Below are 72,089 nucleotides of genomic sequence, written 5' to 3' on the forward strand. Positions count from 1 at the left end.
CCCGAAAGTACACTCCAGTCCAAACCAAAAAAAAAATTATTTTCTGTGTTTGTGAATTGTGTGCGCAGTAGCCGCACGTGCATCAACAAAGTAGTGCCAAGCGTGCGCCTGTGTCATAAGTAAAGGGCCGGCTGGCTTGACCGTTAAGGGTGCTGTAACCCCCGAAAGTACACTCCAGTCCAAACCAAAAAAAAATTATTTTCTGTGTTTGTGAATTGTGTGCGCAGTAGCCGCACGTGCATCAACAAAGTAGTGCCAAGCGTGCGCCTGTGTCATAAGTAAAGGGCCGGCTGGCTTGACCGTTAAAGGGTGCTGTAACCCCCAAAGTACACTCCAGTCCAAACCAAAAAAAAATTATTTTCTGTGTTTGTGAATTGTGTGCGCAGTAGCCGCACGTGCATCAACAAAGTAGTGCCAAGAGTGCGCCTGTGTCATAAGTAAAGGGCCGGCTGGCTTGACCGTTAAAGGGTGCTGTAACCCACAAAGTACACTCCAGTCCGAACCAAAAAAAAATTTATTTTCTGTGTTTAGCCGCACGTATATATCAAATCGATATAACATAAATGGAGGACCAAACTTTCTCCGATAAAAATAAAATAGAGAAAGATCAAGAACCACTTCCTCCTAGTGCTGAAGCTGCTGCCACTAGTCATGACATAGACGATAACATGCCATCAACGTCGTCTGCCAAGGCCGATGCCCAATGTCATAGTAGAGGGCACATACAATCCCAAATGGCAAAGTTCAGGAAAATGACCTTGAAAAAGACATTTAAATCAGCTGAAGAGAAACGTAAACTTGCCAATATGCCATTTACGACACGGAGTGGCAAGGAACGGCTAAGGTCGATCCCTAGTATGTTCATGACTAGTGGTTCAGCTTCACATGACGATGGAAGCACTCCTCCCACTAAAAAAATCAAAAGAGTTAAGCTGGCAAAAGCACAGCGAAGAACTGTGCTTTCTAAGAAGATATCACAAATCCCCAAAGAGAGTCCAAGTGTGGTGGTGGTTGCGATGCCTGACCTTCCCAGCACTGGACGGGAAGAGGTGGCTCTTTCCACCATTTGCACGCCCCCTGCAAGTGCTGAAAGGAGCACCCACAGTCCACTTGCTGATATGCAAATTGAAGATGTCACTGTTGAAGTACAACAGGATGAGGATACTGGTGTAGCTGGCGCTGAGGAGGAAGTTGGCGAGGAGGATTCTGATGGTGATGTGGTTTGTTTAAATCAGGCTCCGGGGGAGACAGTTGTTGTCCGTGGGATGAAAAAGCCCATCACGGTCATGCCTGGGCAGAAGACCAAACATTCCACCTCTTTGGTCTGGCAATATTTCTATCCAAATCCGGACAACAACTGTCTTGCCATATGTACCATATGTAAAGGTGAAATAAGTAGGGGTAGGGACGTCAACCACCTAGGAACATCCTCCCTTATACGGCACCTGCAGCGCGTTCATAAAAAGTTACTGTCAAGTTCAGAAACTTTGGCTCAGACCGTAAGCAGTCCAGGGACACCTAAATCCCGTTGTCCTGTTGTATCCAAGCGCCTGCAAACCACACCGTCAACTCCCTCCTCGTCAATTTCCTCCTTAGTCAGGATCGGAAGTAGTCCTGCAGGCCATATCACTGGCATGACTGACTCTCCTATCCGGGATTCCTCCGGAGGATCCTGCATTGCTACGCCTACTGCTGCCGCTGCTGCTGTTGCTGCTGCTGCTGGGAGTCGTTCATCATCCCAGAGAGGAAGTAGGAACACCACTACTTTTACTAAACAATTGACCCTCCAACAGTCCTTAGCGAGGAGGATGAAGTACGACAGCAGTCATCCTGAAGCAAAACGTATAACTGAGGCCTTGACTGCTATGTTGGTGTTAGACGTGCGTCCGGTATCCGCCATTAGTGCAGTGGGATTTAGACAATTGATGGAGGTAGTGTGTCCCCGGTTCCAAATCCCGTCTAGATTCCACTTCACTAGGCAGGCGATACCGAGACTGTACAGAAACGTCAGAAAAAGTGTCCTCAGTGTCCTGAAAAATGCCGTTGTACACAATGTCCACTTAACCACGGACATGTGGACAAGTGGAACAGGGCAGACTAAGGACTATATGACTGTGACAGCCCACTGGGTAGATGTATCACCTTACGCAGCAACAGCAGCAGCGTCACCAGTAGCAGCATCTCAGAAACGCCAGCTCGTTACAAGGCAGGCTACGCTGTGTATCACCGGTTTCAGTAAGAGGCACACCGCCGACAACCTCTTAGAGAAACTGAGGGAAATCATCGCCCAGTGGCTTACCCCACTTAGACTCTCCTGGGGATTTGTGATATCTGACAACGCCACCAATATTGTGCGGGCATTACATCTGGGCAAATTCCAGCACGTCCCATGTTTTGCTCACACAATAAACTTGGTGGTGCAGAATTTTCTGAAAAGCGACAGGGGCGTGCAGGAGACGCTTTGGGTGGCCCGAAAAATTTCTGGCCACTTTCGCCATTCAGCGACTGCGTGCCGAAGACTGGAGCGCCAGCAAACACTCTTGAACCTGCCCCGCCATCACCTGAAGCAAGAGGTTGTGACGCGGTGGAACTCAACCCTCTATATGCTTCAGAGGATGGAGGAGCAGCAAAAGGCCATACAAGCCTATACATCCACCTATGACATAGGCAAAGGAGGGGGTATGCACCTGACTCAAGCGCAGTGGAGAATGATTTCCGTGTTGTGCAAGGTTCTTCAGCCCTTCGAACTTGCCACACGTGAAGTCAGTTCAGACACTGCCAGCTTGAGTCAGGTCATTCCCCTCATCAGGCTTTTGCAGAAGCAGCTGGAGAAAGTGAAGGAGGAGCTAAGACGGAGCGATTCCGCTCGGCATGTGGGACTTGTGGATGAAGCCCTTCATTCGCTTTGCCAGGATTCCAGGGTGGTCAATCTGTTGAAATCAGACCACTACATTTTGGCCACCGTGCTCGATCCTAGGTTTAAAGCCTATGTGGTGTCTCTCTTTCCGGCCGACACAAGCCTGCAGAGGTGCAAAGACCTGCTGGTGAACACACTGTCAGCTGAAGCGGAACGTGACACGTCAACGGCTCCTTCTTCATTTTCTCCCGCAACTGGGGCTGCCAGGAAAAAACTTAGGTATCCTAAGCAACCCGCTGGCGGTGATGCAGGGCAGGCAGGACCAAGTTTGGACATCTGGTCCGGACTGAAGGACCTGGCAACAATTTCTGACATGTCTACTGTCACTGCATATGATACTGTCACCATTGACAGAATGGTGGAGGATTACATCGGTGACAGCATCCAAGTAGGCATGTCAGACAGTCCATACCTGTACTGGCAGGAAAAAGAGGCAATTTGGAGGCCCCTGTACAAACTGGCTCTATTTTACCTGAGTTGCCCCCCCTCCAGTGTGTACTCCGAAAGAGTGTTTAGTGCAGCCGGGAACCTTGTCAGCGAAAGGCGTAGGAGGTTGCTTCCACAGAATGTGGAGAAGATGATGTTCATCAAAATGAATTATCAGCTCTTCCAGGGAGACCAGCCTCCAGAAGGTACAGAGGGACCTGTGGTGGTGGATTCAAGTGGGGACGAGTTAATACTTTGTGAGGATGAGGATGTACACACTGAAGAGGGTGAGGAATCGGTGGATGAGGAGGATGAGGATGACATCTTGCCTCCGTAGAGCCAGTTTGTGCAGGGACACATTAATTGCCAGCTTGTTTTGTGGGGGCCCAAACGAACCAATCATTTCAGCCACAGTTGTGTGGCAGACCCTGGCGCTGAAATGATTGATTTGTTAAAGTGTGCATGTCCTGTTTATACAACATAAGGGTGGGTGGGAGGGCCCAAGGACAATTCCATCTTGCACCTCTTTTTTTCTTTGCATTATGTACAGTTTGGGGCCTAGTTTTTCTAACTGCCATCCTGCCTGCCACTGCAGTGTCACTCCTAGATGGGTCACGTGTTTGTGCCGCCCACTCGTGTCGCTTAGCATAGTCATCCAGCTACCTCGGTGCAACCTTTTGGACATAAAAACACTATTGTGAGGTGTGAGGTGTTCAGAATAGACTGGAAATGAGTGGAAATTAAGGTTATTGAGGTTAATAATAGCATAGGAGCAGAAAAACCTACAAATTCTGTGATTTTAGCTGTTTTTATGCTTTTTTTCAAAAAAATACAGATCCAAAACACAAAACCCAGAACCCAAAACACGGAAGGGTGGTTTTGGCAAAACCAATCCAGATCCAAAACACGAAGAAAGATCCAGATCCAAAACCAAAACACAAAACACGAAAAGTGGCCGGTGCACACCCCTAATATATATATATATATATATATATACAGAGAATAAACAGTGCAGCAAGTTTTCTTAATAGAGGTATATTTATATCTCTTTTATAAATCAGCATTGGCTGAAATTAAGATATTAAGGTGCCTATTTATTAATTACTATTTTCAGGATATCCCCGGAACACACCCGTTTTCGGTCAGTACCCGCAAATATTAAGTATCCCCCAAGTGTATGTACAGGGGAAGATATCAGAGATATGTGCGGCGCCCCTTACCTCCCCCTTTTTCGCTCACCGATGGCGTTAGCCGCTGTAGACTATGGACTACCTACCGTAAGAGTCACTGGGAGATGGCAGGATCCCCGCCATCGTCGCACTCTTGCATGCGCATTAGTGCACCCAGCTCCCAAAAGAGGAGTGAAGCGATTGCATTAGCGATTATTTTAATTTATAACAAGCTAAAGATACGAGCTTCTTTAGGAGTCCATGAGCCTGCATCTGCTTTTCAATACATTCAGGCAATTGCCACATTTATTATACTTATCGGGTCTGAGACCTGACAATTAATATACATGTCCCTCAGTGGCCTATTTACTATCAGTAGCCCCTTTTGTGTCGGGAAGTAACATTTTTTTTTTTATCGTTGACATTTTACAAAAAAAATAACTCCAGAGCGATACTGGGTCCAATCGCTAACAGTTGTCAGCTTTGCAGATAGGCGCACGCTGAATCAGCCGCTGCCATCCCGCAAATGCACAGTGGATATGATAGGTTGGATTTTGAGAAACACCCAAAACGAGCAACTATAGAAAGTTCTGATCAAGGTGTCGCATAAGCTTGGTTTTTCCTGACCAAGTCAAAATAGATTTATACCCTTCTCACAATACATGCCAGAGACCTGGCGTACAGGGTGAGCCAGAATGGGATGGGTACTGGATGCTGAAGCTCGGGATCCCAGTGGTCAAAATCCCAACGCCGGCATCCCGACTGGGTTAGGATACCGACACCTGTCAGTCAGTATCCTAACCTTCCCCCTCTCCATAATCTTAACCCTCCCCCGAAGCCCGCTTCTTACCTTTGGGATGCCAGCACCGGAAATCTGATGTCAGCATTCTGACCACCGGCTAATGGCATCACATGGAGGGTGCGGGGGGCTACCCGGGTGTGACCCGCCGAGGGGTGACACCAAAATGCCCAACTGTAGCATTAAGTGCAGCACTCGGCTCCTAACACAGTGAGGGAGCCGGAACTGCAAGTACACTGGTCCCCAGGGGCAGTCCGCACCTCCAGGACCTCCCGGAGAGACTAAGACAGGGGGGTTAGGGCCACATGGCCACGCCCCCTACGCATGAAGGACACCACTGTCGGCGGCATCCCTTTTGTTGAGATATTGAAAGTATCCCCTTGTTTATTATTATTATCATTCCTTTATTTATATGGCGTCTTACATAGTACATAAACAAATGAGTTGGCCAGTGACTTACAGTTCAATACAATACAGGACATGGATAATATACATTGATGCATTTGCGACCATAACACCCAGATAAGCAACAGAGCAAAGCAACCAAATGTTAGGTGCCCTAGTGGGGAGTAAGAACTAGAAGTAGATGAAAGTAGAGTAAGGAGAGGGTAGAGGGCCCTGCTCGACAGAGCTCACATTCTAAAGGGGAGGGGCAGACAAACAGGTGTGACACACATGGGGTAGGCATGGAGGAAGGAGCATGTTGCAGCAAGTTAAGATGAGAGCTGGAAGGCTTTGATGAAGTAGTGGGGTCTTGAGAGCCCATTTGAAGGATTGTAGAGAGGTGGAGAGTCTGATGGGAAGAGGGAGAGAGTTCCAGAGGTGGGGAGCAGCTCGGGCAAAATCTTGGAGGTGGGAGTGGAAGGAAGTAATCAGTTGGCATGAGAAGCGGCGTGCATTTGTTGAACGAAGAGGACGGACAGGAGAGTGAAAGGAGATGAGGTCAGATATGTAAATGGGACAGGAATGGGTGAGGGCTATGCAATCGAGTGTGAGAACCTTGAATTGGGTTCTGAAAGGGAATGGGAGCCAGGGGAGGCAGCTGTAGTGTTTGGAGAGGAAGATAAGCCCGGGCAGCAGCATTCAGGACAGACTGGAGAGGTGTGGGAGTCAGGGAGGCCAGATAGGAGGAGGTTACAGTAGTCTAATCTGGAGATGACCAATGAGTGTATGAGGGTTTTAGTGGCATCCTTGGTGAGAAAGGGACTAATCTAAATATTTTTAAGATGGAAATGACAGGACTGTGAGAGGTTCTGGATATGTGGTTTGAAGGAGACGGATGAGTCCAGGATAACTCCAAGACAGCGCACTTTGGGACTAGGGGAGATAGTTGTGTCATCAATTGATAAAGAAATAGTGGGAAGTGTGGTTATGTTGGAGGGTGGGAAAATGATCAGCTCAGTCTTAGACATATTAAGTGTAAGAAATCGCTGGGACATCCAGGAAGAGATAGCAGAGAGACAGTTGGAGATACAGGAGAGGAGAGAGGGGGAGAGGTCAGGGGAGGAGCGGTAGATGTGAGTATCATCAGATGAGGGCCATGACTTCCTCTCCAGATACAGGGGAAAAGGATGTCCGAGTCGGTAAACTGGATGGGGAGGGATGATCCGGGAAAGGAGGAAGTGGAGAGCTGGGGGACTGGTGGGATATGATGTCCTGACGTATGGAATCAATTTTAGATGTAAAGTAAGTAGCAAAGTCCAGGGCAGAGAGCGAGAAGGGGTGGCGAGGAGGGGGTGGGCAGAGGAGGGAGTTGGAAGCGGTGAAGAGACCCTGGGGATTTGAGGACTGTGAGGAGATGAGAACGCTGAAACGCCAGTTACTATACAGTTACTAAAGAGCAGCTATTTCAGGAGCATCTACCTATCTACTCCAGTCCATACTAATAAATACTATTATTTAAGTGCAAAACTGAGAGACCCCGTGAGGAGATATTACCTAGTGCTCCTGCCGACATATCAATCACCTGTCTCACATCTATTCTGCATTTACAAGTCTACCTGGTTTAATTTGAAAAACTGATAGTTCTCTGCAGGGTATTACTTCAATATTTGTTATTTAGTCACATTTTATGAGAGAGAGAGGGGGCAGAGAGAGAGGAGAGGGGGAGAGGGAGAGAGGAGAGGGGGAGATAGAGAGGAGAGGGGAGGGGGAGAGAGAGGGAGAGAGAGAGGGGGAGAGAGAAAGAGAAGAGAGAGAGATAGAAGAGAGAGAGAAGGGGGAGAGGGAGAGAGAGAGGGAGGAAGAGGGAGAGAGAGAGAGGAGAGAGAGAGAGGAGAGGGGGAGAGAGAGAGAAGAGAGGGAGAGAGAAGAGAGAGAGAAGGGGGGAGAGAGAGAGGAGAGGGGGAGAGAGAGAGGAGAGGGGGAGAGAGAGGAGAGGGGGAGAGGGAGAGAGGAGAGGGGGAGAGAGAGAGGAGAGGGGGAGAGAGAGAGGAGAGGGGGAGAGGGAGAGAGGGGGGAGGGAGAGAGGGAGAGAGAGGGGGGGAGAGAAAGAGAAGAGAGGAAGAGAGAAGAGAGAGAGAAGGGGGGGAGAGAGAGAGGAGAGGGGGAGGGGAGAGAGAGATAGGAGAGGGGGAGAGAGAGAGAGAGGAGAGAGAGGAGAGAGAGGAGAGGGGAGGGGGAGAGAGGGAGAGAGAGGGGGGGAGAGAGAAAGAGAAGAGAGGGAGAGAGAAGAGAGAGAGAGGATAGAGGGAGAGAGAGAGAAGAGAGGGAGAGAGAAGAGAGAGAGAAGGGGGTGAGAGGGAGAGAGAGGGGGGGAAGAGGGAGAGAGAGAAAAGAGAGAGAGAGTTGTAATTATCTTTGTTTAGCTCAGTCCTTGAGACTTTGGTGAGTGACCAATAATTGTTCTGCAAGTACAAGCGAGAACATTTCGTTATTACGGCAATCATAGACTATTGTACATTTGTGATGCTACAGGAAAAGCTCAATATTGTACATTTATTTCATAGGGCACGTTTTGTAATAAAGCATACAGTACCTCCACTTCATACGTGACGACTTTCTGGCACAGCAGGGGATATGGCAGTGGCATAGATGGGTGGTGTGGGGGGGCATGTCAGCACAATTGCATCACTGTGGCCCCGACCCCCGCTACACAGTGCCAAGATCACAGGCATTGTTAATCGGAAGCAGGTCTACGATGACGCGATTCACTGCAAATAGCGTCATCAACCCCCACATGATCTGCGAGGAGGGAAGGCGGCTCCGGGAGACTTGCCCACTCTTCCGGGAGGCCGATTTTAGGGAGCCTATTAGGGAGCCTATTAAGTATGATCCACTTCATCTCCACTTTCTGTGGGGTGAGAGTTTTTAGGAGTGGAGATGTTGCCCATAGCAACCAATAAGATTCTATTTATCATTTAACTAGCACCTTCTAGAACAGCGGTGGCCAACCTGTGGCTCTTCCGGCTTTCCGGTGTGGCTCCCTTGACTGACACTGACGGCCTCCACTGATAGGCATGCAGCTGTTCATAGGAGGGTTGCAGCAGTCTGCTACGCTCCAGAGGTATGTATGGGCATGGCGATGACGTCACACCGCAAACAAGAGGCGGAGCTCAACTCGTGACTGAACCTGCAGCCACAAGGAGGACGCGGTTGCAGAGGCCAGAGCCTACCTATGTGACCATACAGGCTACAACAAGGTAAGAGCTGTGGTGGTGGTTTTTTTTATTTGTGACATGTGGGGGGGCTGGATTTTAGTGGCTAAGGGAGAGAGAGGTGGAGCTGGAGTGGCACATGAGGGCAGGGCCGGATTAAAGACACATATGGGGCCCCAACACACTGTCCCCGGCCACATCCCCCTATGAACACTTTTTTTTTCTTCTAACGGAGCCTCCAGCAGCGGCCGCGATTAAGTCACGCTCCTCTCGGTATTTGGCTCCATCCCCTTTTTAAAGACCTGCGAGTCGCGCTGGTCCTCCAACACTACTGCTGCCACTGAAACCAGGGAGGTAAGCAGCAATGTATATGTTTATCGGTGTCTATGTATATATGTGTGTACATGTGTATATATATGTATATGTGTATTTATATATATATATATATACATATACACACATATTTTATATATACTGTATATAAATTAGGGATGTGCAGGCTCGGATAGGTTCGAGTTTGCACGTGGAGTTCGGATTTTTCCCTCCAAAAAAACGGAACTCAGAACGAGGCAAAACGTCATCTTACATGGACGAACATCATCATTCCTGGTCTTTTGTCCAGGAATGATGATGTTCGTCCATTTAAGATGACGTTTTGCCTCGTTCTGAGTTCCGTTTTTTTGGAGGGAAAAATCCGAACTCCACGTGCAAACTCGAACCTATCCGAGCCTGCACATCCCTAATATAAATACACACGTATATATATATATATATATATATATATATATAATATAGCAGTCCTGCTAGGCTGTTTTAGCAGGGTGCCGTGTCCTGCCCTATTTCTAAAAGGCAAAAAAAAAACACCCTGCCCTCATGGATGGCTGGTGTAACACATAAGGGGAATTAGAGTGACACATGGAGGGCTGAAGTGACAGATGGGGAGGATGGAGTGACACATGGAGGGCTGAAGTGACAGATGGGGAGGATGGAGTGACACATGGAGGGCTGAAGTGACAGATGGGGAGGATGGAGTGACACATGGAGGGCTGAAGTGACAGATGGGGAGGATGGAGTGACACATGGAGGGCTGAAGTGACAGATGGGGAGGATGGAGTGACACATGGAGGGCTGAAGTGACAGATGGGGAGGATGGAGTGACACATGGAGGGCTGAAGTGACATGGGGAGGATGGAGTGACACATGGAGGGCTGAAGTGACAGATGGGGAGGATGGAGTGACACATGGAGGGCTGAAGTGACAGATGGGGAGGATGGAGTGACACATGGAGGGCTGAAGTGACAGATGGGGAGGATGGAGTGACACATGGAGGGCTGGAGTGACAGATGGGGAGGATGGAGTGACACATGGAGGGCTGGAGTGACAGATGGGGAGGATGGAGTGACACATGGAGGGCTGAAGTGACAGATGGAGAGGATGGAGTGACACATGGAGGGCTGAAGCGACAGATGGGGAGGATGGAGTGACACATAGAGGCATGAAGTGACAGATGAGGAGGATGGAGTGACACATGGAGGGCTGAAGTGACAGATGGGGAGGATGGAGTAACACATGGAGGGCTGGAGTGACAGATGGGGAGGATGGAGTGAAACATGGAGGGCTGAAGTGACAGATGGGGAGGATGGAGTGACACATGGAGGGCTGAAGTGACAGATGGGGAGGATGGAGTGACACATGGAGGGCTGAAGTGACAGATGGGGAGGATGGAGTGACACATGGAGGGCTGGAGTGACAGATGGGGAGGATGGAGTGACACATGGAGGGCTGAAGTGACAGATGGGGAGGATGGAGTGACACATGGTGGGCTGAAGTGACAGATGGGGAGGATGGAGTGACACATGGTGGGCTGAAGTGACAGATGGGGAGGATGGAGTGACACATGGGTGGGTTGGATTGTATTATGTGAATGTGTATTTTTTGTGGATGTTATTTTTTCAGTGTATTATTTGTGGATCTGACTTGTTTCAGTGTATTTTATGTATACTTGCCTACTTTTAAAAAAGCATTTCAGGAAGAGTGTGAAAGCAGCACCCAGAGCCGGCCCTAACCAATTTGATGCCCTAGGCAAGATTTTGTCTGGTGCCCCCAGCTAAAAATCCCAGGTTCTCCCCTCACAGCACACTGCTGTAACTAAAGAGTAAAGGGACAGGTTTTAGGGGAAAGTTCATTATAACCCCACCTCAGAAGGTATTCTACAGGGCAAAGTATCCCCTCACAGCACTCCTCTTCCCTCATTGCACAGCACCCCTCACCCATCACAGCACCTGTCACCTAGCACAGTACCCCTACAGCAGAGATTACAGCACAGCATCCCCCACCCAGCACAGCACCTCTCACCCAGCACAGATTACAGCACAGCACCCAACACCCCTCACCCAGTACAGTACCCCTCTCCCAGCACCCGACATCCATCACAGATTACAGCACAGCACCTCTCAAAGCACAGATTACACTACAGCACCCATCACCCCTTACACAGCACAGATCACAACACCTCTCAATCAGCACAGCAACCCACTCCCAGTACAGCACCCCTCACCCAGCACAGCACAGCACCCAACACCCCTCTGCCAGCACAGTACCCTTCACTCAGCACAGTACCCCTCACAACACAGATTACAGCACAGAACACATCACCAGAGTACCTCTCACCCAACACAGAATAGATCACAGCACAGCACCCATCACCCCTCGCCCAGCAACACACTTTACAGCAGATTACAGCACAGCGCACACCACCCCTCGCACAGCAACACACCTTACAGCAGATTACAGCACAGCGCACATCACCCCTCGCCCAGCAACACACCTTACAGCAGATTACAGCACAGCGCACATCACCCCTCGTCCAGCAACACACCTTACAGCAGATCACAGCACAGCGCACATCACCCCTCGCCCAGCAACACACCTTACAGCAGATTACAGCACAGCGCACATCACCCCTCGCCCAGCAACACACCTTACAGCAGATTACAGCACCCATCACCCCTCACCCAGCAACACACTTTACAGCAGATTACAGCACAGCGCACATCACCCCTCGCCCAGAAACACACCTTACAGCATATTACAGCACAGCGCACATCACCCTCGTCTAACAACACACCTTACAGCAGATTACAGCACAGTGCACATCACCCCTCGCCCAGCAACACACTTTACAGCAGATTACAGCACAGCGCACATCACCCTCGTCTAGCAACACACCTTACAGCAGATCACAGCACAGCGCACATCACCCTTCAGCCAGCACAGCAGTACTCACCCAGCACAGCACAGACAGCACCCATCACTCACAGTACAAGCATACCCCCATCCCACCTACTCCCCAAATGTATATCTCCCCCTCCCATAGCAGTGTCATCAGCCCCCACTCTCCATATATATCTGTCTCCCATTGCCCCATAGCAGTAACTATCATCAGTTCCCTGACCCCCTACTCCCCATATGTCCCCGCCCTTACCTTTATGCTGTGCGATGGGGCCGGGTCTAGCAGCAGCTCCGCTGCTGATCTCTCCTCTGCTCTCAGCAGCAGCTGCCTCAGTGAAAGTGACAGTAAACACTTCCTGCTGCTTCTGCAGCCTCCTGACTGGCTCGGATTGCCGAACCCGAGCCAGCTCAAAGAAAAACATCTACATCTGGCCCTAGGCTTGGGATGCCCCTAGGCATTTGCCTATATTGCCTATACCTGGGGCGGGCCCTGGCAGCACCTATGAGCGCGGCGGTAATGTGGGCGTGTCCTGCTACATCTGAGGGGCGTGACATAAAAATTATTTATATCTAAATATAAACGAGAACCCAAAGCAGTTAGTAAGATCTACTTGTTGATGAAAACACACTGATACATATCAGAAACTGCATGTAGCCATAGGGATCATTGGCCCTGATTCAGAGCCGGTCGCTATTTGCGCTCGCTCGTCCAGAAAATAGGGGTGGCTATTCAAATGAACCGTTCGCTGTTTGCGGTCTGTTCACGCCTCTAGGTCTGAACGAGCGAACAAAACTTGCGGTCGTTTTTTGGGAAACTACGCCCCCTGGCCGCTCGCATCCTACATCATGTCCGCTATTTATTAGATTAATCGAGTACATCGAACAGGGTATGAGCTGCTCGCTATTCTTGGGGTTGGTTTTTGCTACCACAATTTTGCGAGCAGTTCTGACTATAAAATAACCCAGTGATGTGGTCAATGACGCTGCTGTTTTAAATATGCACACCCATAAAACGCCCATTTTGACCTTTAAGCACGCCTGCGTTCTGATTTCCACTCCCTGTTTTCAAGCACCATCCCGTTACCACCCACATACACCTCATCCTGTCACTCAAATTAGCAGGCATTCGCTATTTTGCGAGCACATGAATTTTGGCCGCACTGACTGGTTCGCGCATGCGTATAACAATCCGTACGCATGCGCAGTTTGGCAAACATCGCTCGGAGCGAACGAGCTGCTGCTTACGAGTGGCTCTGAATGAGGGCCATTGTGCCTTATACCCAATGCAGGGAAGTTATACTAATGGTCCCATTTGAATGTATATATCTGTTTTTTTAATGTTACAGCTACATAATGGTGGTAAGGTGCAATCAGGGAGATTACTAGACCCTTCTGGGAGACAGGGAGATTGATACTACCATGAGGGAGAGTTGGCCAGTATGATTTTTTTGTAGATCTGCTATTTCAATGTTTTCTATATTGCTCTGGCTTTTTCTTTCCCTTTAACAGTTACCTCCATGGTGATTGTGTGCATATGCTTTTACATGCTCCGACAAGTGACACACCAGGGGCGTGGCCTGGCTGGCACAAGGCCACACCCCTTTTTCTGCACACACGCCTTTGGCGCGCACATGATCTTGGCTCTTTGACATACCTACAGATATTTTGGGCCTATTTGGGGCCTATTCATCAACACTAAAGTAACGGTTTTAAGGACATTTTTTTTATTTACCGTTTTTTAGTATTCATTAATGCACTTAATATCACTGATATCTCCTGGTTAAGTCCGCCTGCGTTAATTTCCATACTCCCCATACATTTGTACATTAGAATGGGTACATTAGTATGGGGATATTAGTACATTAGTATGGGGATGTAGAAATGATGTTATTCATCAAATTCTGAAAATGATGTATTTTCGGAATTTGATGGTGTTACTGTACGCCACTCTCAGGTGGCGTATAGCGGGTTACACTTACCTGCTGTCGGCGTGAGTAGGTCCTCCTCCAGGTCGCTCCGGCGCTCCCAGGTCTCTCCTCCGGTTCCGGCTACAGCTCTGACACTGTGTTCTCCCGGCAGAACACAGTAAAGTTTTAAAAGAATAAATAAAGTAAAAAAATAAATAAATCTTCAGCAAGCCGGGCAGGAGGTCGGGGTCCACGGCTGCAGCCTGTCGGAGTCCAGGTGGCCGGGTAGGTGGGGGAAGGGAGCAGAGGGGGTGGTCGGATGGACACAGCATTACCGCAGCTGTAGGCAGTGCTGCGCATAAGCCGCTTTTGCGAACGTAACAGCGCATGCGCAGCACTGATTACAGCTGCGGTAACTTAGTATAGGCAGGGAAAAGTATCTATTTCCTGAAAAGCTGTCATCGCAAAAATGACAGCTACCGGAATAGATAGTTATGGAGAAGAGGAATGATGAATTCCTCCAGTATTTAGGTAGAACTCCATGCCAGTTCTAAACCTGATTACCTCCATCGATATTTTAGTGTTGAGGAATAGGCTCCTTTGCCTCTGACTGGTTGACCACCCCTGTTCTAGAAGATAATAGCTAGAATCTGATTGGTTGCTATTGGCAACATCTCCCACTTCTAAAAACTCTCCCTTTAGTAAATATACCCCTGTATGCTTTAATATTCTTCTTTAAAAATCCCAGTATCAAAAGTAGACGTAAAGAAAACGCATCCGTCCTCTTTGTGTCTCTCTTCTACTCAGTCTGAATTTTTAATAAAATGTGATTGATTAACGTTCCGATAGAGCACAAAAGCCTTATTGATCTGCACTTACCGAGATCAACGTTTTTCTCAGAATCCTGAGAGACTCATGGAAACAGTAGCGCCATCGCTGGCACTCGCCCTCTCCTTTCCCAGTTCTGCCAACTTTAATGCTGCCATCGTCTTTTCTTTCTCATTCTCACCTGTTCACCAGCTTTCTTAGCAGCGAAATCCACGGCTGTGGGCAAAAGGAAGCTGACATCCAAAGAATATAGGGCAGGGAACAAATAATTGTAATGCCCCCTCCATAAGATGCGCTCTCCGGGACTAGGCCTAATGTGAAACGTGGACGGTGACTTAAAAACCCATGATGGAGAGAGTTCACGGACCAGAAAGTTAGAACGGCCATCAGTAAATTAACCATCGATGGTGCCATCGGTGATTTACCTCGATTGTGTGTAATCAGCGATCATTGATGGTTTTGCCTACCGATGGCCAACATGCTCTATTAGTCACTGGGGAGCGAGCCAATCAGATTTGAAGACAGGGCTTCGTTGGTCACGTCGGGGGCGGAGTTATGCTCCTTGTCCCGGCACCAGGGAGGTGGTTTTTCACAAATGAAGAGGGGTCATAGGGGGCCATTCAGACCCGCTTGCGAGCGGCAGTACGCTCGAAAGCGGGTCGATGTTCCCCACTGCGCATGCGCACGACGGAGGGAGCTCTGTCGTGCGCATGCGCGAGACCCGGACTGCGACAGCCAAGCTGTCGCTCCGGGTCTCGCACCAAAGGGGGCGTGCTGTCGATGTTGATTGACAGCACGCCCCCTTTGGTGGGCGTGCCGGGGGCATGCCTGCCGGACGGAGGCGTTCCCATGGGAACGCCTACCGTCTGAAGCCGGCCCCACTGACATCACTCCAGGGCTTGCGGCAGCGAGACCCTACCGCAGGGTCTCCGTCGCAAGCCCGATGGTCGCGATGGTCAGACCCATTAGGGGGTATCTGCGGCTAATTGCTGCGCTAGAGCAATTCAATTAGCGGGGATTACCCTGCGCGAGAGCCTCCACAGGCGGACTTATCTTCACAGCTCAAGGAGGTGCGAGGTAAAGTCAGCGGAAAAACCACCAAATCGGTTTCGCGCGCGGAGTCAGTGGGTTTCCGCCCCCGTAATCCCTATTTTTCGGCAATGGAAAAAAGCTATTTAATTAAATGGTATGCAATCGGGAAGCCGACTGCCTAAATACCGGCAGCCGGCTTCCCGACTGTCATATCCCGGCAAGGGTGAAATGCCGGGCGTCTAGAAGTAGACGCCCGCATTTCCACGATGCCGGGAGACCGGCGCCCCGCAATCCCGGTCGTAGTGATGCCGGGCGCCGCGAGTGGACAGCCGCGGGGGGGAGGGTTAGGTTTAGGGCTCCCGGGGGGGACTTAGGGTTAGGCACCCCCCCGGGAGGGTTAGGCTAGGGGGAGGGATGGTTAGGGTTAGGCACCCCCGGGGGGACTTAGGGTTAGGCCCCCCCCCGGGGGACTTAGGTTTATGCAGCGGGGGAAGGGGGTGGTTAGGGTTAGGCACTTAGAAGGGGGATTAGGGTTAGGCACCCCCCGGGGGACTTAGGTTTAGGCAGCGGGGAAGGGGGTGGTTAGGGTTAGGCACTTAGAAGGGGGATTAGGGTTAGGCACCCCCCGGGGGACTTAGGTTTAGGCAGCGGGGAAGGGGGTGGTTAGGGTTAGGCACTTAGAGGGGGGATTAGGGTTAGGCACTTGGGGGGGAAGTTAGGGTTAGGCACCCCTAAGGAGGGTTAGGGTTAGGGGGGTTAGGTTAGGTTAGTGGATACTTACCTATCCACGATCGGGATTTCCAGCGCTGTCGGGCTTCCGCTGCTTCGAATTCTGCTCATGTCGGGCTGCTGCTGACGGCGGTATTTCATACCCATTCCAATTAAATAGCCTTTCCCCGCGCCTCGGGGATTTTACCGGTAATTAGTCGCGGGGGAAACCCAGCGGCTAGTTGAATACCCCCCGTTGTGTTTTACCTTCTAATACTCACTTCCCAACTTTTACACACTTTTTAAACCACATTATTAAAGGAAAAGCAGCCCCTGTGCCGTCTCGGTGACCTGTGTCAGGTAAAGGGAATTTTGTCCTCGCAGCAGACTCAGCTGTCATTCAGCTCCCAGCAAGATAAATGTCATTCTGCAAAATGCCTCAGTGCTATTCACACAACTTCCACCCATAATCAGCAGCTGCTGGAGTGTGCCTGTCCTTAAATACTCTGCGTGCCTCACTTTATTCATATGTGAACCTGATGCACTTCGTAAGCTGTGGTAAATATTCTCACACGTACTAATTCTTCTTCAGATTGCATGAAATGAAATATGAATAGAAATTAGAGCTCAGTGGTGGAGACACAACTGGATCCTATTTCTCCTTTATGTATTTTTGTGCATTTATTTAAGGATTAATAGCACATTAGAAGGGGATAGCTAACAAGGAGCCCTGACAGAACCATAAGATTCACACCGGTTATGTGCTGGAAAGGGGATTCAGTCAAAATGTATACAGGCACTGCTCATTTTATGTTTAGGCTGTATTAGGGTTAAGCTGCGATTACGGTTAGACTGCGATTAGGTTTAGGCTGCGATTACGGTTAGATTGCGATTAGGTTTAGGTTGCGATTAGGGTTAGGCTGTGATTAGGGTTAGGCTGCAATTAGGTTTAGGCTGCGATTAGGGTTAGGCTGCGATTAGGGTTAGGCTGTGATTAGGGTTAGGCTGCAATTAGGTTTAGGCTGCGATTAGGGTTAGGCTGCGATTAGGTTTAGGCTGCGATTAGGGTTAGGATGTGATTACGGTTAGGCTGCGATTAGGCTTAGGCTGTGATTAGGGTTAGGCTGCGATTAGGCTTAGGCTGCGATTAGGGTTAGGATGTGATTACGGTTAGGCTGCGATTAGGCTTAGGCTGTGATTAGGGTTAGGCTGCGATTAGGCTTAGGCTGTGATTAGGGTTAGGCTGCGATTAGGTGTAGGCTGCGATTAGGGTTAGGATGTGATTAGGGTTAGGATGTGATTACGGTTAGGCTGCGATTAGGGTTAGGATGTGATTACGGTTAGGCTGCGATTAGGTTTAGGCTGCGATTAGGGTTAGGATGTGATTAGGGTTAGGATGTGATTACGGTTAGGCTGCGATTAGGGTTAGTATGTGATTAGCGTTAGACTGTGATTAGGGTTAGGATGTGATTACGGTTAGGCTGCGATTAGCGTTAGGCTGTGATTAGGGTTAGGCTGCGATTAGCGTTAGGCTGTGATTAGGGTTAGGCTGCGATTAGGCTTAGGCTGTGATTAGGGTTAGGCTGCGATTAGGCTTAGGCTGTGATTAGGGTTAGGCTGTGATTGGCGTTAGGCTGTGATTAGGTTTAGGCTGCGATTAGGGTTAAGCTGCAATTACGGTTAGACTGCGATTAGGTTTAGGCTGCGATTACAGTTAGATTGCGATTAGGTTTAGGTTGCGATTAGGGTTAGGCTGTGATTAGGGTTAGGCTGCAATTAGGTTTAGGCTGCGATTAGGGTTAGGCTGCGATTAGGGTTAGGCTGTGATTAGGGTTAGGCTGCAATTAGGTTTAGGCTGCGATTAGGTTTAGGCTGCGATTAGGGTTAGGATGTGATTACGGTTAGGCTGCGATTAGGCTTAGGCTGTGATTAGGGTTAGGCTGCGATTAGGCTTAGGCTGCGGTTAGGGTTAGGATGTGATTACGGTTAGGCTGCGATTAGGCTTAGGCTGTGATTAGGGTTAGGCTGCGATTAGGCTTAGGCTGTGATTAGGGTTAGGCTGCGATTAGGTGTAGGCTGCGATTAGGGTTAGGATGTGATTAGGGTTAGGATGTGATTACGGTTAGGCTGCGATTAGGGTTAGGATGTGATTACGGTTAGGCTGCGATTAGGTTTAGGCTGCGATTAGGGTTAGGATGTGATTAGGGTTAGGATGTGATTACGGTTAGGCTGCGATTAGGGTTAGGATGTGATTAGCGTTAGACTGTGATTAGGGTTAGGATGTGATTACGGTTAGGCTGCGATTAGCGTTAGGCTGTGATTAGGGTTAGGCTGCGATTAGCGTTAGGCTGTGATTAGGGTTAGGCTGCGATTAGGCTTAGGCTGTGATTAGGGTTAGGCTGCGATTAGGCTTAGGCTGTGATTAGGGTTAGGCTGTGATTGGCGTTAGGCTGTGATTAGGTTTAGGCTGCGATTAGGGTTAGGATGTGATTACGGTTAGGCTGCAATTAGGGTTAGGATGTGATTATGGTTAGGCTGCGATTAGGTTTAGGCTGCGATTAGGGTTAGGATGTGATTAGGGTTAGGATGTGATTAGGGTTAGGCTGTGATTAGGCTTAGGCTGTGATTAGGGTTAGGCTGCAATTAGGCTTAGGCTGTGATTAGGGTTAGGCTGCGATTAGGGTTAGGATGTGATTAGGGTTAGGATGTAATTAGGCTTAGGCTGCGATTAGGGTTAGGCTGTGATTAGGGTTAGGATGCGATTATGGTTAGGCTGCGATTAGAGGTAGGCTGCGATTAGGGTTAGGTTGCGATTAGGGGGCCTGATTCAGAGCCGCTCGTAAGCGACCGCTCATTCGCTCCGAGCGATGTTCGCACATCTGTGCATGCGCATGGGTCGTAATGCGCATGCGCCAACCAGTCAGTGCGGTCGGAAATCGAGCGCTCGCAAAATAGCGAGTGCCTGCTAATTTGAGTGACAGGATGAGGCGTTTGTGAGTGGTAACAGAGGAAGGTGCTTGAAAACGGGGAGTGGAGATCAGAATGCAGGCGTGCCAAACGGTCAAAACGGGCGTTTTAAGGGTGTGCATAATTAACAAAGCAGCGTCATCGACCACGTCACTTGGTTGTTTCTTAGCCTGAACTGTTCGCATGATTGCGGTAGGAAAATCCTACCACAAGCACTGCGAGCAGTTCAGACGCCTTTCGATGTACTCGATTGATCAAATAAATAGCGGAGATGACGTAGGATGCGAGCGGCCAGGGGGCGTCTTTACAAAATAGCGAGCGCATGTTTCGTTTGCTCTCTCAGACATAGAGGCGTCAACAGACCGCAAAGAGCGAGCGCTCAATTTAAATAGCCGGCCCCTTTTTCTGAACGAGCGAGCACAAATAGCGTCCGGCTCTGAATCAGGCCCAGGGTTAGGTGGCAATTAGGGTTAGGTGGCAATTAGGGTTAGGCTGCGATTAGGGTTAGGATGCGATTAGGGTTAGGCTACGATTAGGGTTAGGCTGCAGTTAGGATGAGGGTTAGGCTTCTATTAGGTTTAGGCTGTAATTAGGGTTAGGCTGTGTTTAGGATTAGGGTTAGGCTGTGATTAGGGTTAGGGTTAGGCTGTGATTAGGGTTAGGCTGTAATCAGGGTTAGGCTGTGGTTAGGGTTAGGCTGCGATTAGGGTTAGGCTGCGATTAGGGTTAGGCAGCAATTAGGGATAGGATGCGATTAGGGTTAGGCTACGATTAGGGTTAGGCTGCAGTTAGGATGAGGGTTAGGCTGCTATTAGGTTTAGGCTGTAATTAGGGTTAGGCTGTGATTAGGGTTTAGTATGCGATTAGGGTTAGGCTACGATTAGGGTTAGGCTGCACTTAGGATGAGGGTTAGGCTGCTATTAGGTTTAGGCTGTAATTAGGGTTAGGCTGTGTTTAGGATTAGGTTTAGGCTGTGATTAGGGTTAGGCTGCGATTAGAGGTAAGCTGCGATTAGGGTTAGGATGTGATTACGGTTAGGCTGCGATTAGGTTTAGGCTGCGATTAGGGTTAGGATGTGATTAGGGTTAGGATGTGATTAGGGTTAGGATGTGATTACGGTTAGGCTGCGATTAGGGTTAGGATGTGATTAGCGGTAGGCTGTGATTAGAGTTAGGATGTGATTACGGTTAGGCTGCGATTAGCGTTAGGCTGTGATTAGGGTTAGGCTGCGACTAGGCTTAGGCTGTGATTAGGGTTAGGCTGCGATTAGGGTTAGGATGTGATTAGGTTTAGGATGTAATTAGGCTTAGGCTGTGATTAGGGTTAGGCTGCGATTAGGGTTAGGCTGTGATTAGGGTTAGGATGCGATTAGGGTTAGGCTGCGATTAGAGGTAGGATGCGATTAGGGTTAGGTTGCGATTAGGGGGCCTGATTCAGAGCCGTTCGTAAGCGGCCGCTCATTCGCTCCGAGCGATATTCGCACATCTGCGCATGCGTATGGGTCGTAATGCGCATGCGCCAACCAGTCAGTGCGGTCGTAAATCGAGCGCTCGCAAAATAGCGAGTGCCTGCTAATTTGAGTGACAGGATGAGGCGTTTGTGAGTGGTAACAGGGGAAGGTGCTTGAAAACGGGGAGTGGAGATCCGAATGCAGGCGTGCCAAACGGTCAAAACGGGCGTTTTAAGGGTGTGAATAATTAACAAAGCAGCATCATCGGCCACGTCACTTGGTTGTTTCTTAGCCTGAACTGTTCGCATGATTGCGGTAGGAAAATCCTACCACAAGCACTGCGAGCAGTTCAGACGCCTTTCGATGTACTCGATTAATCAAATAAATAGCGGAGATGACGTAGGATGCGAGCGGCCAGGCGGCGTCTTTACAAAATAGCGAGCGCATGTTTTGTTTGCTCTCTCAGACATAGAGGCGTCAACAGACCGCAAAGAGCGAGCGCTCAATTTAAATAGCCGACCCCTTTTTCTGAACGAGCGAGCGCAAATAGCGTCCGGCTCTGAATCAGGCCCAGGGTTAGGTGGCAATCAGGGTTAGGTGGCAATTAGGGTTAGGCTGCGATTAGGGTTAGGATGCGATTAGGGTTAGGCTACGATTAGGGTTAGGCTGCAGTTAGGATGAGGGTTAGGCTGCTATTAGGTTTAGGCTGTAATTAGGGTTAGGCTGTGTTTAGGATTAGGGTTAGGCTGTGGTTAGGGTTAGGCTGTGATTAGGGTTAGGCTGTAATTAGGGTTAGGCTGTGGTTAGGGTTAGGCTGCGATTAGGGTTAGGCAGCAATTAGGGATAGGATGCGATTAGGGTTAGGCTACGATTAGGGTTAGGCTGCAGTTAGGATGAAGGTTAGGCTGCTATTAGGTTTAGGCTGTAATTAGGGTTAGGCTGTGATTAGGGTTTAGTATGCGATTAGGGTTAGGCTACGATTAGGGTTAGGCTGCACTTAGGATGAGGGTTAGGCTGCTATTAGGTTTAGGCTGTGATTAGGGTTAGGCTGCGATTAGAGGGGGATACTGCGATTAGGGTTAGGTTGCGATTAGGGTTAGGCTGCGATTAGGGTTAGGTGGCAATCAGGGTTAGGTGGAAATCAGGGTTAGGTGGCAATTAGGGTTAGGCTGCGATTAGGGTTAGGTTGCGATTAGGGTTAGGCTGCGGTTAGGGTTAGGTGGCAATCAGGGTTAGGTGGCAATCAGGGTTAGGTGGCAATTAGGGTTAGGCTGCGATTATAGTTAGGTTGCGATTAGGGTTAGGTTGCGATTAGGGTTAGGTGGCAATCAGGGTTAGGTGGCAATCAGGGTTAGGTGGCAATTAGAGTTAGGCTGCGGTTAGGGCTAGGTTGCGATTACGGTTAGGCTGTGATTAGGGTTAGGGTGCGATTAGGGTTAGGCTACGATTAGGGTTAGGCTGCAGTTAGGATGAGGGTTAGGCTGCTATTAGGTTTAGGCTGTAATTAGGGTTAGGCTGTGTTTAGGATTAGGTTTAGGCTGCAATTAGGGTTACGCGGTGCGATGAGCACCCAGCCTTTCGATGGTCGACATATCGGGCGGTCCCCACACACGGAGAGACCTGGTACCAGACCTGCCGATATGCTGACTCCCCCCCATAGACCTGCAGGAGATTGTCCGTGGATTCTCCAGATCTCTTGTGCATGCAGAAAGATCTGGAGGAGCAACGGACAATATTATGCCTACACACAGAACAATATAGCTGCGATATCGTTCTGATCTGATGGGTCAAATACTATATCGCTCCGTGTGTGGGGGCCTTTAGACTGCATTTAGGATTAGGGTTGGGCTGTGATTAGGCTGTAATTAGGGTTAGGCTACAATTAGGGTTAGGCTGCAGTTAGGGTTAGGCTGTAATTAGGGTTAGGCTGCAGTTAGGGTTAGGCTGCAATTAGGGTTAGGCTGTAGTTAGGGTTAGGCTGTGGTTAGGGTTAGGCTGTGGTTAGGGTTAGGCTGTAGTTAGCATTAGGGTTAGGCTGTGGTTAGGGTTAGGCTGTAATTAGGGTTAGGCTGTAATTAGGGTTAGGCTGCAATTAGGGTTAGGCTGTAGTTAGGGTTAGGATTAGGCTGTGGCTAGTGTAAGGCTGTAATTAGGGTTAGGCTGCGATAAGGGTTAGACTGCAGTTACAATTAGAGTTAGGGTTACGTTAGGATTAGGGTTAGTCTGTAATTGGGGTTAGGCTACAGTTACATTTAGGGTTAGGGTAAGGCTGTGATTAGGCTTAAGTTGTGATTAGGGTTAGGCTGCAGTTAGGATTAGAGTTAGGGTTTGGCTGTGATTAGGATTAGAGTTAGGTAGTGGTTAGGGTTAGGCTTTAACTAGGGTTAGGTTGCCATTAGGGTTAAACTGTGGTTATGACTAGAGTTAGGGTTATGCTGCAATCAAGGTTAGGCTGTGGTTAGGATTAGGCTGCGATTAGGGTTATGATGATCCGGTTAGAATTAGAGATAGGGTTAGGCTGTAATAAGGGTTAGGCTGTGATTAGGGTTAGGCTGCAATTAGGATTAGGGTAAGGTTACACTGTGATTAGCTTTAGGGTTAGGCTGTGTTTAGGGTCAGCGGTAGGCTGTGATAAGGGTTAGACTGTGGTTACTATTAGGTTAGGCTGTGGTTAGGGTCAGGGTTAGGCTGTGATTAGGGTTAGGCTGCATTTACGATTAGGATTAGACTGTGATTAGGGTTAGGATGTAGTTAGGGTCAAGGTTAGGCTGTGATTAGGGTTAGGCTGTGGTTACGATTAGGTTCGGCTGTGATTAGGATGTGAATAGGGTCAGGGTTAGGCTATGATTAGGGTTAGGATGTGGTTAGGGTCAGGGTTAGGCTATGGTTAGGGTTAAGCTGCGGCTAGGCTGTGATTAGGGTTAGGCTGTGGTTAGTGAAAGGCTATGGTTAGACTGTGATAAGGGTTAGGCTGTGATTAGGGTTAGGCTGTTTTTAGGGTCAGGGTTAGGCTATGATTAGGGTTAGGTTGTGGTTAGGGTCATGGTTAGGCTGTGGTTAGGGTTAAGCTACGGCTAGGCTGTGATTAGGGTTAGGCTGTGGTTAGTGAAAGGCTATGGTTAGGCTGTGATTAGGGTTAGGCTGTAATTAGGGTTAGGCTATGGTTAGGGTTAGGCTATGGTTAAGAGTTAGGCTGCGGTTAGGATTACGGTTAGGCTGTGATTAGGGTTAGGCTGCGGTTAGGATTACGGTTAGGCTATGGTTAGGGTTAGGCTATGGTTAAGAGTTAGGCTGCGGTTAGGATTACGGTTAGGCTGTGATTAGGGTTAGGTTATGTTTAGGGATTAAATAAACGAAAAATGCCAAGTTGACATGCCGACTGTCAACATTCACAATATCGACATTCTGGCAATGGTGACATTATTTCAGTGTCAATGTTGTGAGTGTCGACATTTCACATGTCGACATAAGATCCATGTCCACATTCTCAATGTCGGCTTTCATACTTTGTTGACAATCTGAATGCCGACATTTTGCATCACACCCACTGGAAAATGATAGAGAACAGATTGGAAATAGTTATATATAAAAGCATTTGTGTTACTGAGCTAACTAATATGAGAATGAATAACAATAACGTCAAAGTGTACACTAATGATTACCAGGCTGTATTTGCTTCATTCCTTTACTGACAAGTATTTATTTAGGTGCTTCTCTGTCTTCCATTATTTGGTGTCGATCTGAGCGATTGTCTTGCCGTCTACCTTTTAACATTTTGCATTATATAGATGAATTGGCCAGTATGGGTATAACTGACATGCTATGCTTTGCCATTTTTGACCATTAATAACACCTTTCTAGCCACTATGAAAGTGATGGAGTATGTAGCTATTAGTGAGAGTAAGGTAATACAGGGGAGGTGTACCAAACCTTGGAAAGGGAGGTCATGTTTTCCAGGTCACCCAGCAGGTGCACAGGTGTACTCATTACTCACTGACACATTTTAAAAGATCCACAGGTGGAGCTAATTATTTCACTTGCGATTCTGTGAGGAGACCTGGAAAACATGCACTGTTTGGGGTCCTGAGGACTGAGTTTGAGAAACTCTGGTCCAAAGCAACCAATCACCTTCTGCGAGTTCAAAAACTGTGCTAGATAAATGACAGAAGCTGATTGGTTGCTTTGGACAACTTCTCTATGTTATCTCTCTCCAAGGCTCGGTACCTCTCCCCCTTTGTATCTGGTCCCTTGACTCATTGCTGCAGTGTTTAAAATGCAGTAATGCTTTTCTTGTGACAGGTTCAAATTGTAGGCATGGTTGCACTTGTATGTGTACAATGGATTAAAGTAATTGGTCATGTTGGGCCTTGTAGTTCTACAAGAGCTGTTGAGCCTCAAGTCACCTAATCTTTGCTTAGTGGACTCCCTGACAAGGCTACCGAGACATCGCATGGATGGCGTATGGGAGGGGGGGTCCGGTCCCAATTGGAACGGGGCACAGCTATGACTTGTGGAAATCTGTAGTCTTAGCATGGCAGAGGGGGTGTAGTTACTGCTCCCGGCGCTTCTAAGGCCTAACAGAGGCTGGTTAGTTTGTACATGACCCCTTCTCAGTGCCCCTGCTCCCTGCTAGACTACTTCTGTTTCCAGCATCCCTCCCTCTCTAATGGGTGCAATGCCAGATACACAGCAATATTCTGCATTTGCTTAGGAAGACATTTCAGCAGCAGTTGTATTGTGCAAGGGATTTACAGCCGTACATTTAACATATTTCAACTGCGTTTTTGATTCTACAGCTCTTTGAAAGTTTACCCAAAACTCTAGAGGTCCCTGATCTCAGCAGTTAGCACAGGGCACTTCAGGGCAACTACCGAATACTATACGTCTGCGCTCTTAATGGAGTGTCCTGACCGCCAGCCAGCTGGCACTCACCTCAGATTATAATCAAACATTCCCTGCCCTCCGGACCCTGGGGCAATACCCGACACCCTCCAAGAAGCTGTACAGCCTGCAGTCAGCATTACAAGTAATGCAATTCCATGTGACGGGCATTAATGAAGAAATGGTGATGGATAATGTCATCATTTATTCATGTGCCCACCATCCTTAAAAGAAGCCGTTAATATTTAATGATAATACATTTATAAAATAATATAACAAGAGAGAGAATCTTATGTTTAATAAACACCTTATCGGGACTGTAGCTTTCATTTATGGGGCAGACGGACGGAATTAAACTAAGTACGTCAATGAATTATTGAGAGACTTGTGCAGGAATATCTGAGAGGGTGTAATATACGGAACAGATTTCTCTGACACTGACTGTAAATCTCATTACCTAATTCTGTATAAAGTCATATATTCCAAAATTACATGGATATCAACCAGCCTCTGGCTGGGCCGCCGGAGATTCGGCGAAATCCTTGGTGGGCCCCGGTGATTTGTAGCCACGTCCTCAATCGCGGAAAGACATTGGCCTACGGCACCATTCATTCGCAGCAGGCTGCAGTGCCGCTGCTTGCCAGGCAGTCATCAAGGCTGTGACTGACCTAGGGATGGACTTCAGAATCCGATGGTTAGCAACCAACGATGTTTCCAATTAGATGGAAGTATTTTTTTCCATCGCATATCGGAAATTCGATGGTTGCCAGCCATCAGATGCAGCTTTCCGATGCCATCCGATGGTTGGCTGTGGAGGGGTAGCGCACAATGCTGCTCTGCATAGCAGGGTATTCTCTGTATAGGGGGAGCCAGGGCAGCCCAGCATCTCGGAGAGTGCCCCCACAGTGACATGGATGGGGGTGCAGCGAGGTTCCGTCCCCTTTCCCGCATGCTCCACACCCTTTTCTGATGGTATTATAACCATCGCGATGGTTATACTATCGAATATTTGTAATGCCATGGTTAGTTGCCATCGCATCACATGATATGATGTCGGAAGCCCAGCAACTATTCAATGCTGGGCTTCCGATGTCCATCCCTAGACTGACCCGGTCAGCAGCTACGTGCAGGGGACAGGATCGCAGTGCAGTCAGATTCAGCACTGCAGTGCACCGCTGGCTAATACATTCCAGTAGTCTCTGCAGAGGGGAGAGAGGAGCATGTGCTGAGCTCTGATTGGAGGGGCCCATCACATGCTCCCCTGACCCATGAAGATCAGCAGCAGAGCAGCCTTGGGAGTGACACGTTGTGACTGCTGCTCTGCCATCTGCCTGAGGCTGCTGTTGCTTCTGGTGAGTACTCTGTGTGGGAACTACAGTGTAGCATAATGTGGGGGGTACTACAGTGTGGCATAATGTGTGGGCACTACAGTGTGGCATAATGTGTGGGCACTACAGTGTGGCATAATGTGGGGGGTATTACAGTATGGCATAATGTGTGAGCGCTACAAGTGGCATAATTGTGGGCACTACAGTGTGGTATGTGTGAGTACTACAGTGTGGTATAATGGGGGGCACTATAGTGTGGCATAATGTGTGGGCACTATAGGTGACAGAGAGAGAGAGAGAGATATCAGAGTCTATCAGTCATCTAGCACAGTCTATGAGATTACACTTAGAAGCCGATTGGTTGCTTTGGGCAAATTCTTTGGGCCTCTCTCTCCAAGCCTTGATACATCTCCCCCTTTGTAGTAATGAGATAAATAATATACTGAGTTAGCTTAGGTGGCTATGTGCAACTAAAACTGTCTTGTTTGGCAGTGCAGCTGCATGTAAATATTAATGGAGATTCCTAATTGGCTTGAAGTCTTCTAGGTAACAAACATTATTTGTATAAGTTGGTTGATTAAACCACAGAGGAGTAGCAATGACGCTCGGCCAATTAGATGACTGTGATTGGGGGTAAGACCCAAATCTGCAGTGATTTCTGGGAATGTATAGGCACTAACCAGTGCATTATGTTATTTGTGTTTGCACAAATATATTGCTTTCATTTAATTTATTTTAAATATTCAAATATTAAGATAACATAATCTTAAAGCTTCTACAGTAATAAAAGTTAAGTTTTAAATCTATTAATAATATATACTGTATACTATAAATCTTCATGCACATTATACCTTGATAAAACTTTCTGTATGCCATCAGATCTCCCCACATGCCCATAAGACCTCTTCACATGCGCATTATACATACCCACATGCCATCAGACACCCCCTATATGACCCAACAGAACACCCCACATAGCTATCAGATCTCCCAACATGCCGTCAAGACCTCCTCACATGCCCCTCAAACCAGTCCCATTCATATCAGACCACCTAAACATGCCATCAGACTTCCCCACATGCCATCAACTTCCCCACATGCCATCAGACTTCCCCACATGCCATCAGACTTCCCCACATGCCATCAGACTTTTTTGCAAGCATCTTACATGCTCAAACAGAGCTGACCACATGCTCATTAATCCTCCTCACTTGCCATTCAGATTTCTCAACATCCCCACTAGACCTCCTCACATGCCCATCAGATCTCTCCCATACATATTAGACATTCTCCATGTGCTATTAGACTTCCCCTCATACCTTTTACACACTAGACCTCCTCACACAGGGCTGGCTCATGGCACGTTCGACCAGTGCCATATGGGCATGCACCCAATTAACGTCATTTAGGGATGGGCACTATGATAATTAGGACATGCCCCCTTTTTGGTTGTGCGCGGCTTAGCCACTTGCAGGGTAAGGGGGAGTCGTAGTCCCTCTCTGCACAGGGCATGGCTCCTCCTCAAGTCGGCCCTGTCCTCACATGTCCATCACACCTCTCCCTTACATATTAGACCTTCTCCATGTGCTATTAGCCTTCTTCACATGCCTCTTACACAATAGACCTACTAACACGTCCACAAGACCTCCTCACATGTCCACCAGACATCTCCCATACATATGACCTCCTCCACATACTATCAAACTTCCCCACGTTCCATCAGACTTCCCCTCCATGTCTCTTACATGCCCACCAGACTGCCTCACATCTCCAGACCTCCCAACATGCCATCCACACCTCCTCACATGTCCATAAGACTTCTCCCATACATATCAGATCTGCATTGCATACTATCAGACTTCCCCTACATGCCTCCTACATGCCCACCAGACATGCCCACATGCCCATCACACCTCGGCATGTGCCTTTCACCTGCATGACAGGACTCATCACATGCGCAACAGACCACCTCCCATTCCCATCAGGTCTCCCCACATTAACATCAGATCTCCCCACATGTCTCCTCTAGCTCATCACATCCACATGCCATCAGACCTAAACACATATCCCTTAAATTCTCATTAAACCTCCATACATGAGCACCACACTCCCCCACAAATCCATCGCACCTCCCCCATATGCCCTTTCACACCTCTCAATTTACCTTTACAGCTGGGCCTACAGACTCTGTAGCGCAGAGGAGGGAGCGAGAGCGCACTGCACTATCACCTCCTCTGATTGGCTGTGCTGTGTAACCTCCATGTATTGTGCAGAGAAGGTCACATGACACAGAAGAAAGCTGCATCAATCAGTCTTATCTCTGCTGTATACCAAAGCGGAGGATAAGTCACATTGGGAAAACCTGGCTGGGGACCAACCCAACTCTTCTGATGCTTGGAGCGGCCTTTGCGCTCACCAAGATGGTAGGGGCACCGGCATTCTCCACCACCCAGGGCACTAAGATGTCAGGCTACAGCACATTTTAGGAGATATATTTTTGGATTGAGCCCTCTTTTCTATATCTAATAGAAAATCTTGGTAGTAACAGAACGTTGAAAGGAGGCACAAAACTTGGTGTTATCCAGCAGCCCATTCAGTCTATTACTTTGTACTTTCTAATTTACATCTTGCAATTTCTGGAATGTCACTTGGGAAAATATTTACCAGGAAACGCTGGACCACCCCCCCATTAAAATGCTGCTTTACAACCATTCACCCAATCAGTCTAAAACACTGGAAGGAGATGCTCATTCAGGGAGAAAGCTGATCACTGGGGCCAGACGGAGATTAATCTGATGCCTGTGCCCTCCTGGAGGAACGCCCCATTAGAACAAGGAATTAAATGACCCGTGAAATGACCTTTAATTATCTGATGAGCCAAATGCCTTTAATCATGCTGTAAATTTGATTAAGACACAGTGGGCCTGATTCAGACCCACTCGCGAGCGGCTGTCCGCTCGCAAGTGGGTCGATGTTATGCACTGAGCATGCGCACGATGGAGGGAGCTCCGTCGTGCGCATGCGCCAGACGTGACGAGCGAAGGAAAGTCCTTCGCTCGTTGTGTCCGATCAAAGGGGGCGTGCTGTCAATGTTGATTGACAGCACGCCCCCTTTGGTGGGCGTGCCGGGGGCGTGCCTCCCTGACGGGGGCGTTCCCACGGGAACGCCTCCCGTCAGAAGCCGGCCCACTGACATCACTAGTGATGTCAGTGGGAGTGATTTTGGCTCTGATAGAGCCAAAATCACTCCGGAGCTTGCGGTTGAAAACCTCAACCGCAGGCTCCGGCTCGCAATTTCGATGGTCGCGATGGTCTCGACCATCGCGGCCATCACAAAGCACGCTCGTATAGCCTGTGGGTGGTGACCCACAGCTATACGAGCGTCCAGGAGGACGCTCCATGAAAATGGAGCCCGGCCCTCATTCAGAGCGTGCGCTCTGCTCAGAGCGTACGGCTCTGAATGAGGGCCAGTCTTCCTAAGAAAACAAACTGTGTAGCTTGTGGCTTGTGGCTTGTGGCACTAATATCTTGGTCTCTCTCCCTGCGTAGGACAGAAGGGGAGATGTTGGGGAACGCAGGTAATAACAGAATATACCAATGAAATGAATAAATAGACTTTATTTTCAGGGATGATTTACATCAACGTTTCCAAAACTCCTGCTCCTATAATAAAAAAAAAAAGGATTATGAACTTGGTATTTCAAAAAATTGCATTAACATGTAGTTTCCAAAACCGCTTTGAAAATACAGCCGACATTTCTGGGGAGAATATAAAAGGACTTTTCTTCTTAACGTGACAGATACCACTGTGCAATACGTTAGAGCTGGTACACAAGGATGGAGAAGAGGAGCGGAAAAGACAAAACAGGGAATATTTCATTACAAAGCTCAAAGTGGTATATTTACTAAAGAGCAGATTTTTGAAGTGGAGATGTTGCCCATAGCAACCAATCAAATTCTACTGCTCGTTTATCTAGCACCTTCTAGAAGACCATAGCTAGAATCTCATTGGTTGCTATGGGCAACATCTCCACTTCTAAAAACCTGCACTTTAATAAATATACCCCTAAGAGTTCGGTGAGTGGGAATCGTACCACTGCCATCAATGTATCGGAGCCGGAATTGGATTCTTTTTATGCACAGTAAAATAATTATTTTGATGGCATACAATCGCTGCTCTGTTGGCAAATGCACTGGCAGCTTACTGTGGTGCCGTGGTGAAATTATGACCACTTAGGAGTACAGGGGCTGCCACTTCCCTCCACTGAGGCACACTCAGCCCACGGACCGTGCTAAGGGCCTGATTCAGACCCGCTCGCAAGCGCTTGAGCGCTCGCAAGTGGGTCGATGGTGCGCAAGCCCCGGAGCGAGAGAGAAATTCTCTCGCTCCGTGGCTCACTACAAAAGGGGCGGCTGTCTTTGTTGATTGACAGCTCGCCCCGTTTTGTAGGCGTGGCGGGGGAGTGGCTTCACAAACGGAGGCGTTCCCAAGCACCAGTGGTGTCAGTGGGAGAGCTTCCGCCTCTATTAGAGCCGGAAGCTCTCTGGGGCTTGCTGCCACGAGACCCTACCACAAGGGTCTCATCGCAAGCCCCGATGGTCGCGATGGTCTTGACCATCATCCTGGCCGCTCGCAATAGCTGTGGGTGGTCATCCACAGCTATGCGAGTGGCCAGGAGGCCGCACAAAAAAAAAAAAAACGCCCTAATTCAGAGCGAGCGCTCTTTCTGAACGTCCGGCTCTGAATCAGGCCCTAATTCCCCTCTGGGTTCTCTTACCAGGGAAACACATATATCCTGTTCTGATACATATGTATTTATTATACTTAGTCATTTTGCTCCCTACATTTGCATTCCTCTCTATCCAATGCCTTTCTTCAGCTTTTTTAATACATGGGGAAAAACGTGCTTAATAAAGGCTAAGTAGGAAAAACAGCTGGAAAGGAGTCAGCACTTGTACATGATTTGCTTCCATGCTAAATGCTTTCCCGTCTCCTCTCACTGTGCCTGGGAAAGTGGATTAGTGCCCCTGGATAGCATCCAAGTTCCAGCACCATGGACAGCGAATCAGTTACAGTCCAGGGAGATCCTTTATACCGTACAGTTACAGTACTTGCAGATTTCTGACACCTGTACTGTCTGTGCATAGGGAAACTTATTTCCTGTATTTCAGAGGTTCCCCAATCTGGTGTGGCCGCTCAGCAGCATCGCAGCACATGTGGATGGGGCCCCAAAAGTACCAGTATAGGCGCTGAGTCATAGTCACGCGCAAATCGGCTATAGCTCTGGGCCGCCGCGGAAGCCTGATTTACTGCCTTATTATTTATTTATTAACAGTATATTATATAGCGCAACATATTACGTTGCGCTTCACAATTGGAAACGTTAATAGAACAAAATTAGGTAATAACAGACAGGCATAGAGGTAGAAGGGCCCTGATGGCAAGCTTACAATCTATAAGGCTAATGTGGTCCGTCAGAAACGGGCGCCTCCTCACAGTGCGTGCATCTCAGAATCGCACAGAACTTTAGATACACGCCCACAATGCATCCATGACACTCGCACAAGTCAGGGCAGTACCGCGCCATCGCATTGACGCCATCTGGTTCATGCCCCCGATACGCTGAATTTCACGGAAAAACAGTTCCGGCCAAGGTTTGCCTGACTCGGAATAGGACGGAGAAGCACACAAATGCGCAAATTCGCATCAGCCACCGTACAGTAGCCTGTCCGCATGATCTCTTCATATTAGGCTACGACTGGTGTCTAATGGCGGCCTTGGCTACAAATCCCTGATGTTCACCGAAATGTACCCAGACTATAGACTGACAATTCCCCCTGTGAGATGGAAATGGAAAATTGGGCTCTTTGGTCTGTTGCACTGGATACACCAAAGAGAGAGATGTATCCAACCTCCTAAAGAGAAGGAGGAGCTTCCCACAGCAACCAATCAGCTTACAGTTATCATTTATCAAGTACAACCTATAAAATGATAGGTGGGAGCTGATTGGTTGCTATGGGCAACTTCTCTACCTGTCCTATGTAGAATGTTTGATTCGCCTGTCTTGTTCTTGAATATTGTATTTATGTTATCATGTCTCAATAATCCACCCTCCCTCCCCCCCCCCACACACACACACACACGGGCTCCAAGAGGGCGCGGGCCCGGGTCAGCGACCACCACCTCTGCTCTGCTCACTACCGCTAGCTAGGGATGGTCATAATCATCGATGGTTTGTGGCCAATGTGCCGCTGCGCTGCTATACAGGGGCTGCCAAAAAAAAAAGAGATTTTAGGTGGAAAGCGCTGCACAAACACACATAGAATCAAAAAAGTGTGATGAATCACTTTTTAATATACAATGATACACAATAGTTTGCTAATACTAAAAGCTAGATGTCTAAAGTAGCATAAAAACTCAGGGCCGTAGCTAGGGTGGTGCGGCCGGTGCCATCGCACAGGGCACCACAGGTCAGGGGGCGCTGTTTGGGCCTGTCACATTTCTGTTTATTATCATTCTCACTTATAACTTCCTCTTATTTAATTCCCAGCATCTCCTGGCCTCCCCTATCTCTTCCCTGGCCCTTCCCCATGAGGCCATGGCCCTCTCTCAGGTGCACTATATTATGTCCCTATTTATCCCCAGCATCTCCTGGCCTCCCCTATCTCTTCCCTGGCCCTTCCCCATGAGGCCATGGCCCTCTCTCAGGTGCACTATATTATGTCCCTATTAATCCCCAGCATCTCCTGGCCTCCCCTATCTCTTCCCTGGCCCTTCCCCATGAGGCCATGGCCCTCTCTCAGGTGCACTATATTATGTCCCTATTAATCCCCAGCATCTCCTGGCCTCCCCTATCTCTTCCCTGGCCCTTCCCCATGAGGCCATGGCCCTCTCTCAGGTGCACTATATTATGTCCCTATTTATCGCCAGCATCTCCTGGCCTCTCCTATCTCTTCCCTGGCCCTTCCCCATGAGGCCATGGCCCTCTTTCAGATGCACTATATTATGTCCCTATTTATCCCCAGCATCTCCTGGCCTCCCCTATCTCTTCCCTGGCCCTTCCCCATGAGGCCATGGCCCTCTCTCAGGTGCACTATATTATGTCCCTATTTATCCCCAGCATCTCCTGGCCTCCCCTATCTCTTCCCTGGCCCTTCCCCATGAGGCCATGGCCCTCTCTCAGGTGCACTATATTATGTCCCTATTTATCCCCAGCATCTCCTGGCCTCCACTATCTCTTCCCTGGCCCTTCCCCATGAAGCCATGGCCCTCTCTCTGGTGCACTATATTATGTCCCTATTTATCCCCAGCATCTCCTGGCCTGTCCTATCTCTTCCCTGGCCCTTCCCCATGAGGCCATGGTCCTCTCTCAGGTGCACTATATTATGTCCCTATTTATCCCCAGCATCTCCTGGCCTGTCCTATCTCTTCCCTGGCCTTTCCCCATGAGGCCATGGTCCTCTCTCAGGTGCACTATATTATGTCCCTATTTATCCCCAGCATCTCCTGGCCTCTCCTATCTCTTCCCCATGAGGCCATGACCCTCTCTCAGGTGCGCTATATTATGTCCCTATTTATCCCCAGCATCTCCTGGCCTCCCCTATCTCTTCCCTGGCCCTTCCCCATGAGGCCATGGCCCTCTCTCAGGTGCGCTATATTATGTCCCTATTTATCCCCAGCATCTCCTGGCCTATCCTATCTCTTCCCTGGCCCTTCCCCATGAAGCCATGGCCCTTTTTTGGGTGCATTATGTCCTTTGAAAAATGAGGGGGGCGCCAATGCTCTTTCTGGCACAGGGCACCAAAAAATCTAGCTACGGCTCTGTAAAAACTACTAACATAGTATCACAATACCACTGGATACAATAATAAAAAATAACGAATAGGTAGTAGATAAAATGATTAAATAGTCCCTCCTACATAAAAATAGGGTCACTCGTAGAACCGTAATGTATGTCCATAACGTTAATAGGCCACACTATAGATGAATCGATGGTGGCTCTGCTAGATGGATAAATCAGGACAAATGGCGGCTATAGTTAGCTGGTGAAATGTCCACATGTATTGCACATACCCACAATGTTTTCTCAGGTGGACGGGTTTATTCAGTGCCGCAATAGATATATCCTCCGGCAGCACAGTAAAATCGCTCTTCCTACCAGCTGTAGAATGACCTTGCGGGTGAGTCACGTCAGGGGTGTCAGCTATCCGGCGGCCATTTTCCGGCGTTTTGTGCAGGGCTGAGACAAATGACGCAGGACCTCTGAGAGGTAAGTATTTGAAAATATGGGTGCAGGAAGTGCAGTGTGGGCACCCTCTGGACCCAGGGGCCTTTGTGCACCGCACACCCTGCACCCATTATAGATACACCCCTGGGGTAAGGTGCAATCAGGGAGATTTCTATACTCATCGGGGAGTCAGGGAGATTGCTGCTATATCAGGGAGAGTTGGCAAGTATGAACTGAAAACATTGGAATTGTGGGGCTCCTAGTCAAACAAAGTCTAGGCTCCGATCACTTTTGGTGTTCCTAGTAGAACCTAGACCTGGCTCGGATCTTCCTTTAAAGTCGGATCTAAAAAATAATCTCGAGTTTCGGATTGCATGTAAACAGGTCTGAATTACATGATTTCAGCTGTTTTTGTCTATTTTAAAGGAAACCAAAACCAAAACACAGGGCTCCACACACATCTCTAATTTCTGTGTCAGACACAAAGAGCTTGTGCCAGTCTAATATATTATAGGTTTCTATAGGGGCTGCTAGGTTGTCTGACTAAGATGTAATTTCAATATCGTCCATCGGTATGCTGGCGTTTAGAATGCCGACACCAATCAGAATCCACGCGCTGGCATCCAGACCATCAGCATCCTGACGGTAAGTAGTGTGGTTAGGGTTAGGCACTAGGGAGCGGGTTAGGAGTAGGGTGAGGATACTTACTGATAGGTGTCGGTATCCTAACCCTGACCGATGGGATCCCGAGTGCCGACATCTCGTACCCAACCCGTCTTACTTACCAAGCTCCGGAACGCGAATTTTCCTATAACGTTGTCTGACTGCGAGTGCGGTGCTTCTCTGTAGAATTCAGTTTGTATGCAATTACCATGAAAATCCTCCCACAAGATTGTGATCTACTTTCCTGAGCCATTCACGTGGAATCGCCTCATTTTGGCCCCGCCCCCTGCTTCACACTGCCTGTAATATCGGCATTGTGTAGCAGGGGCGGGGCCAAAATGATGTGATTGCGAGGCTCCGCCCCGCCCCGCCCGCAAACACTCATCGACTGGCCGTCCCCGCCCCCGTTTGCTGGCCACGCCCTCCAGTCATGCCGATCTGGCTGCTCCCTCCCGGAAGGGGCAGCCAGATTGTCGGCAAGTATGCTCTAACAGTGGCTTCAAGGTTTTGGGGATAAAGGGGATAAAGCGTCTGCGGGGAGCATCTATGTACAGTTACTGCACACACAGAAAAATCCAACTGAATTGAGAAAAGTGATCTTATCTGTGCTCATAGGATGGAAACTGAATATTCACCAATTTACGGCATTATTATTCCACTTTACAGGTGCAGGGACCCCAGTCTGCTAACCGATGTAATTATTTGTGCCCAGACATTGTCTAAATCAGCCCCCAGTAATCTTAGGGTGTCTCGCTGTCTGTCTTTCCTTTGCTCACACCCTGACCGTGGAGAATAGGGAATAGAAAGGAAAGTAATGAGGAACAATTATGATTACGGTGCACAGATCAGCTGAAAATTACTGCAGCCAGCAGACAGAATATGTTAGTTTAGGAAACAAAAGCAAATCCCTAAAGCTACGGTAATGGGTTGCTATGGGTTATGGCAAAGTTTTTCGTAGCTGTCTGAACAACAGCTTTCAGAATGCCTCCTCCCGTGGTTTTGTGGCTGAGCTAAAATCAGCATCACTTTTATATAAGCTACAGTAGGGCAGAGGTTCCCAAACTTGGTCCTCAAGGCACCCTAACAGTACAGGTTTTAAGGATATCCATGCTTCTGTGTTTGTGAATTGTGTGCGCAGTAGCCGCACGTGCATCAACAAAGTAGTGCCAAGCGTGCGCCTGTGTCATAAGTAAAGGGCCGGCTGGCTTGACCGTTAAAGGGTGCTGTAACCCCCGAAAGTACACTCCAGTCCAAACCAAAAAAAAATTATTTTCTGTGTTTGTGAATTGTGTGCGCAGTAGCCGCACGTGCATCAACAAAGTAGTGCCAAGCGTGCGCCTGTGTCATAAGTAAAGGGCCGGCTGGCTTGACCGTTAAGGGTGCTGTAACCCCCGAGAGTACACTCCAGTCCAAACCAAAAAAAAAAATATTTTCTGTGTTTGTGAATTGTGTGCGCAGTAGCCGCACGTGCATCAACAAAGTAGTGCCAAGCGTGCGCCTGTGTCATAAGTAAAGGGCCGGCTGGCTTGACCGTTAAAGGGTGCTGTAACCCCCAAAGTACACTCCAGTCCAAACCAAAAAAAAAATTATTTTCTGTGTTTGTGAATTGTGTGCGCAGTAGCCGCACGTGCATCAACAAAGTAGTGCCAAGAGTGCGCCTGTGTCATAAGGGCCGGCTGGCTTGACCGTTAAAGGGTGCTGTAACCCCCAAAGTACACTCCAGTCCAAACCAAAAAAAAAATTATTTTCTGTGTTTAGCCGCACGTATATATCAAATCGATATAACATAAATGGAGGACCAAACTTTCTCCGATAAAAATAAAATAGAGAAAGATCAAGAACCACTTCCTCCTAGTGCTGAAGCTGCTGCCACTAGTCATGACATAGACGATAACATGCCATCAACGTCGTCTGCCAAGGCCGATGCCCAATGTCATAGTAGAGGGCACATACAATCCCAAATGGCAAAGTTCAGGAAAATGACCTTGAAAAAGACATTTAAATCAGCTGAAGAGAAACGTAAACTTGCCAATATGCCATTTACGACACGGAGTGGCAAGGAACGGCTAAGGTCGATCCCTAGTATGTTCATGACTAGTGGTTCAGCTTCACATGACGATGGAAGCCCTCCTCCCACTAAAAAAATCAAAAGAGTTAAGCTGGCAAAAGCACAGCGAAGAACTGTGCTTTCTAAGAAGATATCACAAATCCCCAAGGAGAGTCCAAGTGTGGTGGTGGTTGCGATGCCTGACCTTCCCAGCACTGGACGGGAAGAGGTGGCTCTTTCCACCATTTGCACGCCCCCTGCAAGTGCTGAAAGGAGCACCCACAGTCCACTTGCTGATATGCAAATTGAAGATGTCACTGTTGAAGTACAACAGGATGAGGATACTGGTGTAGCTGGCGCTGAGGAGGAAGTTGGCGAGGAGGATTCTGATGGTGATGTGGTTTGTTTAAATCAGGCTCCGGGGGAGACAGTTGTTGTCCGTGGGATGAAAAAGCCCATCACGGTCATGCCTGGGCAGAAGACCAAACATTCCACCTCTTTGGTCTGGCAATATTTCTATCCAAATCCGGACAACAACTGTCTTGCCATATGTACCATATGTAAAGGTGAAATAAGTAGGGGTAGGGACGTCAACCACCTAGGAACATCCTCCCTTATACGGCACCTGCAGCGTGTTCATAAAAAGTTACTGTCAAGTTCAGAAACTTTGGCTAAGACCGTAAGCAGTCCAGGGACACCTAAATCCCGTTGTCCTGTTGTATCCAAGCGCCTGCAAACCACACCGTCAACTCCCTCCTCGTCAATTTCCTCCTTAGTCAGGATCGGAAGTAGTCCTGCAGGCCATGTCACTGGCATGACTGACTCTCCTATCCGGGATTCCTCCGGAGGATCCTGCATTGCTACGCCTACTGCTGCCGCTGCTGCTGTTGCTGCTGCTGGGAGTCGTTCATCATCCCAGAGAGGAAGTAGGAACACCACTACTTTTACTAAACAATTGACCCTCCAACAGTCCTTAGCGAGGAGGATGAAGTACGACAGCAGTCATCCTGAAGCAAAACGTATAACTGAGGCCTTGACTGCTATGTTGGTGTTAGACGTGCGTCCGGTATCCGCCATTAGTGCAGTGGGATTTAGACAATTGATGGAGGTAGTGTGTCCCCGGTTCCAAATCCCGTCTACATGTGGACAAGTGGAACAGGGCAGACTAAGGACTATATGACTGTGACAGCCCACTGGGTAGATGTATCACCTTACGCAGCAACAGCAGCAGCGTCACCAGTAGCAGCATCTCAGAAACGCCAGCTCGTTACAAGGCAGGCTACGCTGTGTATCACCGGTTTCAGTAAGAGGCACACCGCCGACAACCTCTTAGAGAAACTGAGGGAAATCATCGCCCAGTGGCTTACCCCACTTAGACTCTCCTGGGGATTTGTGATATCTGACAACGCCACCAATATTGTGCGGGCATTACATCTGGGCAAATTCCAGCACGTCCCATGTTTTGCTCACACAATAAACTTGGTGGTGCAGAATTTTCTGAAAAGCGACAGGGGCGTGCAGGAGACGCTTTGGGTGGCCCGAAAAATTTCTGGCCACTTTCGCCATTCAGCGACTGCGTGCCGAAGACTGGAGCGCCAGCAAACACTCTTGAACCTGCCCCGCCATCACCTGAAGCAAGAGGTTGTGACGCGGTGGAACTCAACCCTCTATATGCTTCAGAGGATGGAGGAGCAGCAAAAGGCCATACAAGCCTATACATCCACCTATGACATAGGCAAAGGAGGGGGTATGCACCTGACTCAAGCGCAGTGGAGAATGATTTCCGTGTTGTGCAAGGTTCTCCAGCCCTTCGAACTTGCCACACGTGAAGTCAGTTCAGACACAGCCAGCTTGAGTCAGGTCATTCCCCTCATCAGGCTTTTGCAGAAGCAGCTGGAGAAAGTGAAGGAGGAGCTAAGACGGAGCGATTCCGCTCGGCATGTGGGACTTGTGGATGAAGCCCTTCATTCGCTTTGCCAGGATTCCAGGGTGGTCAATCTGTTGAAATCAGACCACTACATTTTGGCCACCGTGCTTGATCCTAGGTTTAAAGCCTATGTGGTGTCTCTCTTTCCGGCCGACACAAGCCTGCAGAGGTGCAAAGACCTGCTGGTGAACACACTGTCAGCTGAAGCGGAACGTGACACGTCAACGGCTCCTTCTTCATTTTCTCCCGCAACTGGGGCTGCCAGGAAAAAACTTAGGTATCCTAAGCAACCCGCTGGCGGTGATGCAGGGCAGGCAGGACCAAGTTTGGACATCTGGTCCGGACTGAAGGACCTGGCAACAATTTCTGATATGTCTACTGTCACTGCATATGATACTGTCACCATTGACAGAATGGTGGAGGATTACATCGGTGACAGCATCCAAGTAGGCATGTCAGACAGTCCATACCTGTACTGGCAGGAAAAAGAGGCAATTTGGAGGCCCCTGTACAAGCTGGCTCTATTTTACCTGAGTTGCCCCCCCTCCAGTGTGTACTCCGAAAGAGTGTTTAGTGCAGCCGGGAACCTTGTCAGCGAAAGGCGTAGGAGGTTGCTTCCACAGAATGTGGAGAAGATGATGTTCATCAAAATGAAGTATCAGCTCTTCCAGGGAGACCAGCCTCCAGAAGGTACAGAGGGACCTGTGGTGGTGGATTCAAGTGGGGACGAGTTAATACTTTGTGAGGATGAGGATGTACACACTGAAGAGGGTGAGGAATCGGTGGATGAGGAGGATGAGGATGACATCTTGCCTCCGTAGAGCCAGTTTGTGCAGGGACACATTAATTGCCAGCTTGTTTTGTGGGGGCCCAAACGAACCAATCATTTCAGCCACAGTTGTGTGGCAGACCCTGGCGCTGAAATGATTGATTTGTTAAAGTGTGCATGTCCTGTTTATACAACATAAGGGTGGGTGGGAGGGCCCAAGGACAATTCCATCTTGCACTTCTTTTTTTTCTTTGCATTATGTACAGTTTGGGGCCTAGTTTTTCTAACTGCCATCCTGTCTGCCACTGCAGTGTCACTCCTAGATGGGTCACGTGTTTGTGCCGCCCACTCGTGTCGCTTAGCATAGTCATCCAGCTACCTCGGTGCAACCTTTTGGACATGAAAACACTATTGTGAGGTGTGAGGTGTTCAGAATAGACTGGAAATGAGTGGAAATTAAGGTTATTGAGGTTAATAATAGCATAGGAGCAGAGAAACCAACAAATTCTGTGATTTTAGCTGTTTTTATGCTTTTTAAAAAAAAAAATACATATCCAAAACACAAAACCCAGAACCCAAAACACGGAAGGGTGGTTTTGGCAAAACCAATCCAGATCCAAAACACAAAGAAAGATCCAGATCCAAAACCAAAACACAAAACACGAAAAGTGGCCGGTGCACACCCCTAACTGTAACACATTCCTGTCTCCTATATAACACAATGCCGGCTTCTCTCTGTACTGTAACACATTTCCTGTCTCCTATATCACACAATGCCGGCTTCTCTCTGTACTGTAACACATTCCTGTCTCCTATATCACACACTGCCGGCTTCTCTCTGTACTGTAACACATTCCTGTCTCCTATATCACACAATGCCGGCTTCTCTCTGTACTGTAACACATTCCTGTCTCCTATATCACACAATGCCGGCTTCTCTCTGTACTGTAACACATTCCTGTCTCCTATATCACACAATGCCGGCTTCTCTCTGTACTGTAACACATTCCTGTCTCCTATATCACACACTGCCGGCTTCTCTCTGTACTGTGACACATTTCCTGTCTCCTATATCACACAATGCCGGCTTCTCTCTGTACTGTAACACATTCCTGTCTCCTATATCACACACTGCCGGCTTCTCTCTGTACTGTGACACATTTCCTGTCTCCTATATCACACAATGCCGGCTTCTCTCTGTACTGTAACACATTCCTGTCTCCTATATCACACACTGCCGGCTTCTCTCTGTACTGTAACACATTTCCTGCCTCCTATATCACACAATGCCGGCTTCTCTCTGTACTGTAACACATTCCTGTCTGCTATATCACACAATGCCGGTTTCTCTCTGTACTGTAACACATTTCCTGTCTCCTATATCACACAATGCCGGCTTCTCTCTGTACTGTAACACATTCCTGTCTGCTATATCACACAATGCCGGTTTCTCTCTATACTGTGACACATTTCCTGTCTCCTATATCACACAATGCCGGCTTCTCTCTGTACTGTAACACATTCCTGTCTGCTATATCACACAATGCCGGCTTCTCTCTGTACTGTAACACATTCCTGTCTCCTATATCACACAATGCCGGTTTCTCTCTGTACTGTGACACATTTCCTGTCTCCTATATCACACAATGCCGGCTTCTCTCTGTACTGTAACACATTTTCTGTCTCCTATATCACACAATGCCGGCTTCTCTCTGTACTGTAACACATTCCTGTCTCCTGTATCACACAATGCCGGCCTCTCTCTGTACTGTAACACATTCCTGCCTCCTATATCACACAATGCCGGCTTCTCTCTGCACTGTAACACATTCCTGTCTCCTATATCACACAATGCCGGCTTCTCTCTGCACTGTAACACATTCCTGTCTCCTATATCACACAATGCCGGCTTCTCTCTGCACTGTAACACATTCCTGTCTCCTATATCACACAATGCCGGCTTCTCTCTGTACTGTAACACATTCCTGTCTCCTATATCACACAATGCCGGCTTCTCTCTGTACTGTAACACATTTCCAGTCTCCTATATCACACAATGCCGGCTTCTCTCTGTACTGTAACACATTTCCTGTCTCCTATATCACACAATGCCGGCTTCTCTCTGTACTGTAACACATTCCTGTCTCCTATATCACACAATGCCGGCTTCTCTCTGTACTGTAACACATTCCTGTCTGCTATATCACACAATGCCGGCTTCTCTCTGTACTGTAACACATTCCTGTCTCCTATATCACACAATGCCGGCTTCTCTCTGTACTGTAACACATTCCTGTCTGCTATATCACACAATGCCGGTTTCTCTCTGTACTGTGACACATTTCCTGTCTCCTATATCACACAATGCCGGCTTCTCTCTGTACTGTAACACATTCCTGTCTCCTGTGTCACACAATGCCGGCTTCTCTCTGTACTGTAACACATTCCTGTCTCCTGTATCACACAATGCCGGCTTCTCTCTGTACTGTAACACATTCCTGTCTCCTATATCACACAATGCCGGCTTCTCTCTGTACTGTAACACATTCCTGTCTCCTATATCACACAATGCCGGCCTCTCTCTGTACTGTAATACATTCCTGTCTCCTATATCACACAATGCCGGCTTCTCTCTGTACTGTGACACATTTCCTGTCTCCTATATCACACAATGCCGGCTTCTCTCTGTACTGTAACACATTCCTGTCTCCTATATAACACAATGCCGGCCTCTCTCTGTACTGTAACACATTCCTGTCTGCTATATCACACAATGCCGGCTTCTCTCTGTACTGTAACACATTCCTGTCTGCTATATCACACAATGCCGGCTTCTCTCTGTACTGTAACACATTCCTGTCTGCTATATCACACAATGCCGGTTTCTCTCTGTACTGTGACACATTTCCTGTCTCCTATATCACACTATGCCGGCTTCTCTCTGTACTGTAACACATTCCTGTCTGCTATATCACACAATGCCGGTTTCTCTCTGTACTGTGACACATTTCCTGTCTCCTATATCACACAATGCCGGCTTCTCTCTGTACTGTAACACATTCCTGTCTCCTATATCACACAATGCCGGCTTCACTCTGTACTGTAACACATACCTGTCTCCTATATCACACAATGCCGGTTTCTCTCTGTACTGTGACACATTTCCTGTCTCCTATATCACACAATGCCGGCTTCTCTCTGTACTGTAACACATTCCTGTCTCCTATATCACACAATGCCGGCTTCACTCTGTACTGTAACACATTCCTGTCTCCTATATCACACAGTGCCGGCTTCTCTCTGTACAGTAACACATTCCTGTCTCCTATATCACACAATGCCGGCTTCTCTCGTACTGTAACACATTCCTGTCTCCTATATCACACAATGCCGGCTTCTCTCTGTACTGTAACACATTCCTGCCTCCTATATCACACAATGCCGGCTTCTCTCTGTACTGTAACACATTCCTGTCTCCTATATCACACAATGCCGGCTTCTCTCGTACTGTAACACATTCCTGTCTCCTATATCACACAATGCCGGCTTCTCTCTGTACTGTAACACATTCCTGTCTCCTATATCACACAATGCCGGCTTCTCTCTGTACTGTAACACATTTCCTGTCTCCTATATCACACAATGCCGGCTTCTATCTGTACTGTAACACATTCCTGTCTCCTGTGTCACACAATGCCGGCTTCTCTCTGTACTGTAACACATTCCTGTCTCCTATATCACACAATGCCGGCTTCTCTCTGTACTGTAACACATTCCTGTCTCCTGTATCACACAATGCCGGCTTCTCTCTGTACTGTAACACATTTCCTGTCTCCTATATCACACAATGCCGGCTTCTCTCTGTACTGTAACACATTCCTGTCTCCTGTGTCACACAATGCCGGCTTCTCTCTGTACTGTAACACTTTCCTGTCTCCTATATAACACAATGCCGGCTTCTCTCTGTAACACATTCCTGTCTCCTGTATCACACAATGCCGGCTTCTCTCTGTACTGTAACACATTCCAGTCTCCTATATCACACAATGCCGGCTTCTCTCTGTACTGTAACACATTCCTGTCTCCTATATCACACAATGCCGGCTTCTCTCTGTACTGTAACACATTCCTGTCTCCTATATCACACAATGCCGGCTTCTCTCTGTACTGTAACACATTCCTGTCTCCTATATCACACAATGCCGGCTTCTCTCTGTACTGTAACACATTCCTGTCTCCTATATCACACAATGCCGGCTTCTCTCTGTACTGTAACACATTCCTGTCTCCTATATCACACAATGCCGGCTTCTCTCTGTACTGTAACACATTCCTGTCTCCTATATAACACAATGCCGGCCTCTCTCTGTACTGTAATACATTCCTGTCTCCTATATCACACAATGCCGGCTTCTCTCTGTACTGTGACACATTTCCTGTCTCCTATATCACACAATGCCGGCTTCTCTCTGTACTGTAACACATTCCTGTCTCCTATATAACACAATGCCGGCCTCTCTCTGTACTGTAATACATTCCTGTCTCCTATATCACACAATGCCGGCTTCTCTCTGTACTGTAACACATTCCTGTCTCCTATATCACACAATGCCGGCTTCTCTCTGTACTGTGACACATTTCCTGTCTCCTATATCACACAATGCTGGCTTCTCTCTGTACTGTAACACATTCCTGTCTCCTATATCACACAATGCCGGCTTCTCTCTGTACTGTGACACATTTCCTGTCTCCTATATCACACACTGCCGGCTTCTCTCTGTACTGTAACACATTCCTGTCTCCTATATCACACAGTGCCGGCTTCTCTCTGTACTGTAACACATTCCTGTCTCCTATATCACACAATGCCGGCTTCTCTCTGTACTGTAACACATTCCTGTCTCCTATACCACACAATGCCGGCTTCTCTCTGTACTGTAACATATTTCCTGTCTCCTATATCACACAATGCCGGCTTCTCTCTGTACTGTAACACTTTCCTGTCTCCTATATCACACAATGCCGGCTTCTCTCTGTACTGTAACACATTCCTGTCTCCTATATCACACAATGCCGGCTTCTCTCTGTACTGTAACACATTCCTGTCTCCTATATCACACAATGCCGGCTTCTCTCTGTACTGTAACACATTCCTGTCTCCTATATCACACAATGCCGGCTTCTCTCTGTACTGTAACACATTCCTGTCTCCTATATCACACAATGCCGGCTTATCTCTGTACTGTAACACATTCCTGTCTCCTATATCACACAATGCCGGCTTCTCTCTGTACTGTAACACATTCCTGTCTCCTATATCACACAATGCCGGCTTCTCTCTGTACTGTGACACATTTCCTGTCTCCTATATCACACAATGCTGGCTTCTCTCTGTACTGTAACACATTCCTGTCTCCTATATCACACAATGCCGGCTTCTCTCTGTACTGTGACACATTTCCTGTCTCCTATATCACACACTGCCGGCTTCTCTCTGTACTGTAACACATTCCTGTCTCCTATATCACACAGTGCCGGCTTCTCTCTGTACTGTAACACATTCCTGTCTCCTATATCACACAATGCCGGCTTCTCTCTGTACTGTAACATATTCCTGTCTCCTATATCACACAATGCCGGCTTCTCTCTGTACTGTAACATATTTCCTGTCTCCTATATCACACAATGCCGGCTTCTCTCTGTACTGTAACACTTTCCTGTCTCCTATATAACACAGTGCCGGCTTCTCTCGTACTGTAACACATTCCTGCCTCCTATATCACACAATGCCGGCTTCTCTCTGTACTGTAACACATTCCTGTCTCCTATATAACACAATGCCGGCTTCTCTCTGTACAGTAACACATTCCTGTCTCCTATATCACACACTGCCGGCTTCTCTCGTACTGTAACACAGTCCTGCCTCCTATATCACACAATGCCGGCTTCTCTCTGTACTGTAACACATTCCTGTCTCCTATATAACACAGTGCCGGCTTCTCTCTGTACAGTAACACATTCCTGTCTCCTATATCACACAATGCCGGCTTCTCTCTGTACTGTAACACATTCCTGTCTCCTATATAACACAGTGCCGGCTTCTCTCTGTACTGTAACACATTCCTGTCTCCTATATCACACAATGCCGGCTTCTCTCTGTACTGTAACACATTTCCTGTCTCCTATATCACACAATGCCGGCTTCTCTCTGTACTGTAACACATTTCCTCTTTCCTATATCACACAATGCCGGCTTCTCTCTGTACTGTAACACTTTCCTGTCTCCTATATCACACAATGCCGGCTTCTCTCTGTACTGTAACACATTCCTGTCTCCTATATAACACAGTGCCGGCTTCTCTCTGTACTGTAACACATTCCTGTCTCCTATATAACACAATGCCGGCTTCTCTCTGTACTGTAACACATTCCTGCCTTCTATATCACACAATGCCGGCTTCTCTCTGTACTGTAACACATTCCTGTCTCCTATATCACACAATGCCGGCTTCTCTCTGTACTGTAACACATTTCCTGTCTCCTATATAACACAATGCCGGCTTCTCTCTGTACTGTAACACATTTCCTGTCTCCTGTGTCACACAATGCCGGGTTCTCTCTGTACTGTAACACATTCCTGCCTCCTATATCACACAATGCCGGCTTCTCTCTGTACTGTAACACATTCCTGTCTCCTATATCACACAATGCCGGCTTCTCTCTGTACTGTAACACATTCCTGTCTCCTATATAACACAGTGCCGGCTTCTCTCTGTACTGTAACATATTCCTGTCTCCTGTATCACACAATGCCGGCTTCTCTCTGTACTGTAACACATTCCTGCCTCCTATATCACACAATGCCGGCTTCTCTCTGTACTGTAACACATTCCTGTCTCCTATATAACACAGTGCCGGCTTCTCTCTGTACTGTAACATATTCCTGTCTCCTGTGTCACACAATGCCGGGTTCTCTCTGTACTGTAACACATTCCTGTCTCCTATATCACACAATGCCGGCTTCTCTCTGTACTGTAACACATTCCTGTCTGCTATATCACACAATGCCGGCTTCTCTCTGTACTGTGACACATTTCCTGTCTCCTATATCACACAATGCCGGCTTCTCTCTGTACTGTAACACATTCCTGCCTCCTATATCACACAATGCCGGCTTCTCTCTGCACTGTAACACATTCCTGTCTCCTATATCACACAATGCCGGCTTCTCTCTGTACTGTAACACATTCCTGTCTCCTATATCACACAATGCCGGCTTCTCTCTGTACTGTAACACATTCCTGTCTCCTATATCACACAATGCCGGCTTCTCTCTGTACTGTAACACATTTCCAGTCTCCTATATCACACAATGCCGGCTTCTCTCTGTACTGTAACACATTTCCTGTCTCCTATATCACACAATGCCGGCTTCTCTCTGTACTGTAACACATTCCTGTCTCCTATATCACACAATGCCGGCTTCTCTCTGTACTGTAACACATTCCTGTCTGCTATATCACACAATGCCGGCTTCTCTCTGTACTGTAACACATTCCTGTCTCCTATATCACACAATGCCGGCTTCTCTCTGTACTGTAACACATTCCTGTCTGCTATATCACACAATGCCGGTTTCTCTCTGTACTGTGACACATTTCCTGTCTCCTATATCACACAATGCCGGCTTCTCTCTGTACTGTAACACATTCCTGTCTCCTGTGTCACACAATGCCGGCTTCTCTCTGTACTGTAACACATTCCTGTCTCCTGTATCACACAATGCCGGCTTCTCTCTGTACTGTAACACATTCCTGTCTCCTATATCACACAATGCCGGCTTCTCTCTGTACTGTAACACATTCCTGTCTCCTATATAACACAATGCCGGCCTCTCTCTGTACTGTAATACATTCCTGTCTCCTATATCACACAATGCCGGCTTCTCTCTGTACTGTGACACATTTCCTGTCTCCTATATCACACAATGCCGGCTTCTCTCTGTACTGTAACACATTCCTGTCTCCTATATAACACAATGCCGGCCTCTCTCTGTACTGTAACACATTCCTGTCTGCTATATCACACAATGCCGGCTTCTCTCTGTACTGTAACACATTCCTGTCTGCTATATCACACAATGCCGGCTTCTCTCTGTACTGTAACACATTCCTGTCTGCTATATCACACAATGCCGGTTTCTCTCTGTACTGTGACACATTTCCTGTCTCCTATATCACACAATGCCGGCTTCTCTCTGTACTGTAACACATTCCTGTCTGCTATATCACACAATGCCGGTTTCTCTCTGTACTGTGACACATTTCCTGTCTCCTATATCACACAATGCCGGTTTCTCTCTGTACTGTGACACATTTCCTGTCTCCTATATCACACAATGCCGGCTTCTCTCTGTACTGTAACACATTCCTGTCTCCTATATCACACAATGCCGGCTTCACTCTGTACTGTAACACATTCCTGTCTCCTATATCACACAGTGCCGGCTTCTCTCTGTACAGTAACACATTCCTGTCTCCTATATCACACAATGCCGGCTTCTCTCGTACTGTAACACATTCCTGTCTCCTATATCACACAATGCCGGCTTCTCTCTGTACTGTAACACATTCCTGCCTCCTATATCACACAATGCCGGCTTCTCTCTGTACTGTAACACATTCCTGTCTCCTATATCACACAATGCCGGCTTCTCTCGTACTGTAACACATTCCTGTCTCCTATATCACACAATGCCGGCTTCTCTCTGTACTGTAACACATTCCTGTCTCCTATATCACACAATGCCGGCTTCTCTCTGTACTGTAACACATTTCCTGTCTCCTATATCACACAATGCCGGCTTCTATCTGTACTGTAACACATTCCTGTCTCCTATATAACACAATGCCGGCTTCTCTCTGTACTGTAACACATTCCTGTCTCCTGTATCACACAATGCCGGCTTCTCTCTGTACTGTAACACATTTCCTGTCTCCTATATCACACAATGCCGGCTTCTCTCTGTACTGTAACACATTCCTGTCTCCTGTGTCACACAATGCCGGCTTCTCTCTGTACTGTAACACATTTCCTGTCTACTATATAACACAATGCCGGCTTCTCTCTGTAACACATTCCTGTCTCCTGTATCACACAATGCCGGCTTCTCTCTGTACTGTAACACATTCCAGTCTCCTATATCACACAATGCCGGCTTCTCTCTGTACTGTAACACATTCCTGTCTCCTATATCACACAATGCCGGCTTCTCTCTGTACTGTAACACATTCCTGTCTCCTATATCACACAATGCCGGCTTCTCTCTGTACTGTAACACATTCCTGTCTCCTATATCACACAATGCCGGCTTCTCTCTGTACTGTAACACATTCCTGTCTCCTATATCACACAATGCCGGCTTCTCTCTGTACTGTAACACATTCCTGTCTCCTATATCACACAATGCCGGCTTCTCTCTGTACTGTAACACATTCCTGTCTCCTATATAACACAATGCCGGCCTCTCTCTGTACTGTAATACATTCCTGTCTCCTATATCACACAATGCCGGCTTCTCTCTGTACTGTGACACATTTCCTGTCTCCTATATCACAAAATGCAGGCTTCTCTCTGTACTGTAACACATTCCTGTCTCCTATATAACACAATGCCGGCCTCTCTCTGTACTGTAATACATTCCTGTCTCCTATATCACACAATGCCGGCTTCTCTCTGTACTGTAACACATTCCTGTCTCCTATATCACACAATGCCGGCTTCTCTCTGTACTGTGACACATTTCCTGTCTCCTATATCACACAATGCCGGCTTCTCTCTGTATTGTAACACATTCCTGTCTCCTATATCACACAATGCCGGCTTCTCTCTGTACTGTAACACATTCCTGTCTCCTATATCACACAATGCCGGCTTCTCTCTGTACTGTAACACATTCCTGTCTGCTATATCACACAATGCCGGCTTCTCTCTGTACTGTAACACATTCCTGTCTCCTATATCACACAATGCCGGCTTCTCTCTGTACTGTAACACATTCCTGTCTGCTATATCACACAATGCCGGTTTCTCTCTGTACTGTGACACATTTCCTGTCTCCTATATCACACAATGCCGGCTTCTCTCTGTACTGTAACACATTCCTGTCTCCTGTGTCACACAATGCCGGCTTCTCTCGTACTGTAACACATTCCTGTCTCCTGTATCACACAATGCCGGCTTCTCTCTGTACTGTAACACATTCCTGTCTCCTATATCACACAATGCCGGCTTCTCTCTGTACTGTAACACATTCCTGTCTCCTATATAACACAATGCCGGCCTCTCTCTGTACTGTAATACATTCCTGTCTCCTATATCACACAATGCCGGCTTCTCTCTGTACTGTGACACATTTCCTGTCTCCTACATCACACAATGCCGGCTTCTCTCTGTACTGTAACACATTCCTGTCTCCTATATAACACAATGCCGGCCTCTCTCTGTACTGTAACACATTCCTGTCTGCTATATCACACAATGCCGGCTTCTCTCTGTACTGTAACACATTCCTGTCTGCTATATCACACAATGCCGGCTTCTCTCTGTACTGTAACACATTCCTGTCTGCTATATCACACAATGCCGGTTTCTCTCTGTACTGTGACACATTTCCTGTCTCCTATATCACACAATGCCGGCTTCTCTCTGTACTGTAACACATTCCTGTCTGCTATATCACACAATGCCGGTTTCTCTCTGTACTGTGACACATTTCCTGTCTCCTATATCACACAATGCCGGCTTCTCTCTGTACTGTAACACATTCCTGTCTCCTGTGTCACACAATGCCGGCTTCTCTCTGTACTGTAACACATTCCTGTCTCCTGTATCACACAATGCCGGCTTCTCTCTGTACTGTAACACATTCCTGTCTCCTATATCACACAATGCCGGCTTCTCTCTGTACTGTAACACATTCCTGTCTCCTATATAACACAATGCCGGCCTCTCTCTGTACTGTAATACATTCCTGTCTCCTATATCACACAATGCCGGCTTCTCTCTGTACTGTGACACATTTCCTGTCTCCTACATCACACAATGCCGGCTTCTCTCTGTACTGTAACACATTCCTGTCTCCTATATAACACAATGCCGGCCTCTCTCTGTACTGTAACACATTCCTGTCTGCTATATCACACAATGCCGGCTTCTCTCTGTACTGTAACACATTCCTGTCTCCTATATCACACACTGCCGGCTTCTCTCGTACTGTAACACAGTCCTGCCTCCTATATCACACAATGCCGGCTTCTCTCTGTACTGTAACACATTCCTGTCTCCTATATAACACAGTGCCGGCTTCTCTCTGTACAGTAACACATTCCTGTCTCCTATATCACACAATGCCGGCTTCTCTCTGTACTGTAACACATTCCTGTCTCCTATATAACACAGTGCCGGCTTCTCTCTGTACTGTAACACATTCCTGTCTCCTATATCACACAATGCCGGCTTCTCTCTGTACTGTAACACATTTCCTGTCTCCTATATCACACAATGCCGGCTTCTCTCTGTACTGTAACACATTTCCTCTTTCCTATATCACACAATGCCGGCTTCTCTCTGTACTGTAACACTTTCCTGTCTCCTATATCACACAATGCCGGCTTCTCTCTGTACTGTAACACATTCCTGTCTCCTATATAACACAGTGCCGGCTTCTCTCTGTACTGTAACACATTCCTGTCTCCTATATAACACAATGCCGGCTTCTCTCTGTACTGTAACACATTCCTGCCTTCTATATCACACAATGCCGGCTTCTCTCTGTACTGTAACACATTCCTGTCTCCTATATCACACAATGCCGGCTTCTCTCTGTACTGTAACACATTTCCTGTCTCCTATATAACACAATGCCGGCTTCTCTCTGTACTGTAACACATTTCCTGTCTCCTGTGTCACACAATGCCGGGTTCTCTCTGTACTGTAACACATTCCTGCCTCCTATATCACACAATGCCGGCTTCTCTCTGTACTGTAACACATTCCTGTCTCCTATATCACACAATGCCGGCTTCTCTCTGTACTGTAACACATTCCTGTCTCCTATATAACACAGTGCCGGCTTCTCTCTGTACTGTAACATATTCCTGTCTCCTGTATCACACAATGCCGGCTTCTCTCTGTACTGTAACACATTCCTGCCTCCTATATCACACAATGCCGGCTTCTCTCTGTACTGTAACACATTCCTGTCTCCTATATAACACAGTGCCGGCTTCTCTCTGTACTGTAACATATTCCTGTCTCCTGTGTCACACAATGCCGGGTTCTCTCTGTACTGTAACACATTCCTGTCTCCTATATCACACAATGCCGGCTTCTCTCTGTACTGTAACACATTCCTGTCTGCTATATCACACAATGCCGGCTTCTCTCTGTACTGTGACACATTTCCTGTCTCCTATATCACACAATGCCGGCTTCTCTCTGTACTGTAACACATTCCTGCCTCCTATATCACACAATGCCGGCTTCTCTCTGCACTGTAACACATTCCTGTCTCCTATATCACACAATGCCGGCTTCTCTCTGTACTGTAACACATTCCTGTCTCCTATATCACACAATGCCGGCTTCTCTCTGTACTGTAACACATTCCTGTCTCCTATATCACACAATGCCGGCTTCTCTCTGTACTGTAACACATTTCCAGTCTCCTATATCACACAATGCCGGCTTCTCTCTGTACTGTAACACATTTCCTGTCTCCTATATCACACAATGCCGGCTTCTCTCTGTACTGTAACACATTCCTGTCTCCTATATCACACAATGCCGGCTTCTCTCTGTACTGTAACACATTCCTGTCTGCTATATCACACAATGCCGGCTTCTCTCTGTACTGTAACACATTCCTGTCTCCTATATCACACAATGCCGGCTTCTCTCTGTACTGTAACACATTCCTGTCTGCTATATCACACAATGCCGGTTTCTCTCTGTACTGTGACACATTTCCTGTCTCCTATATCACACAATGCCGGCTTCTCTCTGTACTGTAACACATTCCTGTCTCCTGTGTCACACAATGCCGGCTTCTCTCTGTACTGTAACACATTCCTGTCTCCTGTATCACACAATGCCGGCTTCTCTCTGTACTGTAACACATTCCTGTCTCCTATATCACACAATGCCGGCTTCTCTCTGTACTGTAACACATTCCTGTCTCCTATATAACACAATGCCGGCCTCTCTCTGTACTGTAATACATTCCTGTCTCCTATATCACACAATGCCGGCTTCTCTCTGTACTGTGACACATTTCCTGTCTCCTATATCACACAATGCCGGCTTCTCTCTGTACTGTAACACATTCCTGTCTCCTATATAACACAATGCCGGCCTCTCTCTGTACTGTAACACATTCCTGTCTGCTATATCACACAATGCCGGCTTCTCTCTGTACTGTAACACATTCCTGTCTGCTATATCACACAATGCCGGCTTCTCTCTGTACTGTAACACATTCCTGTCTGCTATATCACACAATGCCGGTTTCTCTCTGTACTGTGACACATTTCCTGTCTCCTATATCACACAATGCCGGCTTCTCTCTGTACTGTAACACATTCCTGTCTGCTATATCACACAATGCCGGTTTCTCTCTGTACTGTGACACATTTCCTGTCTCCTATATCACACAATGCCGGTTTCTCTCTGTACTGTGACACATTTCCTGTCTCCTATATCACACAATGCCGGCTTCTCTCTGTACTGTAACACATTCCTGTCTCCTATATCACACAATGCCGGCTTCACTCTGTACTGTAACACATTCCTGTCTCCTATATCACACAGTGCCGGCTTCTCTCTGTACAGTAACACATTCCTGTCTCCTATATCACACAATGCCGGCTTCTCTCGTACTGTAACACATTCCTGTCTCCTATATCACACAATGCCGGCTTCTCTCTGTACTGTAACACATTCCTGCCTCCTATATCACACAATGCCGGCTTCTCTCTGTACTGTAACACATTCCTGTCTCCTATATCACACAATGCCGGCTTCTCTCGTACTGTAACACATTCCTGTCTCCTATATCACACAATGCCGGCTTCTCTCTGTACTGTAACACATTCCTGTCTCCTATATCACACAATGCCGGCTTCTCTCTGTACTGTAACACATTTCCTGTCTCCTATATCACACAATGCCGGCTTCTATCTGTACTGTAACACATTCCTGTCTCCTATATAACACAATGCCGGCTTCTCTCTGTACTGTAACACATTCCTGTCTCCTGTATCACACAATGCCGGCTTCTCTCTGTACTGTAACACATTTCCTGTCTCCTATATCACACAATGCCGGCTTCTCTCTGTACTGTAACACATTCCTGTCTCCTGTGTCACACAATGCCGGCTTCTCTCTGTACTGTAACACATTTCCTGTCTCCTATATAACACAATGCCGGCTTCTCTCTGTAACACATTCCTGTCTCCTGTATCACACAATGCCGGCTTCTCTCTGTACTGTAACACATTCCAGTCTCCTATATCACACAATGCCGGCTTCTCTCTGTACTGTAACACATTCCTGTCTCCTATATCACACAATGCCGGCTTCTCTCTGTACTGTAACACATTCCTGTCTCCTATATCACACAATGCCGGCTTCTCTCTGTACTGTAACACATTCCTGTCTCCTATATCACACAATGCCGGCTTCTCTCTGTACTGTAACACATTCCTGTCTCCTATATCACACAATGCCGGCTTCTCTCTGTACTGTAACACATTCCTGTCTCCTATATCACACAATGCCGGCTTCTCTCTGTACTGTAACACATTCCTGTCTCCTATATAACACAATGCCGGCCTCTCTCTGTACTGTAATACATTCCTGTCTCCTATATCACACAATGCCGGCTTCTCTCTGTACTGTGACACATTTCCTGTCTCCTATATCACAAAATGCCGGCTTCTCTCTGTACTGTAACACATTCCTGTCTCCTATATAACACAATGCCGGCCTCTCTCTGTACTGTAATACATTCCTGTCTCCTATATCACACAATGCCGGCTTCTCTCTGTACTGTAACACATTCCTGTCTCCTATATCACACAATGCCGGCTTCTCTCTGTACTGTGACACATTTCCTGTCTCCTATATCACACAATGCCGGCTTCTCTCTGTATTGTGTAACACATTCCTGTCTCCTATATCACACAATGCCGGCTTCTCTCTGTACTGTAACACATTCCTGTCTCCTATATCACACAATGCCGGCTTCTCTCTGTACTGTAACACATTCCTGTCTGCTATATCACACAATGCCGGCTTCTCTCTGTACTGTAACACATTCCTGTCTCCTATATCACACAATGCCGGCTTCTCTCTGTACTGTAACACATTCCTGTCTGCTATATCACACAATGCCGGTTTCTCTCTGTACTGTGACACATTTCCTGTCTCCTATATCACACAATGCCGGCTTCTCTCTGTACTGTAACACATTCCTGTCTCCTGTGTCACACAATGCCGGCTTCTCTCTGTACTGTAACACATTCCTGTCTCCTGTATCACACAATGCCGGCTTCTCTCTGTACTGTAACACATTCCTGTCTCCTATATCACACAATGCCGGCTTCTCTCTGTACTGTAACACATTCCTGTCTCCTATATAACACAATGCCGGCCTCTCTCTGTACTGTAATACATTCCTGTCTCCTATATCACACAATGCCGGCTTCTCTCTGTACTGTGACACATTTCCTGTCTCCTACATCACACAATGCCGGCTTCTCTCTGTACTGTAACACATTCCTGTCTCCTATATAACACAATGCCGGCCTCTCTCTGTACTGTAACACATTCCTGTCTGCTATATCACACAATGCCGGCTTCTCTCTGTACTGTAACACATTCCTGTCTGCTATATCACACAATGCCGGCTTCTCTCTGTACTGTAACACATTCCTGTCTGCTATATCACACAATGCCGGTTTCTCTCTGTACTGTGACACATTTCCTGTCTCCTATATCACACAATGCCGGCTTCTCTCTGTACTGTAACACATTCCTGTCTGCTATATCACACAATGCCGGTTTCTCTCTGTACTGTGACACATTTCCTGTCTCCTATATCACACAATGCCGGCTTCTCTCTGTACTGTAACACATTCCTGTCTGCTATATCACACAATGCCGGTTTCTCTCTGTACTGTGACACATTTCCTGTCTCCTATATCACACAATGCCGGCTTCTCTCTGTACTGTAACACATTCCTGTCTCCTGTGTCACACAATGCCGGCTTCTCTCTGTACTGTAACACATTCCTGTCTCCTGTATCACACAATGCCGGCTTCTCTCTGTACTGTAACACATTCCTGTCTCCTATATCACACAATGCCGGCTTCTCTCTGTACTGTAACACATTCCTGTCTCCTATATAACACAATGCCGGCCTCTCTCTGTACTGTAATACATTCCTGTCTCCTATATCACACAATGCCGGCTTCTCTCTGTACTGTGACACATTTCCTGTCTCCTACATCACACAATGCCGGCTTCTCTCTGTACTGTAACACATTCCTGTCTCCTATATAACACAATGCCGGCCTCTCTCTGTACTGTAACACATTCCTGTCTGCTATATCACACAATGCCGGCTTCTCTCTGTACTGTAACACATTCCTGTCTGCTATATCACACAATGCCGGCTTCTCTCTGTACTGTAACACATTCCTGTCTGCTATATCACACAATGCCGGTTTCTCTCTGTACTGTGACACATTTCCTGTCTCCTATATCACACAATGCCGGCTTCTCTCTGTACTGTAACACATTCCTGTCTGCTATATCACACAATGCCGGTTTCTCTCTGTACTGTGACACATTTCCTGTCTCCTATATCACACAATGCCGGCTTCTCTCTGTACTGTAACACATTCCTGTCTCCTATATCACACAATGCCGGCTTCACTCTGTACTGTAACACATACCTGTCTCCTATATCACACAATGCCGGTTTCTCTCTGTACTGTGACACATTTCCTGTCTCCTATATCACACAATGCCGGCTTCTCTCTGTACTGTAACACATTCCTGTCTCCTATATCACACAATGCCGGCTTCACTCTGTACTGTAACACATTCCTGTCTCCTATATCACACAGTGCCGGCTTCTCTCTGTACAGTAACACATTCCTGTCTCCTATATCACACAATGCCGGCTTCTCTCGTACTGTAACACATTCCTGTCTCCTATATCACACAATGCCGGCTTCTCTCTGTACTGTAACACATTCCTGCCTCCTATATCACACAATGCCGGCTTCTCTCTGTACTGTAACACATTCCTGTCTCCTATATCACACAATGCCGGCTTCTCTCGTACTGTAACACATTCCTGTCTCCTATATCACACAATGCCGGCTTCTCTCTGTACTGTAACACATTCCTGTCTCCTATATCACACAATGCCGGCTTCTCTCTGTACTGTAACACATTTCCTGTCTCCTATATCACACAATGCCGGCTTCTATCTGTACTGTAACACATTCCTGTCTCCTGTGTCACACAATGCCGGCTTCTCTCTGTACTGTAACACATTCCTGTCTCCTATATCACACAATGCCGGCTTCTCTCTGTACTGTAACACATTCCTGTCTCCTGTATCACACAATGCCGGCTTCTCTCTGTACTGTAACACATTTCCTGTCTCCTATATCACACAATGCCGGCTTCTCTCTGTACTGTAACACATTCCTGTCTCCTGTGTCACACAATGCCGGCTTCTCTCTGTACTGTAACACTTTCCTGTCTCCTATATCACACAATGCCGGCTTCTCTCTGTAACACATTCCTGTCTCCTGTATCACACAATGCCGGCTTCTCTCTGTACTGTAACACATTCCAGTCTCCTATATCACACAATGCCGGCTTCTCTCTGTACTGTAACACATTCCTGTCTCCTATATCACACAATGCCGGCTTCTCTCTGTACTGTAACACATTCCTGTCTCCTATATCACACAATGCCGGCTTCTCTCTGTACTGTAACACATTCCTGTCTCCTATATCACACAATGCCGGCTTCTCTCTGTACTGTAACACATTCCTGTCTCCTATATCACACAATGCCGGCTTCTCTCTGTACTGTAACACATTCCTGTCTCCTATATCACACAATGCCGGCTTCTCTCTGTACTGTAACACATTCCTGTCTCCTATATAACACAATGCCGGCCTCTCTCTGTACTGTAATACATTCCTGTCTCCTATATCACACAATGCCGGCTTCTCTCTGTACTGTGACACATTTCCTGTCTCCTATATCACACAATGCCGGCTTCTCTCTGTACTGTAACACATTCCTGTCTCCTATATAACACAATGCCGGCCTCTCTCTGTACTGTAATACATTCCTGTCTCCTATATCACACAATGCCGGCTTCTCTCTGTACTGTAACACATTCCTGTCTCCTATATCACACAATGCCGGCTTCTCTCTGTACTGTGACACATTTCCTGTCTCCTATATCACACAATGCTGGCTTCTCTCTGTACTGTAACACATTCCTGTCTCCTATATCACACAATGCCGGCTTCTCTCTGTACTGTGACACATTTCCTGTCTCCTATATCACACACTGCCGGCTTCTCTCTGTACTGTAACACATTCCTGTCTCCTATATCACACAGTGCCGGCTTCTCTCTGTACTGTAACACATTCCTGTCTCCTATATCACACAATGCCGGCTTCTCTCTGTACTGTAACATATTTCCTGTCTCCTATATCACACAATGCCGGCTTCTCTCTGTACTGTAACACTTTCCTGTCTCCTATATCACACAATGCCGGCTTCTCTCTGTACTGTAACACATTCCTGTCTCCTATATCACACAATGCCGGCTTCTCTCTGTACTGTAACACATTCCTGTCTCCTATATCACACAATGCCGGCTTCTCTCTGTACTGTAACACATTCCTGTCTCCTATATCACACAATGCCGGCTTCTCTCTGTACTGTAACACATTCCTGTCTCCTATATCACACAATGCCGGCTTATCTCTGTACTGTAACACATTCCTGTCTCCTATATCACACAATGCCGGCTTCTCTCTGTACTGTAACACATTCCTGTCTCCTATATCACACAATGCCGGCTTCTCTCTGTACTGTGACACATTTCCTGTCTCCTATATCACACAATGCTGGCTTCTCTCTGTACTGTAACACATTCCTGTCTCCTATATCACACAATGCCGGCTTCTCTCTGTACTGTGACACATTTCCTGTCTCCTATATCACACACTGCCGGCTTCTCTCTGTACTGTAACACATTCCTGTCTCCTATATCACACAGTGCCGGCTTCTCTCTGTACTGTAACACATTCCTGTCTCCTATATCACACAATGCCGGCTTCTCTCTGTACTGTAACATATTCCTGTCTCCTATATCACACAATGCCGGCTTCTCTCTGTACTGTAACATATTTCCTGTCTCCTATATCACACAATGCCGGCTTCTCTCTGTACTGTAACACTTTCCTGTCTCCTATATAACACAGTGCCGGCTTCTCTCGTACTGTAACACATTCCTGCCTCCTATATCACACAATGCCGGCTTCTCTCTGTACTGTAACACATTCCTGTCTCCTATATAACACAATGCCGGCTTCTCTCTGTACAGTAACACATTCCTGTCTCCTATATCACACACTGCCGGCTTCTCTCGTACTGTAACACAGTCCTGCCTCCTATATCACACAATGCCGGCTTCTCTCTGTACTGTAACACATTCCTGTCTCCTATATAACACAGTGCCGGCTTCTCTCTGTACAGTAACACATTCCTGTCTCCTATATCACACAATGCCGGCTTCTCTCTGTACTGTAACACATTCCTGTCTCCTATATAACACAGTGCCGGCTTCTCTCTGTACTGTAACACATTCCTGTCTCCTATATCACACAATGCCGGCTTCTCTCTGTACTGTAACACATTTCCTGTCTCCTATATCACACAATGCCGGCTTCTCTCTGTACTGTAACACATTTCCTCTTTCCTATATCACACAATGCCGGCTTCTCTCTGTACTGTAACACTTTCCTGTCTCCTATATCACACAATGCCGGCTTCTCTCTGTACTGTAACACATTCCTGTCTCCTATATAACACAGTGCCGGCTTCTCTCTGTACTGTAACACATTCCTGTCTCCTATATAACACAATGCCGGCTTCTCTCTGTACTGTAACACATTCCTGCCTTCTATATCACACAATGCCGGCTTCTCTCTGTACTGTAACACATTCCTGTCTCCTATATCACACAATGCCGGCTTCTCTCTGTACTGTAACACATTTCCTGTCTCCTATATAACACAATGCCGGCTTCTCTCTGTACTGTAACACATTTCCTGTCTCCTGTGTCACACAATGCCGGGTTCTCTCTGTACTGTAACACATTCCTGCCTCCTATATCACACAATGCCGGCTTCTCTCTGTACTGCAACACATTCCTGTCTCCTATATCACACAATGCCGGCTTCTCTCTGTACTGTAACACATTCCTGTCTCCTATATAACACAGTGCCGGCTTCTCTCTGTACTGTAACATATTCCTGTCTCCTGTATCACACAATGCCGGCTTCTCTCTGTACTGTAACACATTCCTGCCTCCTATATCACACAATGCCGGCTTCTCTCTGTACTGTAACACATTCCTGTCTCCTATATAACACAGTGCCGGCTTCTCTCTGTACTGTAACATATTCCTGTCTCCTGTGTCACACAATGCCGGGTTCTCTCTGTACTGTAACACATTCCTGTCTCCTATATCACACAATGCCGGCGTCTCTCTGTACTGTAACACATTCCTGTCTGCTATATCACACAATGCCGGCTTCTCTCTGTACTGTGACACATTTCCTGTCTCCTATATCACACAATGCCGGCTTCTCTCTGTACTGTAACACATTCCTGCCTCCTATATCACACAATGCCGGCTTCTCTCTGCACTGTAACACATTCCTGTCTCCTATATCACACAATGCCGGCTTCTCTCTGTACTGTAACACATTCCTGTCTCCTATATCACACAATGCCGGCTTCTCTCTGTACTGTAACACATTCCTGTCTCCTATATCACACAATGCCGGCTTCTCTCTGTACTGTAACACATTCCTGTCTCCTAAATCACACAATGCCGGCTTCTCTCTGTACTGTAACACATTTCCAGTCTCCTATATCACACAATGCCGGCTTCTCTCTGTACTGTAACACATTTCCTGTCTCCTATATCACACAATGCCGGCTTCTCTCTGTACTGTAACACATTCCTGTCTCCTATATCACACAATGCCGGCTTCTCTCTGTACTGTAACACATTCCTGTCTGCTATATCACACAATGCCGGCTTCTCTCTGTACTGTAACACATTCCTGTCTCCTATATCACACAATGCCGGCTTCTCTCTGTACTGTAACACATTCCTGTCTGCTATATCACACAATGCCGGTTTCTCTCTGTACTGTGACACATTTCCTGTCTCCTATATCACACAATGCCGGCTTCTCTCTGTACTGTAACACATTCCTGTCTCCTGTGTCACACAATGCCGGCTTCTCTCTGTACTGTAACACATTCCTGTCTCCTGTATCACACAATGCCGGCTTCTCTCTGTACTGTAACACATTCCTGTCTCCTATATCACACAATGCCGGCTTCTCTCTGTACTGTAACACATTCCTGTCTCCTATATAACACAATGCCGGCCTCTCTCTGTACTGTAACACATTCCTGTCTCCTATATCACACAATGCCGGCTTCTCTCTGTACTGTGACACATTTCCTGTCTCCTATATCACACAATGCCGGCTTCTCTCTGTACTGTAACACATTCCTGTCTCCTATATAACACAATGCCGGCCTCTCTCTGTACTGTAACACATTCCTGTCTGCTATATCACACAATGCCGGCTTCTCTCTGTACTGTAACACATTCCTGTCTGCTATATCACACAATGCCGGCTTCTCTCTGTACTGTAACACATTCCTGTCTGCTATATCACACAATGCCGGTTTCTCTCTGTACTGTGACACATTTCCTGTCTCCTATATCACACAATGCCGGCTTCTCTCTGTACTGTAACACATTCCTGTCTGCTATATCACACAATGCCGGTTTCTCTCTGTACTGTGACACATTTCCTGTCTCCTATATCACACAATGCCGGTTTCTCTCTGTACTGTGACACATTTCCTGTCTCCTATATCACACAATGCCGGCTTCTCTCTGTACTGTAACACATTCCTGTCTCCTATATCACACAATGCCGGCTTCACTCTGTACTGTAACACATTCCTGTCTCCTATATCACACAGTGCCGGCTTCTCTCTGTACAGTAACACATTCCTGTCTCCTATATCACACAATGCCGGCTTCTCTCGTACTGTAACACATTCCTGTCTCCTATATCACACAATGCCGGCTTCTCTCTGTACTGTAACACATTCCTGCCTCCTATATCACACAATGCCGGCTTCTCTCTGTACTGTAACACATTCCTGTCTCCTATATCACACAATGCCGGCTTCTCTCGTACTGTAACACATTCCTGTCTCCTATATCACACAATGCCGGCTTCTCTCTGTACTGTAACACATTCCTGTCTCCTATATCACACAATGCCGGCTTCTCTCTGTACTGTAACACATTCCTGTCTCCTATATCACACAATGCCGGCTTCTCTCTGTACTGTAACACATTTCCTGTCTCCTATATCACACAATGCCGGCTTCTATCTGTACTGTAACACATTCCTGTCTCCTATATAACACAATGCCGGCTTCTCTCTGTACTGTAACACATTCCTGTCTCCTGTATCACACAATGCCGGCTTCTCTCTGTACTGTAACACATTTCCTGTCTCCTATATCACACAATGCCGGCTTCTCTCTGTACTGTAACACATTCCTGTCTCCTGTGTCACACAATGCCGGCTTCTCTCTGTACTGTAACACATTTCCTGTCTCCTATATAACACAATGCCGGCTTCTCTCTGTAACACATTCCTGTCTCCTGTATCACACAATGCCGGCTTCTCTCTGTACTGTAACACATTCCTGTCTCCTATATCACACAATGCCGGCTTCTCTCTGTACTGTAACACATTCCTGTCTCCTATATCACACAATGCCGGCTTCTCTCTGTACTGTAACACATTCCTGTCTCCTATATCACACAATGCCGGCTTCTCTCTGTACTGTAACACATTCCTGTCTCCTATATCACACAATGCCGGCTTCTCTCTGTACTGTAACACATTCCTGTCTCCTATATCACACAATGCCGGCTTCTCTCTGTACTGTAACACATTCCTGTCTCCTATATCACACAATGCCGGCTTCTCTCTGTACTGTAACACATTCCTGTCTCCTATATAACACAATGCCGGCCTCTCTCTGTACTGTAATACATTCCTGTCTCCTATATCACACAATGCCGGCTTCTCTCTGTACTGTGACACATTTCCTGTCTCCTATATCACACAATGCCGGCTTCTCTCTGTACTGTAACACATTCCTGTCTCCTATATAACACAATGCCGGCCTCTCTCTGTACTGTAATACATTCCTGTCTCCTATATCACACAATGCCGGCTTCTCTCTGTACTGTAACACATTCCTGTCTCCTATATCACACAATGCCGGCTTCTCTCTGTACTGTGACACATTTCCTGTCTCCTATATCACACAATGCCGGCTTCTCTCTGTATTGTAACACATTCCTGTCTCCTATATCACACAATGCCGGCTTCTCTCTGTACTGTAACACATTCCTGTCTCCTATATCACACAATGCCGGCTTCTCTCTGTACTGTGACACATTTCCTGTCTCCTATATCACACAATGCTGGCTTCTCTCTGTACTGTAACACATTCCTGTCTCCTATATCACACAATGCCGGCTTCTCTCTGTACTGTGACACATTTCCTGTCTCCTATATCACACACTGCCGGCTTCTCTCTGTACTGTAACACATTCCTGTCTCCTATATCACACAGTGCCGGCTTCTCTCTGTACTGTAACACATTCCTGTCTCCTATATCACACAATGCCGGCTTCTCTCTGTACTGTAACATATTCCTGTCTCCTATATCACACAATGCCGGCTTCTCTCTGTACTGTAACATATTTCCTGTCTCCTATATCACACAATGCCGGCTTCTCTCTGTACTGTAACACTTTCCTGTCTCCTATATAACACAGTGCCGGCTTCTCTCGTACTGTAACACATTCCTGCCTCCAATATCACACAATGCCGGCTTCTCTCTGTACTGTAACACATTCCTGTCTCCTATATAACACAATGCCGGCTTCTCTCTGTACAGTAACACATTCCTGTCTCCTATATCACACACTGCCGGCTTCTCTCGTACTGTAACACATTCCTGCCTCCTATATCACACAATGCCGGCTTCTCTCTGTACTGTAACACATTCCTGTCTCCTATATAACACAGTGCCGGCTTCTCTCTGTACAGTAACACATTCCTGTCTCCTATATCACACAATGCCGGCTTCTCTCTGTACTGTAACACATTCCTGTCTCCTATATAACACAGTGCCGGCTTCTCTCTGTACTGTAACACATTCCTGTCTCCTATATCACACAATGCCGGCTTCTCTCTGTACTGTAACACATTTCCTGTCTCCTATATCACACAATGCCGGCTTCTCTCTGTACTGTAACACATTTCCTCTTTCCTATATCACACAATGCCGGCTTCTCTCTGTACTGTAACACTTTCCTGTCTCCTATATCACACAATGCCGGCTTCTCTCTGTACTGTAACACATTCCTGTCTCCTATATAACACAGTGCCGGCTTCTCTCTGTACTGTAACACATTCCTGTCTCCTATATAACACAATGCCGGCTTCTCTCTGTACTGTAACACATTCCTGCCTTCTATATCACACAATGCCGGCTTCTCTCTGTACTGTAACACATTCCTGTCTCCTATATCACACAATGCCGGCTTCTCTCTGTACTGTAACACATTTCCTGTCTCCTATATAACACAATGCCGGCTTCTCTCTGTACTGTAACACATTTCCTGTCTCCTGTGTCACACAATGCCGGGTTCTCTCTGTACTGTAACACATTCCTGCCTCCTATATCACACAATGCCGGCTTCTCTCTGTACTGTAACACATTCCTGTCTCCTATATCACACAATGCCGGCTTCTCTCTGTACTGTAACACATTCCTGTCTCCTATATAACACAGTGCCGGCTTCTCTCTGTACTGTAACATATTCCTGTCTCCTGTATCACACAATGCCGGCTTCTCTCTGTACTGTAACACATTCCTGCCTCCTATATCACACAATGCCGGCTTCTCTCTGTACTGTAACACATTCCTGTCTCCTATATAACACAGTGCCGGCTTCTCTCTGTACTGTAACATATTCCTGTCTCCTGTGTCACACAATGCCGGGTTCTCTCTGTACTGTAACACATTCCTGCCTCCTATATCACACAATGCCGGCTTCTCTCTGTACTGTAACACATTCCTGTCTCCTATATCACACACTGCCGGCTTCTCTCTGTACTGTAACACATTCCTGTCTGCTATATCACACAATGCCGGTTTCTCTCTGTACTGTAACACATTCCTGTCTCCTATATCACACAATGCCGGCTTCTCTCTGTACTGTAACACATTCCTGCCTCCTATATCACACAATGCCGGCTTCTCTCTGTACTGTAACACATTCCTACCTCCTATATCACACAATGCCGGCTTCTCTCTGTACTGTAACACATTCCTGTCTCCTGTATCACACAATGTCGGGTTCTCTCTGTACAATAACACATTCCTGTCTCCTATATCACACAATGCCGGCTTCTCTCTGTACAGTAACACATTCCTGCCTCCTATATCACACAATGCCGGCTTCTCTCTGTACTGTAACACATTCCTGCCTCCTATATCACACAATGCCGGCTTCTCTCTGTACTGTAACACATTCCTGTCTCCTGTATCACACAATGTCGGGTTCTCTCTGTACAGTAACACATTCCTGTCTCCTATATCACACAATACCGGCTTCTCTCTGTACTGTAACACATTCCTGTCTCCCATCCCTGTCAGTGGCATCATATAGATTCTCCAAAGTAAATTGTCACTAACTTTTTAATACCAGGGCTGCAGACGTTGTGTATTTATCAGTGTGTTCTGGAGGAAGAGGGGTGAGTGCTGTTCTGTCGGGTGCCTGGACCTACAATTAAATCCAGCGGGAAACTCGATTAAGATGATGCAGAGGGAACATTTTCACAGTGGTAGGATTCTACTTACATACAACTTGTCTTTTCCTCACTAGACATTGTGCGTTCATCACAGCACGGGACGGAAACAAAGTCCAATTATTGCTGCATAATGTGCTCTGTGTACGGCAGGATGTGTACAAAATAGGTACAACCGACTGCACACCAGAATGAGGGGAAGAAGTTGCCCAAAACAACCATCAGCTCCTAACTGCCATTTTTCAAACACAGGGCCTGATTCCGAGCCGGACGCTATTTGCGCTCGCTCGTTCAGAAAAAGGGGCCGGCTATTTAAATTGAGCGCTCGCTGTTTGCGGTCTGTTGACGCCTCTATGTCTGAATGAGTGATCTAAATATGCGCTCGCTATTTTTTAAAATACGCCCCCTGGCCTCTCGCATCCTACGTCATCTCCGCTATTTATTAGATTAATCGAGTACATCGAAAGGCGTCTGAACTGCTCGCAGTGCTTGTGGTAGCATTTTCCTACCGCAATCATGCGAGCAGTTCAACCAAGAGACAGAGAGAACCAAGTGACGTGGTCGATGACGCTGCTTTGTTAATTATGCACACCTTTACAACGCCCGTTTTGACCGTTTGGCACGCCTGCGTTCGGATCTCCACTCCCTGTTTTCAAGCACCTTCCCCTGTTACCACCCACAAACGCCTCATTCTGTCAATCAAATTAGCAGGCATTCGCTATTTTGCGAGCACACAATTTCCAACCGCAATGACTGGTTCGCGCATGCGTATTACAACAACCCATACGCATGCGCAGTTGTACGAACATTGCTCGGAGAGAACGAGCGTCCGCTTACGAGCGGCTCTGAATCAGGCCCACAGCCGGTAAAGTAACAGTTAGGAGGTGATTGGTTGGTACTTTATCTCTCTCCTCTTTATCACTTTTCAAGGCTTAGTACATCTCTCCCTGGATGAGCCTGATGTGCCCCCCTTTGGGATAACTAATTCTCCATGTCCTATGGATAAAAGTAAATGTGGCTGAAAAAAATTATATTATATTATATATTTGGTTTTCAGGGTGAGTAAGTTTACATGGGAAAGCTTATTTCAGGCTTGCCTACACTCCTGATTTGGTCGGGAGCCTCCCGAATATCGGGTGCCACTCCCAACCCCCCGGAAAGGCAGGCAAGCCTCCCGGCTGCAGCCTGCCCCCTGGTCTACTTCTAGAAACCCCCGCACCGGGGGTCCCGATGATGCGATTCACGCTGAATCACGTCATCGTGGCTCCGCCCCCTGCTTCAAAATGCCTTTATTTTTGTCATTGTGAAGAGGGGGCGGGGCCGCGATGATGTGATTGTGTGGTCACGCCCCTGACCCTGCCCCCAAACCGGCGTCATAGCCCAGCCACGCCCCCCGCTGTATGCTGGCAAGTATGGCTTATCTCTAGGCATATGTGACTCAGGTAATTGAGACCACCCAATGTCCTCTCACTCTCAAGGGTAAATTTATTAAGAATCATGTTAGTCCTGAATTGATCCATTTTTAAATACGGATAGGAATTAAAAAAATAAATAAAATCGGGTATTTTCCTAGCTCCCATGTTTGTCAGGATTGTGTTTTTCGATTGTGCATTTGATCGTTTCTGCCTGTGTTTGTTCCAGGCTTGCCTACCCTCCCGATTTGGCCGGGAGCCTCCCGATTTTCGGGCGCCGCTCTCGGCCCCCCGGAAAGGCAGGCAAGCCTCCCGGAAGCCTCCGACCCTCCCATCCTCCCCCCTGAAAAGATTAGAAACCCCCGCAGCGGGGGAGCTGGTGACGCGATTCGCGCTGAATCCCGTCATCGCGGCCCCGCCCCCTGCTTCACACTGCCAAAAATAACGGCATTGTGAAGAGAGGCGGAGCCACAATAACGCGATCGTGCGGCTCCGCGCCCGGCTCCACCCCCAATCTACCACCAACTGACTGGCCCGCCCCGGCTCCGCCCCCAATGACCGCCCCCGCCCCCCCGCTGTTAGCCGACAATCAGCTCCCTCCTGGAAGGCTGGAGCTGATTGTCGGCAAGTATGGTTTGATCCCTGTTTCCTACCCATGGTTCCCTCCTGACCAAGCAGCCTGCACATATCAGTGAGATATGTGAAGGCTGCTTGTGTGTGTATAAGTGATATACATTTAGAAAATAAATGATATATATGCCCCCCCCTCCCCCCCAAGAGCATAACCTGCCTCGGGCTCCTGAGCCAGTCCTGGTTCTTAAAATACGGGGAAAGACACGAGTAGGGTTCCCCTCTATATTAGGAACCAGCACTAGGCTGCTGAGCCAGTCCTAGTTTTAAAAATAGAGGGAATAAAATGCGTAGGGTTTCCCCTATTTTTAAAACCAGCACCGGACTCAATTCCAGGGGTGTAGTGCCACAGCCAGGGGACCTTTTCACTGGATCACCCTGGCCAAAGTATTATCATCCCAAGTTGGTCAGCCCAAGCCAGGGATCTCAAGGGAGGTTCCTTCCTCACCCGAGCACCCCTGGCTTAAGCTGAAGCCGGGGCTTTTCCCTGCACCCTTGGGTGGTGGGTGCAGGGGTAATAGTGTTGAAAATAGAATTAAACTATTGTTTTTTTAGTGGAACTAAAGTTGCCAGCAGGCGGCCGGCACCCGTACCCCCACTGTAAGAAAAAACTGTCAAAAAGCCAATAGACACACACAACATAGATTTTGCACTTTTAATACTTACCTAACACACTCACACATACTTACCTACTGCCAGATGTTCATGTCCCTTCTCCAGGTAAAAATCCAATGGGTTACCTTTAAAAAGAAAACAATACTCGCCTACCTCCTGGCGTAGATTCTGTCCTCTTTTGATACTGATGTGAATGGCTGAAATATTCTCTGTATAGCACTGTGAAATATGTGAGCACTCTGGGGTCTATGTACTAAGCAGTGTTAGGAGACAGAGGCCCTGATTCAGAGCGTCTTTTTTTTTTAATGGAGCGGCCTCCTGGCCGCTTGCATTGCTGTGTGTTGCCACCCACAGCTAATGCGAGCGGCCAGGATGATGGTCGCGATGGTCGAGACCATCGCGACCATCGGGCTTGCGACGAGACCCTTGTGGTAGGGTCTCGTGCCGCAAGCCCCAGAGAGCTTTCGGCTCAAACAGAGCCGAAAGCTCTCCCACTGACATCACTTGTGATGTCAGTGGGGCCGCCCCCAGATGGTAGGGATTCTCATGGGAACGCCTCCGTCTGGGCAGCCACCCCCCCGGCCCGCCCACCAAAGGGGGCGTGCTGTCACTCAACATCGACAGCACGCCCCCTTTGGTGCGAGACCCGGAGCGACGGATTGCCCGTCGCTATCTGGGTCTTGCGCATGCGCACGACAGAGCCGGCTCCGTTGTGCACATGCGCTCTGGGCCACCATCGACCCTTTTGCAAGCGCTCAGCGCTTGCGACCTGGTCTGAATTAGGCCTAGAGTGAAAAGTGATAAGAAAGTGATAAGGTGCCAGCCAATCAGCTCCTAACTGCCATCTCACAGGCTGTGTTTGAAAAATGACAGTTGGGAGCTGATTGGCTGGCACCTTATCACTTTTCACTATGTCTCCTAACACTGCTTAGTAAATAGACTAGGGGTGTGCACCGGCCACTTTTCGTGTTTTGTGTTTTGGTTTTGGATCTGGATCTTTCTTCGTGTTTTGGATCTGGATTGGTTTTGCCAAAACCACCCTTCCGTGTTTTGGGTTCTGGGTTTTGTGTTTTGGATCTGTATTTTTTTGAAAAAAAGCATAAAAACAGCTAAAATCACAGAATTTGTAGGTTTTTCTGCTCCTATGCTATTATTAACCTCAATAACCTTAATTTCCACTCATTTCCAGTCTATTCTGAACACCTCACACCTCACAATAGTGTTTTTATGTCCAAAAGGTTGCACCGAGGTAGCTGGATGACTATGCTAAGCGACACGAGTGGGCGGCACAAACACGTGACCCATCTAGGAGTGACACTGCAGTGGCAGGCAGGATGGCAGTTAGAAAAACTAGGCCCCAAACTGTACATAATGCAAAGAAAAAAAGAGGTGCAAGATGGAATTGTCCTTGGGCCCTCCCACCCACCCTTATGTTGTATAAACAGGACATGCACACTTTAACAAATCAATCATTTCAGCGCCAGGGTCTGCCACACAACTGTGGCTGAAATGATTGGTTCGTTTGGGCCCCCACAAAACAAGCTGGCAATTAATGTGTCCCTGCACAAACTGGCTCTACGGAGGCAAGATGTCATCCTCATCCTCCTCATCCACCGATTCCTCACCCTCTTCAGTGTGTACATCCTCATCCTCACAAAGTATTAACTCGTCCCCACTTGAATCCACCACCACAGGTCCCTCTGTACCTTCTGGAGGCTGGTCTCCCTGGAAGAGCTGATAATTCATTTTGATGAACATCATCTTCTCCACATTCTGTGGAAGCAACCTCCTACGCCTTTCGCTGACAAGGTTCCCGGCTGCACTAAACACTCTTTCGGAGTACACACTGGAGGGGGGGCAACTCAGGTAAAATAGAGCCAGTTTGTACAGGGGCCTCCAAATTGCCTCTTTTTCCTGCCAGTACAGGTATGGACTGTCTGACATGCCTACTTGGATGCTGTCACCGATGTAATCCTCCACCATTCTGTCAATGGTGACAGTATCATATGCAGTGACAGTAGACATGTCAGAAATTGTTGCCAGGTCCTTCAGTCCGGACCAGATGTCCAAACTTGGTCCTGCCTGCCCTGCATCACCGCCAGCGGGTTGCTTAGGATACCTAAGTTTTTTCCTGGCAGCCCCAGTTGCGGGAGAAAATGAAGAAGGAGCCGTTGACGTGTCACGTTCCGCTTCAGCTGACAGTGTGTTCACCAGCAGGTCTTT

The sequence above is a fragment of the Taudactylus pleione genome, unplaced genomic scaffold (genome assembly GCF_031769625.1).
Source record: "Taudactylus pleione unplaced genomic scaffold, aTauple2 ptg001095l, whole genome shotgun sequence".
In the NCBI taxonomy this organism is placed as follows: domain Eukaryota; kingdom Metazoa; phylum Chordata; class Amphibia; order Anura; family Myobatrachidae; genus Taudactylus; species Taudactylus pleione.